This window comes from Watersipora subatra, chromosome 2, assembly GCF_963576615.1.
Source record: "Watersipora subatra chromosome 2, tzWatSuba1.1, whole genome shotgun sequence".
NCBI classification, from domain to species: Eukaryota; Metazoa; Bryozoa; class Gymnolaemata; order Cheilostomatida; family Watersiporidae; genus Watersipora; species Watersipora subatra.
In genome coordinates, this window is record NC_088709.1 from 63,040,156 (window position 1) to 63,102,189 (window position 62,034).

Here is a 62,034-nt window from a genome sequence, read left to right on the forward strand (position 1 = left end):
AAAAAATCTGGTCAAGTCTCTACACCAGAGTTTAATATCAGCTGCTACTTGTACACTCTGTTTCACGGTGCTGAGTGATTATTTGGTCTACGTGATAACTAGTTCCAAAATGTGGCAGGCATTTGTGTAAAGTTGGGTACAATATTTATAGGCTGTTTCTTTAATTTGGTGAGTGTAGTCTTTCCTGTAGGTTGTGCTACAGATTACAATGTTGAACATTAGACTAACTCACCTAATAAGCCAGTGAGAAACAGCTTCTTAAGGCGAGGTCACACGAGCACCGAACCGAACTAAATGAGGCAAAACGACGTCGCTCTCAGCTGTAAAAAGTTTGGCCGAAGACATTTCTAGCCAAAATGAACTATTTCGGTACTGCTCGAAATTTCGTGCCGAACCCTTGCTCTTATTGGCTGGTTAAAATTCTAGAATTCTAGCGAGCACGCGTCACATTTCTCCTTACGTGCGAGTAAAGTTAAAAAAGAAATGGGACGATACTTTTATTTCGTTAAATAAACAACATGAAGCAATTTACGACAAGGTTCACCCGGACTTGTGATTGGGTTGCATAAATGTAAGATGTTGCACTTAAGTTTTGGATAAATGTAAGGGAATGGTTGTGATTTTCTTTTGTGTGGAATATAAGTAATGTGTCATATTCATCCTAATGAAGTATCGTTGACTGATTTATTTATGTAAAACCACAGTACTATAATAAAAACTGATTTTGTTTGTTATGTACTCAGAATAGAAAAACATTCATATGTTAATAAAAAAATATAATTATGTTGATGAGAAGGGTTAGCAAAATCTTTGTATCGAGTGATTAATTTTGAGCAGCTGAACAATCTTCTGATAAATCTGCTGTGTAATTATAATTGTTCCTCAAAGTTTTTTGTTTACAATAGAAATGTTTAACTCAAATACATAAAAACTACTAATGAAACCGTGTCTTGTCTCTATACGTATGGTATCTAAGAAGCGAAGTTACTTTGGTGGCCGTGTGACATGTGCCCCGAACCGAACCAGCCTCCGAACCGAACCGATCCTACGTCGGTTCGGTGCTCGTGTGACCACGCCTTTAGAGTTGTCTTTTTCACTATAACGCTTTTAGGGCACACTAAAACATCCCCATGCAACTAGCAGAGCTCTTTAATCAATAAAAGGCTGCCTGTAATTCATCTCAGTATCAGTAATAGCAGAGATGGAATATAAACAAGCTCTAGTAAAACAAGTGGTTATTCACAATTCAACACAGCTCGCGCAGTCAAGTGTGAAATTTCTTGCAATGACCTTATAATGAAAAGAAGATGTTGAGCCTTGAATATTTCCAAGCGAATCAAATCGCTACAATAATTTGCTAGTCAGCCATAGTGAGATCTAAATACAGCCAAGAGAGGTAAGTGTACGCCAATTTTATTTCAGCTAACTAAAGCAGCTGTTTTTACTAGTCAGCTGGTGAATGTTTACTTACATTTGCATCAAGTTTACAAAGATTAAAAGCTATTAGTGTTTTGTAGGTTTCTCTTAATGCTTGTAAATTCAACACTGAATAAACTTTAGTAATTCAGTGGGTCCTGAATGGCATTTTCAATGAGATATATGTGAACTCAATGTTGAAAGGCTTTCACACAACTTCATAAAAACCTATTTAATTGCGTATTTACCTATGTATTTACCATTTACCATTTACCCATCATCTGTGTGCAACTTTCTTTAACTTGATAATGAGAGTCTCAACTGTCAAAGTTCAGGTTTTAGCTTTTACTTTTACTTTTACAGGTTTTAGCTCAAAGTCCAGTTAGCTTTTACAAAGCTAACTGGTTTTGACCAGTTAGCTTTGTAAAAGCCGTTTAATTGGTCAACTAACTAAAATAAAGCAGCTTCAATGTTTTGCATGCATATTAGATTGATAGGAAATGAAACTATCACAAGCAGTGGTATTTTGATATACATATTAATCTCAAATTTAGTTTGTGTGCTATTAAAATTTAGGAATGAAATATCCGTTTCATGCTAGATTTGATCTCGGAACCTCCCATTGACCAGGCTAATATCTTACCAATTGAGCTACGTGAGATTGATGGATTCATTAGGCAATATGTGTCGCTACATGGTTGGGAATATGCATACCGCTCTGTGTGCGGTACAACGCCATTTTTTGCTTGCTCCTATTAGTAACTTTAGCAGTAGGTTATTGGCTTACTAAAATTAGCCATTGACTATGTGCCAGGCTAATGACAAATGGCAAGCAACTACAGTAATACTTCAACTTACGAGTGCTCCAAAGTACGAGAAACTTGAGATACGAGCCAGCTTTTAAGCAAGTTTTAGCACTAACATACAAGCCATTTTTGAGATACGAGCACATGAGTCAGTTGCCAAGTATGCCGGAGGTGCTTTATGACAACAGCATCAATCTGTATTTTTCAACTGCTCAGGTTATACTTTTGTACAGTGTTTTTGTGCAATTTTCAGTGCAGAATTATGTGAATTAAAAGTACTCTGCGTTGAACAAAAGTTTGCCAGTAAAATGAAAGATAATGCAAAGAAAAAGCGAATGATAACAGTTGATATTAAACGGAAATATATTGAAAATTATGCAAAATGTGTATGCGTGATTGAGCTAGCTCAGCAATATGACAGAAATACATCCACAATTATCAAACCGAAGGATTATATTCAGGGCATTTAGCTCGCAAAAAGACTAACCATAGTTTCTAAACGGCGCAGCAATCTTCACGACCGCCGATGGAGAGACCGCTCAGGCATTGGATAAAAGATAAAAGAATTGACCGGTGACAGCGTAACTGAAACGACGCTATTTGAAAAGGCCGGCGCTGTCTAACAAAACTATAAAAACAGACATTCGGACAAGTTGGCTAGTGGTTGTGCATTAAACCTCTGTGACGACACCTGTGTTCATCCTAATCGCAACATGTTGAAAGAGCGACAAAGGCAAATGTCCTTAGATAGGTTCATCTTAAAACGGCCGGCTAGTCGTGAAAGCGACACAAAGGAAAAATTAGCTAACTAGCGAGAAACTTCAAACTTTGAACGCCGAAGAAATTTGAACTATGTTAAGTTAAAAATGAAAGTTTACTTTTAGATTTGCTTCTAAGTTTGTCTTTGAAAACTTTGATGAAACCCAAATTTATCCAAAGTCAACTGTTGTAATGAAAGATAACTTATATCTCCCCCTCTGGCAAATGCTAGCATTAGCTGTTATTGTATGTATTTAATTTTACATTTTAATTTATCACATTTCCTTACATTATTTTTTATTTGTTTCTTTTTGAAAGTATGTGGTAAGTTAGGACAATAACCAACATGTTCTTTCTGTTACAAAATCTTGTTTTGAGTGTTTGATTTGCATTTTTAGAGTATGGAAACCAATCAATATATATTTAATTGTTCTAAATATAAATAAATTGCACCAACATGCGAGTAAATTGACATACGAGCTCAGTCTCGGAACGCATTAAGCTCGTAAGTCGAAGTATGACTGTACATTACCTGTCACTGTTAAAAGCATGATTTTAATACCCCTGCAACACCGAACATTCCGCAAGTATAACATAAATGCCATAGTAGTTTGCATGCATACATCAGTTTTTAAATGTCCATTTTTTCTAAAATAACTCAAATGTTTTTCAAACTACTAAAATGTAAAAAGTACTTTCAAGTAGAAAGTACCGACAAAAAATGATGTAATTAAGTTTAAGTAAGTTTGTTATTTTTAATTCTTTCTACTAAAGTAAAGCCTTTTGCAAACTTTTAGTGTTTTAAATACATTTGCAGCCAAATATGAAAGGCAACATCACAATCGACTGCTTGAAAGCAGAGAAAGCTCCAACTATTTTGAAATAGTGCTAACAATACTAGGCATGGAAACATATATTGTCAATGTTTAGAATAAGTTTATTTGAATAAACTCTGGTATTTCTTTACAAATCTGAATAAATAGCTGAACTTTAGCCTTTGTTATCGTTGTTTGTTAATGTTTTACAGCTGAAACATAAATTACTATAGCGAACTTTGAGACAGTATATTTTTCATATCAGTTCATTATGACAGCTACAACAGGAGTGACCAACTGTTTAATCACAACATAACAAGTATTATCAGCAGCTGGCAAGCCAACCTAGAAAAGCAAAAAAGCCACATAAACCAGTAAGCTATAATTACATTACATTAGAAATAAGCTATGAAAAGCTTGACAAAAAAGGACAATAATATTTCAACACTCCCACTAGGTTACTGGTTTTGTAATATCAATTAAGTTCTATTAGATTTAGTAATTTTGTGAATCTCTCACGTGGTATCGGTTTAGTTAGGATGTCAGCTACCATACTATTATTAGGGCAAATACTCTAAACTAATCCGCTTGTTTACTACAGCTTCTCTCGTGAAGTGAAATTTGATGTCTATATGTTTTATGCGGACATGTTCATTAGAATTGTGTGCGATTTTTATGGCGGCTTTATTGTCAACCATCATCTTGGTTGGTTTGGCAGACGCTGATAGACCAATGCCGGTGATGAGTTTATTCAGCCACATTGTTTCTTTAGTACCATGGAAGAGTGAAATATATTTAGATTCAGCCGTAGACACTGCTACTACACTTTGCCTTTTGCTTAACCAGCTGATCGGCGCACCAGATAGAAATAATATGTTTCCAGACATAGAGTGTCGATCATCCAGATCTCCTGCTCAGTTAGCATCAGTGTAGCCAAACACTTTGTTATTACTAGATCGGTGATATGTGATTCTGATTTTAAGTGATTCCTTGAGGTAGCGTAATATGTGCTTTGCTGCTGTTAGATGAGCTTCTGTTGGGGCTGCACAGTATTTAGACTCTGCTCCCACTGCATGAGAAATGTCTGGACGAGTTGCTATAGTTAAATATAAGAGACTTCCCAACATAGCTTGGTAGCTCTCCGGTTGCACAGGCTTGCTAACACCATCATCCTTTACGAGCTTAACATTCATATCGGCTGGTGTTGACACCGGCTTTGCATCTTCCATGCCAAATCGTTTTAGAATCTGTAAAATATAGTGATTTTGATTTAAACTAGCTGTTTCTTCCTCTCGTTTAATGTTGATGCCCAAGCAGTAATGCAACTTTCCAAGATCTTTCATTTTGAAACGTGTTGCCAAATTTTGTTTGACCAAGCTCATCTCTTGTTCAGTGTCACTCATGATAATGAGATCATCAACATACACAGCTATAATTGTATTACCACTATCATTATCTTGAACATAAACACAGGAATCTGCGCCAGATCGTCTGAAATTGATTGATTTGAGATATTCGTCCAATACAGTGTTCCAACATCTTGGTGATTGCTTAAGTCTATACAGCGATTTGCGAAGTTTGCATACTAGGCTGGCCTGTTGTGGTTCAATGAATCCTTCAGGTTGAGTCATATAGATATTCGCTTTCAGTACTCCGTTCAAGAATGCAGGGACAACATCTATTTGATGTATACTCGTTTTGCGCTGTAGAGCATATGCCAACAGCGTACGAATAGATGTGAATTTGACGACTGGTGCAAATGTTTCTTCATAATCTATTCCAGCTTTTTGTGCATATTCTTTAGCGACTAAACGCTCCTTAAACCTGTCTACAGTCCCATCAGCAGCGAGTTTGGCTTTAAACACCCATTGAGATCCTATTGGCGTTCTACCTGGAGGTAATGGTACAAGGTCCCATGTATCATTTTCTGTTAGAGATTGGTATTCAGAATTAGCAGCAGACAGTCACTCCTTAGCCTCAGAACTCCCTCTTGCTTGCTCAAATGTTTGTGGTTCAATAATTTGACAAGCTTCATATGCGGTATGAGAACTTTGTGATGTTTGATCTGCATATTCGTCTATGCCGTAACGTTTGTGGGCTCTTCGTACACGATTAGATCGCCTCGGCTCTTCACCGATTTCATGTACAGTGTCCTTTTTAGCTTCTTGGGGTGCAGGCACAACAACGCCTACAGTGGCTACTGGTACATTACTTGATGATATCTTTATCTGACTCCCAAAGTCTGACTCATTAAATACAACATCACGTCTAACGATAACCTTTCTAGTTTGCTCGTTGAACAATTTATAAGCTTTCGATGTGATACTGTATCCAGTAAAGCGTAATTTCTCTGCTTTGATATCTAACTTTTGCCTCTTTTGATTTGGGATATGGGCATAACCTGCGTATCCAAACACTCGTAAATGTCTAGCATCTGGTTTCTGTTCATACCACTTTTTGTAAGGGGTTATGTTGTCATTGTGTGATCTAGTAGGAAAACGATTCCTAACATATACCGCTGTAGCAACTGTTTCAGCCCAGTATTCTTTTGAAAGTTTTCCATGAGGCATCATAGTTTGAGCAGATTCAGCAAGTGTACAATTGAGCCTTTCTGTCACACCATTTTGTTCTAGAGAGTAGGCTGAAGTTACTTCGTGATGAATTCCTAGTGTCTTTAAATAGCTATTGAACTCGTTTGACATATACTCGCCCCCACCATCAGACCTAAGAGTACCTATCTTTTCCCCTGAAAGGTTTCTAACTAGAACTTTAAATTCCTTAAATTTGTCAAGCACTTCAGATTTATAACATAAAAAATACACAGCAGAATATCAAGAAAAATCATCAATGAATCATACAAAATATTTACTGCCACCAATCGATTCAGTTTCAAAAGAGCACACCTCTGAATGAATTAATTCTAATGTACGTTTAGATTTGATACCTCCCACTGAGTGAAATGGTTTTCGCGTTATTTTTCCTTCCACACAGCTCTCACAGAAGGAAATACTGCCACTAGGAATTTTGATCCCCATTAATACATTGCTATAATTTGACTTACTTAGAGTTGTTTCACTTGCATGAGCAAAGCATTTATGCCAAGCGTCGATAGCTGTGGCTGCAATTTCGTCTGTATTTCTGCATACTGGCTCACAATCCAGATAATAAAGTTTATTCCTCATATTACCCGTAGTGCGTTATCTTTTCTGTTCACCCTTTAACCAACATCTACTTTTACCAAACTGGACAATATTTCCTTTTTCGGTGGCTGATCTTACAGAAAACAAGCTATCAGTTAGACTTGGCACATGTAAGAAGTCATAGATAACAGCCGTCCTACAAACTTTGCGCCCTAGGTTGAGCCTTACATTAACGTTACCAACGCCTATGGCATCAACTATGTGTCCATCACCTGGGCTGACTTTCTCCGAGGTATCTAAGGTATGATACTCAGTAAACCACTCATGGTGAGGTGTCATGTGATGAGATGCACACGAGTCTATACTCCATAGTGAATTTTGCGTTGATGTAGAGTTTTCTACAATGAATGCAAAGTCAGTATTACTATTATCTGTTGATACTTGTTTTGCTGTGTGCTGCTGTGATCTCTTTTGATTGTCTGGACAGTAACGGAGAATATGTCCTTGTTTTTGACAGCCAAAACATACCAAAGGCTGTCTTGGTCTGCTGTAATGTTTTGTTTGTGACCAGAGCAGCATCCGGCGGGTGATTTAAGTTGCTTCCGTCACGTTGCCTTTCTATTTGTTTCTGCTCTTCATTTTTCAATGATTGTTCTACAAATTCTAAATTTAAATCATCCCCTCGAGCCTATAGCTGTCAGGAAGGCTGCCTAGCAGTGTGACCAGCTGATCCTCTTCATCAACAGCTGCATTGATTGCTGCTGGTCTATCAGTTAAGTCATTCATATGTTTAAGGTGATGTTCTATAGGTGTACCTTCTTTCATGACACTTTGAAAGTATTGCTTTTTTAAAAACAGTTTGTTCACCAGAGTATTTCATTCAAAATTTGCTTGCAATTTATTCCATGCAGATTTTGCATCTGCAAATTCTGTTATAAGATACAGTACATTGTCACTTACTGCAAGCACTATAGTAGAGAATGCTTTGCTGCAATTCTTCGTGAATGCAGATTTGACATCGACAGCTGCATCATCTGCAGGAGCTTCTTCGGTACCCTCCACAAAACCATACAAGTCTTTGGCTATCAGCAGATGTTTCATTTTGTATTTTTATGTTGAGTAGTTGGTTCGACTAAATTTGTCTATCGACCATTTTTCCTCCGCCATTACGAATGATTACTCCAGAGGTATTATATAGTCTTTGCAACTAAATGATCCAGTTTTCCAACAGAGAGTCAAGCAGTAGTCAATCTGGTAACTGGGTCCATAACCTGTTGTTTGTTTATGTTTTATAGCTGAAACATGAATTACTATAGCGAACGTTGAGACAGTATATTTTTCATATCAGTTCAATATGACAGCTGCAACAGGAGTGACCAACCTTTTAATCACACCATAACAAGTATTATCAACAGCTAGCAAGCCAAGCTAGAAAAGCATAAAAGCCACATACACCAGTAAGCTATAATTACATTACACTAGAAATAAGCTATGAAAAGCTTGACAAAAAGAACAATAATATTTCAACAGTTATTACCAATTAAAAATGCTATAAGAGTAATCGCTACAATTTCTCAATTACTATGTATTTCTATTAACATGTGATACTTGATAGCCAACATGAGTATTTGTCTTGTGACTTGCTGCGGAAAGCCTGTTTGTATTCATATAACTTCCTACTAATTGACCTAGTGACAGTGAGTTTCAAAATACATCATGTCACATATGCATGTAAATAAATGCTAGCAAATTCACAATAGACTAGTTGGTAACAGAATTCTGAGCGCTTTTCTATGTGTGCCCTCATGCTTTTGAATTCCTTTTTATGGCTTCTTTATAGTAGGCATGAGCAATATTTATTATTAGCAGTACGCAGCAAAGAGCAACTAAGGCCTACGTTAAGACAAGCTTGAGGTTATCTTCTGCAAATAACATTTTGTCAAGTTTGATTAACTCTATTTAAGTACTACGGATATTTATAAAGGAAATAGTCACTCAATGATTCTAAAGCTACTATTGCTAGTAAGAAAAACCTTCAGTGTTGGTGATTGTTGATACAAGCCTCACTTGTGTTTTGATCTCAAGGAAACTCACGCTACATTCAGGTAGTCTGATAAAATACATGAACTGTACTGATAAAACTGGACTCAATTTCAGTTTTAATAGAAATAAAGAAAATGCTAAGTGTGACAAATTTCTATCAGTTAGGAAATATTCATTTTATTGAGCTCTTAAAGCTTAGAGTTTATCCTGTTGTATAATTTCAAAGTCTATTTTAGAAACCATGAGTTCACACAAGCTCTTAAAGATAAGAGTTGATTCGTAGGTTCATCTAAAGTTGGCTTCATAAGTCATGAGCTCTATTTGATAAAGTTTTGTAATGGCCGCCAAAATAGAGTGCCTGTTACATATGCTCAACTTTAGAATGATAATGATTTTATTGTCTATGTTCCAACAAACACTGAGCCTAAATTGACAGGTTAGCAATTTATTTGCCATGAGGGAAAAGTGGGCACAAATATTAAAGGTTAACACAGAAGAAAATAAACACTAGTTTGAATAATGAGATCATTAATGATAGTATAATGACCAAACCCATTTTGACGTAAAATATTAATATATATATATATATGTCTATATATGATATATATGTCTATATATGATATATATGTCTATATATGATATGATATATATATATATATATATATACATGTATATATATATATATATATACATGTATATATACAGTCATACTTCGACTTACGAGCTTAATGCGTTCCGAGACTGAGCTCGTATGTTAATTTACTCGCATGTTGGTGCAACTTATATATATATAGAACCGTTAAATATATATTGATTGGTTTCCATACTCTAAAAATGCAAATAAAACACTCAAAACAAGAAATTGTAACAGAAAGAACACGTTGGTTATTGTCCTAATTTACCAAATGCTTTCAAAAAGCAACAATTAGAAATAATGCAAGGAAATTTGATTAATTCAAATGTAAAATTAAATACATACAATTGCAGCTAACGCTAGCATTTGCCAGAGAGGGAGATATAAGTTATCTTTCATTACAACAGTTGACTTTGATAAATTTGGATTTTATCAATGTCTTAAAAGACAAACGTAGAAGCAAACCTAAAAGCAAACTTTTATTTTTAACTTAACGTAAATTAAAATTTCTTCGGCGTTCACAGTTTGAAGTTTCTCGCTGGTTAGCTAATTTTTCCTTTGTTTCGCTTTCATGACTAGCCGGCCGTCTTAAGATAATCCTATCTAAAGACATTTGCCTTTGTCGCCCTTTCAACATGTTGCGATTAGGACGAACGCAGGTGTTGTCACAAAAGGTTAATGCACGACCACCAGCCAACTTGTCCGAATGTCTATTTTTATAGTTTTGCTAGATAGCACCGGCCTTTTCATATAGCATTGTTTCAGTTACGCTGTCACCGGCCAATTGTTTATCCAATGCCTGAGCAGTCTCTCCATCAGCGGTCGTGAAGATTGCTGCGCCGTTTAGAAACTATGGCCAGTCTTTTTGTGAACTAAATGCCTTGAATATAATCCTTCGGTTTGATAATTGTGGATGTATTTCTGTCATATTGCTGAGCTAGCTCAATCACGCATACACATTTTGCATAATTTTCAATATATTTCCGTTTAATATCAACTGTTATCATTCGCTTTTTCTTTGCATTATCTTTCATTTTACTGGCAAACTTTTGGTCAACGCAGAGTACTTTTAATTCACATAATTCTGCACTGAAAATTGCACAAAAAAGACGGTACAAAAGTATAACCTGAGCAGTTGAAAAATACAGATTGATGCTGTTCTCATAAAACACCTCCGGCATACTTGGCAACTGACTCACGTGCTCGTATCTCAAACATGGCTTGTATGTTAGTACTAAAACTTGCTTAAAAGCTGGCTCGTATCTCAAGTTTCTCGTACATTGGAGCAATCGTAAGTTGAAGTATTACTGTATATATATATATACATATATATATATATATATATATACATATATATGTACATGTATATATATGTATATATATGTATATATATATATAAATATATGCACCTGAGACCATCCAACACATCATCAGTGGATGCAAGCAGCTAGCAAGAAACGCATACACTGAGCGGCATAATCATGTCGCAGGTGTTGTGTATAGAAGTCTATGTGACGAGTATGGCCCTAATAAATCACAACACTGGTGGGAAGCTCCTGGTAAGGTCAATGAAAATGACTGCGCTAAGATCTTCTGGGACTTTTACATCCGGACTAGTGGTGGTGGACAAGGATTACAAGAGGACTACTATAATAGATATAGCAGTACCAAATGACTACAATATAGACAGCAAAGAAAAGGTAGAGAAATATCGCCCACTTAGAGAAGAGATTGAAATATGCTGGAATGTAAGAACAACTGTAATCCCAGTAGTCATTGGGGCACTGGGCGCAATAACACCGGCGCATAAAATGTGGCTTGCCCAAATACCAACAACAATCAACTCAGGTGAGTTGCAGAAAAGTGCGCTATTGGGAACAGCTAAGATCTTGAAGCGAGTGCTCAAACTCCCAGGTCTCTGGTAGGAGACCCAATTTAGAGCAGACATTACCACCCATACGGTTTAACCGGGGTGAGGAAACAATTTTATATATATAAAATTTATATTTTTCATATATATATATATATATATATACGTATGTCCAATACGACATTTATGTATATAGATGTTGTGTAAGACCTTTGCTATTTAGCATTCTCAAAGGTTTTATCAACACCACTAAAATAATTTAGAATACTTTACCTTACAAAAAGGGTTGATATAAACAGCTCTTAGATACTTAAGAGATACTTAATAAAATACTTAAGCTGTTTTGGTTCATTGGTTGTTTCATGACAAAATAGCCATTCACTCGTATTGCACCGAATGAAAATAAAGTAGGGCCATATTGAGACATGTATTGATAAGCCACCCAGTTTCATGCATTAAAAAGTCGTTAATATTTAGAGGATGCTGTATCCCAATACAAGATAAGTAAACAAAACAAGATAGTGTACCCATATACAAAATGAGATAACATCAGAATCAGTCACTGACTTAGTCTTAGTGAAGATGACTAATCAAGCTCTTCTTAAATATATTTATTAAATCTCAGTCAGGGTGACCAAAAGTTATTAATGCTGTTTTGTGTATACATGTGGGTAAAAAATTGTTTCCTCACACCTGTTAACACTAATGAGTGGTAATGTTTATTAAAGCTTGGATGTCCTTCTAAAAACCAATACCTCCCTATCGGAGAAACATTTGAAAGGTGCTTGCATATACCAATGATTCTGATTCCGGTAGTCAAGGATTATTTTTGTGAAATAACACCTACAGTTTGTCGTGTTAGATATTTACAAATATATATATATATAGATGCTGTGTAAGACTTTGGCTGCTTATCATTCTCACAGCTTTTTATCAAAAATACTCAAATAAATTAGCATAGACAAAACCATAAACAAAACAACTAAATCCTTATTGTGATAATTTAACTAGCGATTGTTTTGTTTTAAAGAAAATCTATAAACTTGTCAGATATGTGAATGGTGCATGCTAGAAAGCTTCTCATTTATTGCCCAGGCTTCAGTTTTACACTAAATATACAAGATAACCAACAAACTATGAGTCTAGATGACTTTAAAAATAATTGATCTGAACTTTACTTACTAAAAAGCCAACCTGTTTTTTTAATTTTATGCAAGTTGAAGGTAGTTCTGCATCTTTATTAATTTAACTCAAATACCTTTGTTGTCATTACCAAAGCATTTAACTAACAGTAATTTCATCCTATTGAAAGACCTAAATGAAAGTTCAAATTTTATGGTATGCTACTATATTCTCAAAATAGGAAAAAGGATAAAACCAAGAAGTAAATAGAAAAAAGAATTAGACAAAAACACAAGTAAAGCACTGAGTTTAATGCTATTTTACTTTACTAGTGTTACTTCTGGGCCTCTAACAATCACAATGGAGCATCCACCTCAAATGCAGCAGCCACAGCAACCACTACAGCAACCACCACAACAGCCCTTACAGCCACAGTATGCTGCCCAGCCTGGTGTTACAATTGTAACACAGAATCCTCTAGGAGGAGGTTATAAACTGAGACCAACAGCCCTAAAACAGTTGAAGGGGTGAGCAAATTGTTTAGTAGTTTATTTTTATACGAGGTTCTATCCTGGTAGGCAATTAGTGAATGCATCTGATATATGAGATAACCAAAATAAGTTGTTTTTTGAAGTATTTCTCTGTCCATTTTGATAAAATAATATTGTGGTTTAAGAAATCTAAATTTAATAGCAAATGCTATTGAAAAAATAATAAGAAGTAAATAATATGAATTCAACCGCTCATCTATAAAGTATCATATCTGGCTTGACCGAAAAATGGCATCGAAATGCAAACAGTATGATTCACAGCTTCAGTAATTTTCTGTTTGAGCAAAATAAAATAAAAGAGAATGCAGAAAACATTTTGGAGAAACAAGCCAAACGCAAAAAAGTGTAAAGCTTGTAATAAAATGACTACAATTGTTTCAAATAGTTGATAGTTTGCTAGAATTTAAAAATTTAATTTATTGTACACCTGCAAAAATATGCTACAAAATACGCATAATTCAATTCTTATGGATAGCAGATGTTTCTGTTTTGACAATCTAAGAACAAATGGTTCTGTTACAGATTATCAATCACTCAAGTAGTGATGGGAGCACTTTGTATTCTATTTGGAATCATTCTCATACCTGTTGAACTCAGCACAAATAATGGCTGGGTCTCTGTCACTGGTTATGGCATTTGGAGTGGAGTCTACGTGAGTAATTATGAACCATGATGATTTTTACAATATTAATATGTACAAGAGTTTTTGCTCATGACGCTAACCATAAAAAATCCCACAATTATTTTGAATATAAAATGAAAAATCAGTTACTTTGCAAGAGAAAAAAATAAAGACAGAATCGGGATACGCATATATGTAAATATATGTAGACAATGGTAATCTTATTACAGCTTTTGTTAGTAAGCTAGTTAATAGCAGTCAGTAACGGAACATACTTTTAAGTGATTATATTGTTTGCAGAAAACCTAGGTTTGCGGTTTGATGTCACATTAGGCAAGCTTAATCTTTTTAATGAACCAATCTATAAGGCTACAAGTTATTAGTTAATATTAGCATATTATTTACTAGTCTATTAGTCAAAAAATCAAGAAAATTAAAGTCAGACTGAGCAGCAGAAATGAGAACTGATAGCTAATAACATGGGAAGAAACAAGTCAGATAGCCTAATGAGTCACAGAGCCTACTGTGTCACATAATCCACCATATCACATAATCCGCCATATCACGTAGTCTGCCATATCACGTAGTCAACCATATCACGTAGTCTGCCATATCACATAGTCTGCCATATCACGTAGCCTGCCATATCACGTAGTCTGCCATATCACGTAGTCAACCATATCACATAGTCTGCCATATCACATAGTCTATCATATCACATAGTCTACCATATCACGTAGTCAACCATATCACATAGTCTAACATATCACGTAGTCAACCATATCACATAGTCTAATTTATCACATAGTCTACCACATCACATAGTCTACCATATCACATAATCTACGATATCACATAGTCCACCATATTACATAGTCCACCATATTACATAGTCTACCATATTACATAGTCTACCATATCACATATCCACTAGCTGGCCATATTATATAGCCAGCTTTGCCGCAAAAGGTTTAACAAAAATATAGGTGTAACTTTTGTAGCAATATGCACATGTGTTAAACATTGTTTTCTTTTTGAAACGATCTGTACTGACATGTTATGATACACTAGTCTCTTGGTGATGCAATAACTATCAGTTCTGATCTCATTAGTCTAACGCTGTGTTAATTTAAGATTAGCGGTAGTGACAGAATGTGGAAATAGTTCTCAGTAATAGCTTTGTTTTTAAATAAAATCAACTACTTAAAGATATGAAGCCCTGAATATAAACACATTCAAATAAGTGTAGAAATAGGCTAACTTTTAATTATGGTATTTCTTTGTCTAGAACTTTGAAGCGGTAAATTAAAAAGGAACAGTAAGTAACACATTTTCTCATTTTGACTTTATTTTCAGTTTGCTATTGTTGGAGGAAATGGACTCAGTGCTGTCAAGCATAATACTGAAGGTCGGGTAAGTAGTGCGTAGCAATTGTCATGTACAGAGATATGATGTCATATTATAGCAATCAATATATTCAATGAGACTGAGCTAAATGAAACTGTATGATTTTTATAAAATATCAATCAGGTAGTATAGTCAGACTGTGGTAGTTGATGAGATACATTATCTTAATGTGATATCTGACATTTGCTCAACCAAAGCAACATAACAATATTGTATATTAAAATAAAGGAATGTTATGATTTCAGTGCAAACTAAATCAAATTACGTGTTTATCGTGTCAAAATACACTAACACTCTTTTCTCTTTTTCTCCAGTAAGTCAGACAGAAATAGCAGAGAGAAGTTGTCAAGTTAATCTATTTGGTTTAAAATATTTAGTATTTAAAAAGAATTTTATGTGCTGCAATAGTGGCAATTGGACATAGTAATAATATTTTTATTTGCACATATAATTTTGTTCGCTTGTAGATTACTGCCACTTTGGTTCTTAACATCATCAGCTCAGCTCTATTCTTTCTACCACTGATTTCGATGGCTTCCACTGGTGTGGGTCTTAATGCTTCTTCTCGCTGTCGAGGTTACTACTACTACACATCTTGCTCAGTAAGTGTTAATCTTTCAAGTAACAATTAGATGTGTTTCTCACTAGGGATAGAGCTAAAGCTAACCAGTATCAGTAAATACATTACACCAGCAACCAACATAGGTGTTTGTAGAAGCCCTCAGTTTATTAAGCGCTTAACAAACACTTTTATCTATTATTAATAATTAGTCACGCGATAGTTAAAAGCTATACAAGCTCGTATGTGCAATAAAAGCTGAGATAGAAGTATTTTGTAATAGTACTATCCATGATGACCTAACCTGAAGAAATAGACTAGAACAAATTATACCCAATGCAGTAGCTAGATATCTAAGACTACCAAGCGAGGTGGAACAAAGTTGGGATCATCAGTTGTATCAGACTTAAAGTACTTGAGGTTGTCATAGATTACTTATGAGTCATGACTGACTTTATTTTAAATTCTCACACTAACCATAACAATAGTCATTAATATATCAACTGTAGTTTGTATTACTGGTATATTTGTATCTTACAGAGTTTTAAAACCTAAGCATCAAACTTGAAAAGCTGCACGACTTAGATGCGGCAGACATGTTCACTTTACTTTTATAGAATTTCACAGACACTGATAATTTGTATAGAAGGCTTTAAAATTGAAATTCTCAAAATTGTTGCTGTTAAAACACACCCAAAATAAACCATTACTTAACTTGCTTTGCACAGTCGATAAAAACAGTTAATGCTTTTTGAATGAATCATTAAAAAATGGCTAGTTTTTACGCTAATTTGTTAAAATTACATTTGACAATCTCCTTTGAAAAGTAGAACATGCTCAACTTGTTTGCAGGCGACAAACGCTGCTTTGTCCTTGAACATCTTTTTGGTTCTGATCTCTCTTGTGGAATTGGTGATCACGATATGGAGTGCTGTACTCTGCTGTAGAGCTGTCTGTAGTTATTGCCTCCCAACTCGCTCAAACCATCATGTGCAGTATGCTGCCCCTGCTCTCCAAACTCAACAGCAGTATGTCGTTAACCCTGAAACAGTTCTAGCTTATCAAGTCAATATGGGTGGCTACCAAGTCACAACAGCTGGTCAAGTTCCAACAGGTAACTTTTTAAAGTCTAAAACCATTATACTTACGTAGCATTAAGTGTAAGTAGCATGAAATATATATATATATATATATATATGTATATATATACATGTACTTGGGAAAAGCGTAAAATCTGAGCAGAGTGCCTAATAATAAAATCAGAGCAAGTTAATATCAGTAAAACAGACTGTAACTATAGATAAAACGCTTTATTACTCAGTATCATGCTTGGTAAGAGCAATCTTCAGATAAAGTGCTTGTTCTAGTTTTGATTACTTCATAGACAGCTAAAACTCTTAAAATTATTAAAACTTCATAGCTGGATGATTATGGTCGATAAAGGCTTCATAGAAGCATCAGTTTTTAAAATTTGACAGTAAGAATTTGCTAGTGTGCCTACAAGCACTGATAAGTTCATTGTGTTTGTTCAATGAAGTTAGGTGTGTCCTGTAAATGATATAAAAAGTTTTTTTATACACAAGGCAGAGTTTTTAGAGCCATTAATTAGCGAGATGGACTGCTCCAATATTCTCCAGTTGATGGAATAAATTATGCTGAAATCTTTTAATCACCATATGTACTTGCTGAGCTCGATGGCAGTTATTTTGTTTCGCTGTGTGAACGACTCTTGGTGATTGTTATAGCGTGTTTTAAATGCAGTTTCTGTTAGGCTAATGTAGTTTGTTTCACCATCGTGGGACGTGACAGTGGCTTGATCAATTATTGCAGACTGCAAGCATTTTCCCTGTAGCAGGCAGTTAACTTTTATGGGACGGAGTGGCAGGAGTTTGTTTTTGTATCTTTTTTCGGTAGATTCTTTGCCATTCAAGAGTTTTTGGTTGTGTGAGTTGATGTTTTTTACATTCTTCATACAGCTGTAGCTGACTTTTTAAGTGTTTTTGTTGAATATGGTGTGTAGTAGGTAGTTCCCAAGAAATTCTTCTCTGACGATTCTTAGAAATTGTCTGCCGATGTTGGTTGCGACATGCTTGCTGAATGGTGGTTTTACCATGTAGGGTTACGAGCTGGGTTTTTTCTTTTAGTTAAAGGTGCTGTTGTTATAGGTGAGTATTGTGGTTTGTGGTTGTACCCACTACTCTTTAAGGCTGTTTGATAGATTTTGGTCGATAACTTGAATGTATTGCTGTCAGAGGAGATGGTGCAAATTCTGCTGTTTATAGCTGCAGGTAGGTTTTTGATGATGTTTCTAGGATGGTTGGATTTTGAGCTCACATAAATGGGCAAGTTATTTGGCTTTTTGAAGGGCTTATAATTGCTATTGTTTAATTTCAGGGTAATGTTGAGATAGTTCACTGACTTTCTATTTGGATCAATTGTGATCCGCAATATATATATATATATATATATATATATATATATGTATTACATATATATATATACATATATATATATATATTTATATATATATATGTATGTATTACATATATGTATATATATATATAAATATACAAATTGTTTCCTCACCCCGGATACCCCGTATGGGTGGTAGTTTCTGCTCTAACTTGGGTCTCGTAGCAGAGACCCGAGTTAGAGCAGAAATATATATACATGTATATACATCATGCTAGAGACAGTACTGTTTTGGCTATTGAAACCTCATCAGTGCAGCTCAGCTCAGAACCAGCAAAGGTGACAAATCCCATTGCCAATGAGAGTTGACTTCCTCCTATGGAACAACTACGTTGCCTCACAGACTTTAAAAAAGTCACTATGCTCCAAACCAACCAAAGTGCTCAAACCACAAATGTGACGAGCTTTGCGCTAAGGCTAATAGTTTCGTACCTTTCACAAAGTGCTCAAACGAACTGAAGTAAGGGAGCAAATACTACTGTTACAGACAGTACTGTTCCAGCTATTGAAGCATCATCAGTGCAGGTCTGAGCCGGCAAGAGAGACAAATCCTATTGCCAGTGAGGGTTGACTTCCAGCCATGAAGCAACTAAATTGCCTCAAGACTTTAAGAAAGTCAATGTGCTTACATATATGTATACTAGATGAATGCCCAGCGTTGCATAGGTAATAAAAAAAGTCTTTGCAAAAATAATTTATTTTATTTAACATATAACAACAGTTACAATTATAAATATCAAACTTTATATCATGGGAAAAGTGTTTTGTTAAAACGAATTCAAAGAAAAAATAAAACTATTTTAAAAATGTACAAATTTAAATGGGAAATAATTAGCAAGTAATGGTTAAGCAAGTTAATTAGCAAGTTTGTTTTGCTGTGATTACAATTAAAAATTATTTTGTATACAATTATATGATTTTAATTCACTTCAGTGTTGGCCTTGTAAAGCAAAATATTTTATAGAAGGGTATAGAAACCCATAGTAAGTATCCAATGCAAACACCCTCTAATAAAAATCATTAAAATTTTATATTGGCACTGTACATATTAAAAATTAGTTACAAAGCATTATGTTAACCATAGTAACTATAGGTACCTACAGCAACTTTAATGTATTTAGTGGTTATGATCTGCGAGAAAATTTAACATTACAAATTTACAATGTACTAAGTGCAATACGTACCATGAGGAGTTCTTTCTTTTGAGACAGATGTATAACATAAATGTTGAATTTAATTTGAATGAATTTAACCTGCTAAACACATACTTGAAGCTAAGTTTTAGTATGTATTTTACTAAACTTCAACTTATAAGCCAAAATTTTATCACCTATCAGTTTTCAAATTCATTTTTACTACAATTTAAAATGAATAACACTGAACTAAGATTGAGATCAAGCAAGCATCGTATCTCTTCCAAGAGTTATTGGAGGAGTTCAATAAATAGCATATCGGCATTTTCATTAGTTCGTCATAATCAGTACACTGGCTGCCAAATTTTAAATTCGAGAGAAATTTTTGTTGATATCCTACGGTGGAAAAAAGTCATCTTGTGCCCTCGGGCCCACTGTAATTAATAATATGGTGCGCGCAATTGCAAAAAGGATACACAGTATACGGTAAGAGTGATGGGTGTGATAAGAATGGCTTAGCATTATAGTTACGCACACTTATAAGTAGACTTGTGATTTAAATAACGCAAGTTGAACTCCAGGACCAAGGTGATTTTTTATTGTCAATACATATTTTATTGCTATAACTATAGACAGAAGAATGACAGACGACAGACACATTTTGAGATATATTTATAATATATATATACAGTATATTATATACATTATTTATATTATATATGTTATATATAGTATTATATAAGTTTGTATATAAAGAACTATATATATTCTATAGATATTATTATATAGGATTATATATGAAGAATTGTACATACACATGTATATATAATTCTTTTCTTTGAAATGGCTAAGCAGATGATTCCTGATTTATGATGATACAAAAATTTTTTTAATGTACATTGGTCTGGTTTGCAGATAAGCATTTAATTTGTGAAAAGGGACATTTTTATAAGAGTGATAGTATTAGTAACTTTATTATTGTTTTGTTTTCAATATGATAAACTATTTTTATTGTTTTAGCTCCAGCCGTGGTACATAAACAACCACCGAGCGGCTAAAGTGCCTGACCTCAGCAACCTCCCGCATTCTATGGCCATGGACAGACATTGCCTTGCCAAGTTTTCCAATCTGCCATCTACTCCAGCAAACCTAAATAGTTGGTCTAGCAAGATATAGCTGTTTTTTAAAGACTATCATAAATCTTACATATCCAAATAACATCACTAACATTAGTAAATGTTCAGAAATACATGACATGTTATCCTGATATCAATGTTCATTAAAGTTTCATGAACAGACAACTTCCTAATTTTTTCCTTAAACGAAAAACGTTGAAAATGGCATAGGAGTTGTTTGCTCAATTAACATGATCAGGTGGCTTCCGACTAAAACGTGATGCATTCATTCAAGAAAGCACTTTTTAAACAATCCAAACATTTTCCATTTAGTGCGATCAATGTACTGTAAATGAATATGTATGCCTACAATTTATCAAGAAGACCTGCAGGTGGTTGAGCAAGTACTAACATTTTTGCTTACACCCTCAATATCGGTCTTGGTTTGGTGTTAGCTTATGCATATATGTTATTCTGCATGTCTAACAAGACAAGAGCTCCACACTATAGTCATTATCAATAAAGGACTAACTTTGTCTACTACCAGCTTCAAAATTGACTTTAAAGTACTGATTTGACTAAATTACTGAGCTTATTGTTGTCAGTACCTCTGATATATTTACCCTAGTAAATATGTGGGAGCTATTGATAAAATGATATAGCACCAGATAAACATGAATTTACTTTATTCTATGTTAGTCTTTAGCAGATAATGAATTAAACAGATCAGAATAATCGTAAAAGTTGATACTATTTTGTCAGAACTAACAGCCTTACAGTTCAACAATAAATAATTATGAGAGAAATAATAAGCAATGTTATTACTTTTGGTTAGTTATTTCCTCTTGTAATGACTGGTTACATAACTCCAGTTACTTCACTTTACTCAATGTTGCTTTGTTTTTAACATTGACCTCCATGTAGTCTTGAAACTTGTAAATGTAGATTGCTGTTATATTATAGAGAAGCAGGAATTTGGGTACTGGATTACAATGCAATCTGTAGGGTGCAACATACACATGCTGTTTGGTTTCAAAGCATTTTGTTAAAAATGCCCCAAATATTTTTAATAAAAATGATCAATATGGTGTAGGCAAATACATATCCAGTACAATCTAGAAAAGGACCTGTAGACAGTTGAGCAAGTACAAAAATTAGGCTTACACTTTCAATATTTGTATTGTATTTGATGTTACTCTATGCGTATAGGATGCTATGTACATATATTAAAGTAAGAGCACTACAACTAAAGTTAGTATAAAATTCCAACATTAAAATTTAAAAATCAATGTATTTGAAGCCTCCTCTAGGCACCAGAAAAGTTGATTTCAAAATAGACAATTAAGTAGGCTACTGATTTGCTTGAGCTACCTAATAGCCTGGTAAGTATATCTAAGCTGCTGGTGAAATTTCATGGTAAAAAAATTGATACAAATTTATTATATTTTATTTTGTCTTCAGCGGATAATTGATTAAAAATATCATAATGATAGTAAAAGATGATATAATTTTGTCCAAAATTTACTGCCTTACTGCTAAGCAGCAAATATTCTAGAGAGAAAGAATAAGCGATGTTATATCTTATGGTTAGTTATTTCCCCTTTTTAATGACTGGTAACATAACTTTAGTCTGCACTTTGCTAACTGCTACTTTGTTGCCTAAAATTGACCTTCATTTAGTTTTACCACTGGCAAATGTAGATTGCTGCCATATTATGGAGGGGTAGGAAGTTTAGTACTGGATTCTAATGCAATCTGTAGGATGAAGCATTTACATGCAAGGAGCAAAGCTGTCACCATGTTTTACTAGGGGAGTTGTATCTCCACACATAAACCACTGTATGTAACCTAATTGCTAACTTTCCCACAATAATAATAAACAAATGGAGAACCATCTAACATCAAAAGCACTTCAAATTGGATGCTTCAACATTGTCATGAATGTTGACAATGATTATTTTTCATAATACTAATGAGTGCCTGGCTTTGCTCAGGTAGTAAAAAGTCTTTGCAAAAAAAAAATTATTTTTATTTAGCATATACAACATTTACCAGTATAACTTTTAAACTTTGTATCATGAGAAAATTGTTTTTTTGCTGTTCAAATAAAAGAAAACTAAAATAACTATAAAGGTGGTTAAAGAATAAAAAAAGCATAATATTATTATGTTTTATTAGTTATCTTGAGGTGTTGAATGATGTTCTAAAAAAAGAATCAAGGAGATTGACCCACTAAAAGCTGAGATATAGCCAGCTAAACACAGGTCTGCCTAACAAAGAATCAGAGGAAAACCCTTCGAAATTCCCGAAAACTGTGACGTATGAAATTGACTTATTGTTCATGTGCCGGAGTTGCGCACCCTTACCGCCGTTACGTATAATGATTGTTTTGGCTACGAGATGTGAAACGCTTCTTGCGATAATAAATAATTTACAGACTAGCTCTGGTTTCTCAGAAAAATCAAGCAAACATTGTGTGGTAAAGGCAATTGCCCACAACCCCTCGCCGTGATTTTCAAAAACAGAAGAGCAGATTTTGACTATTGTGCTTCAAATTTTAACTCGATCTCCACGGATATGCTTCAAAGATCCTCTGCTCAACGAACAGCGCGTGTATAGTCTTTATGCGACATCCGCGATTGCAGTTCGTTTAGAATAAGAATGTGAATTTTTGTTCAATCATCATTTTTCTACTGTGTATCTACTGCAGCATTCAGTTGATTTTCATGATTATCGTCACTATTAACAGACTGTAAGCTCACTACAGCCATAATCTTAAAAAGAATAACTTGACTGTGCTGCTCTTGCTGTAAGAAAAGAAAACGATAACTTTTGATTTGATTCTTCTATCGATCTATTATCTTATATATGATTATTTTTTATGATTATTATAATAATCATAATGCATATTATACAAAATAATAATATAACTGCATATAGAATAAATGATGTAACTAATATAATTTGTAGAAAGGGATAGCAGAATGTTGCGAAATAATAGATGCGTGTAACTATTTCATTCTAAAATTAATCTGCCTGTCAGAGGGACTGGTTCGAAATTCAGAGCAATGATTGTTAGGCCCAATTTTATTGTTCTATACTTCCAGGGATTAAACCAATTAAAACGCCGTGATTGTTATAGGAGAGCGCATTAGTTGGCTTAATTGACCAATGGCACACAAGTCGATTTCATACGTCATATATTGATGATTACCAAAACACTTATTTTTTTTGGTAGACCTGTGTTTGGCTGGCTATATCTCAGCTTCTGGTTGGTCAATCTCCTTGATTCTTCTTTTAAACCATCAGTCAACACTTCAAGATAAGTAATAAATCATAATAATATTATGCTTTTTCTATTCTTTAAATGTGAAAGAATTTGCAAGTAATGGTTAGATAAAGTATGATTATAGGTACAATTGTTACACTGGATACTGATACAACTAAAATGAATTGACAAAACAAAATAAAAATCACGGATGTATTAAATTAATAATAACAAAGAGTAGATAGAAGTGTGTCTATAGAAAATATTACTGCTGGTGCAGAAGCTATCTACTAAAATTTTGAGTAAGACAATTATACTTGTACCTCTCGATAGTCGATACTGGCACAAACGTAAAAATGGTATACCAATATTAAATACAGCAGTGAAGCGTACAATGGTACTTTGTCTGACCAAACCGAAAAAGAATGTAGAGACAGTTCCTACTCAAAAATGTCTATGTGAGTATTTTTCAGTTTTAAAATTTTCAGCGATTGTCCTCTGCAATAACCGGGAATTGAAGATTGAAATTGTGTCGTTACAGTCGTACTGTAACGGCACATTCAAAGTTGAAATGGCACAATTAAAAATTACAAACAAAGAAAAATGACTATAGATTTTGAAATGGTTTTTAAAAACATTTAAAAAGAAGAACAAATTCAAAAGGTAATATTAATTAATAATAAAACATACACATTTAGCTATATTCGTGATAAGGATACCGTAGATGAGCTAAACAGATAAGAGTGGCTTTGCCTTGTGGTCAGGTGCTTGTGTATGCATATTTGCAGTTACGATCATAGCGAGTTCAATTTCAATATATTGTGGATTTTTTATTGCAAGATTTCAATTGCTATATCTGGACACATGGACAACAGAAAACAAAAGACCAACAAAAGACAAACTCTGTAGTACTGTAGTGTCTTATCTTGACATACTGGAGTATCAACTCCTGGGTTACTTTTAACATATTCATTTAGCTCTTAATAATCTATTATTGGCATACATTTCATAGTCTTTGGGTTGTTTCCCAGTCACACTAGGAATAATTCCCATTACGGTTTGAGGAGTTTATAACATACCAATAATCCATCGGTTGAGTTCATTTTCAAAGTCTGCTTGGCAATCTGCAGGTTCAAAATATCCTGCACACCTGTTAATTAATTCTGGCTCACCATTCCTATTTCAAAATCCATTTTTACTCTCAAAATTAGCTTTAAAATCCTTCTCTACTACTTACATTGTTTTTTCATTATTGAAAACCCATGTCACACATAATCTTTTGGTTGCCATTACCAACAAATTGTTGATTCACTAAGAATTTCTGTACAAGGTTTTTTCAATAATATCAATACTTGCAAAAAAGTTTCATATCAGCTTGTACATTTTCCATTCAGCAACTCAACGACCTTTTTTGTATTTACTACTTACTTTATTCTACTCCCGTAGAAGGGAAGTCATTTTTACATACATCACCGTAACATTTTCCGCTTGCATCCGTCAGCTGCAAAAGTTTTAAAACTACTACTACCTATCTTTACTGTTATGACTAGAAGCACCAAAGTTATTGCTGTTCAGAGGTGACACTCAGAGCTGATGATCTCCTCTGCTCATTTTCCTGCTTGTTCTGATGCTGTCGAGCTAGATGGCTTGCATTGCCACAGTGATAACACCTCCAGTATGTGGTTTTTCTTGATAACCAACATATTTATGCTTCTGAATTTAACAGTATTTTGTGTAATACTAATGCTAACTGCAAGAATACCAGATCCTATAATTTTGCCAGCCTGATGTACACTCAGACCGTCCTTGATGAGAAAGCATACTATAACAGCTCTGATATTAATTTTTTTCATATCAAGCCCTTTTGCTGAGACTATATGTTTAAATTGCACTGGGATATGTGACCATAACTCAGGAATGAAAGCATGCTTGCTAATTGGCTCGTATGATTCTTGACCCATCAATGTCACTAGTTTCTATATGATGGACAATTAAGACATTTTCTTTTTAGTAACACTCTCTGTAGAAGCTGATTGTATGATGAATAACTGTCAGTAGTAAAAATCTCCTGCTCATCTTCAGCCTCCTTCTAAGAATTGTTTGTATATTGCAAAGGTTAGCATGCTAAAGAAGATTGGTAAAACGGTTTAAAATTTATTATTATTTACAATCTGGCAGCCAATTTAAATTTGGCAATTTATTCTGCTATATATTTAGATGTAGGAACAATGTTAGGGTGCTCTGAAGCATTCTCATGCAACTAACAGGGTAAACTAGTCAATAAAGGTTTGCCTGTTATTCATATCAGCATCTATAGAGACGTTCCAACAAAAGAGGACGTTTTTTTATTGCTTTACAACTTGTGCAGTAAAGCAAAGCCCAGAATGCAATGAACTCATAATTAGATCACATGTTGAATACGCATCATTTCACAGCTAGTAGTTACATTCATTTGTTACTCCTTTGGAGCAGGATACACGCAAAAAGAAGAGAGGTGAGGAAGCTGTCATTTTGGTATCAGCCAAATAATAAGATACATTTACTAACTATTTGTAGATTTATGTATATAAAGATTAGGTAGATGAAAAGCCAGAGGTTGTAGAGCTTTTTTGCCATTCTGTAAAATATGTAAGTGTTTTTTAAATAGTGCTTTTAAACAGTGAATTAAAAAAGAAGCGTGTGAAGATAGTGAAATGTTTCTTACTACAAGTTTACTTTTTAATAGTCTAAAATATAAACTGACTAAGGCTAGCCTATTTGGCTGACTTTCTGTCCTAATGTCAAGTTTCTTTAATCACAAACAACTCTCACTAGTTTGAGTTAGTTCTTATTATAAGTTATCAGTGCAGCTGTTTAGTGTATTAAAATACAACATATAGTTGGAATGTTCTTCAATTCTTTAGACTGGGCTCTATTCAAATGCCATCACCTGCATATAATTTTTCTTAACTTGATAGCATGAGTTTTAACTGTCTAAGCTAAGGTCACTTCTAATTTTAATCTGCGCTAATAATAACCTTTTCAGAGCACTAATGTAAGCATAGCTCTAATAAACCAAGTTATTTTTCATGCTTTACAGTTTGGGCAGCAGAGCACAAAAACACAGTCCACTAAATGCGTATTGTTTAGATTAGGTGTTGAATATTGATTATTTTGTACCCAGTATTACTGTTGTACGCTACTGAGTCATAGAGAAATACAAGTAGAACCAAGGAAGGTGAGTGATTTACCAATCTGTTTCAGTCGACAAGTGTCACTGTATATACCAACTGGTTAGTTATACCTCTACCTACATTCGCATCAAGTTCATGTAAACTAAAGTCAGTTTGGGTGTGGTAATGTAGATTGTTTTCAGTAGTGTAAAACTAAGCACTAAATTGATATTGGCAAGTCCGTGCTTTCTACAGTTTAGTTCTAATGAGATATAAGCAGACACAGAAATTTTTACACACAATACAATGAAAGACCTGTTTGAATGGTAAAAGCCAAAGTGATAGTACAATTGTAAGGTTTTGGGTATTTTATATAATAGATTTAATGAATTATAGTTTAAATAATATAAACCTCAACTACATATGGCGAGTTCTCATACTGAAAAATATTTTTGCAGGCAGAACACAATTTGGAGCATTGCAGTAGGTTGCTGCACAAAATAGCAGACTATATATATTGTTTGGATTTGTTGCTCTTTTCACACAAAAATCTTTAGGGTGACAGCAACTTTGCAAAGTCTTATCTGCCATACATGCACATAAATCTAAGACATGCGCAACAGAAAAATTAATGAAATATGTTACGGCAATTTTTATTTGTGGTCTCCAGGCATTTGAGATCTCTCTATGTTTTTGTTGTAGTAGGCACAAGCAGTATCTAACATTATTAGTAGGCGCAGCAACTAAAGGGCTATAAAAATCCATAATTTTTGGAACTATCTTTGGTTGGGTTACATTTACTCTTATGTGATCTGCTCAAGCACAGAAACAACATGTGCTAGACCAAAGACTAGTAAGTTTAAGATTGCTTTGAATTAGTCAGTCTTACTAGAGATTACTGTCATGCTTTTCTATATAATAAAAAGCAATTGTTAATAGTAAGGAAACTGCATGAAAATGATATCATCGCCTACAGTTCTTAGTAGCCCAAAGGACTTTATGCTAATTTGTCTAGATGTTTTTGTAAAGCCCATTTAGATGTTTTTGTAAAGCCGAATAACCTGGGTGTGAAGTTTATAAATTGTCGTAAAACCTGTCAGTAAATGATGAAGTTAAAAATCAATTGAGGGAAACCAGATGTTAAAATAGTATGTGTATTTATTATAGAAGCAGTTGATCAGTGACACTAACATTTGTGTAACTACTAACAGTTTATATAACTTTATAAAATACATGAACTGTGCTGATAAAACTGGTCTCAATATGACAGCTGTAATCAATATCAAGCAGAGGCTGAGTGTGACTTACTTTTATGTCACTTTGTCAGAAAACATTCATTTTTACTTGAGCTTTCAGAGATGTAATCTAATTTCTTTCTTTCTTTTTAAGTAAGAAATCAAAAGCATGAATTCTCTCTGCTAAAGTTTTGTGTCACAGCAGCCAAAGTATTTGTTGCATCTGCTTAAATCCTTTATGATTTTGGTTGTCTCTGGTCATATAACCACTGAACCCACATTGAGAACCTAGTGTTTGCTGTAATGTGGTTCTGATAAGTTATAAACAGACACAATCATTGGTGACTTATATCAAAATTAATGAAACCTTTAACTAACCTACAAAATCTATTGTGATAATAATACACTGTGGTTCTTGTAGTGTAATGAACATAAAATGGTGACAGTTTACAAGTTTTGAAACAAAAATTACACATACGACCACATAGCTTTAAATAAGTGGGACTAAAATATAGTTCTTCTAAGCTAACCATAGCAGTAGTTGTACGTAGCAGTAGATGTACATGGCAGTAAATGTACACATCAGTAGATGTACATAGCAATAGTTGTACATAGTAGTAGTTGTACATAACAGCTGTAGATGTACATAGCAGTAGTTGTACATAGCAGTAGTTGTACATAGTAGTAGTTGTACATAGCTGTAGTTGTACATAGCAGTAGATGCATATAGCAGTAGTTGTACATAGCAGTAGATGTACATAGCAGTAGATGTACATGGTAGTAGGTGTACACAGCAGTAGATGTACATAGCAATAGTTGTACATAGTAGTAGTTGTACATAACAGCTGTAGATGTACATAGTAGTAGATGTACTTAGCAGTAGTTGTGCATAGTAGTGGTTGTACATAGTAGTAGTTGTACATAGTAGTAGTTGTATATAGTAGTAGTTGTACATAGCAGTAGATATACATAGCAATAGATGTACATAGCAATAGATGTACATAGCAGTAGTTGTACACAGCAGTAGTTGTACATAGTAGTAGTTGTACATAACAGCTGTAGATGTACATAGTAGTAGATGTACTTAGCAGTAGTTGTGCATAGTAGTGGTTGTGCATAGCAGTAGATGTACTTAACAGTAGTTGTACATAGTAGTAGTTGTACATAATAGTAGTTGTACATAGCTGTAGTTGTATATAGCAGTTGATGCATATAGCAGTAGTTTTACATAGCAGTAGATGTACATAGCAGTAGATGTACATGGTAGTAGATGTACACAGCAGTAGTTGTACATAGCAGTAGTTGTACATAGTAGTAGTTGTACATAGCTGTAGTTGTATATAGCAGTTGATGCATATAGCAGTAGTTGTACATAGCAGTAGATGTACATAGCAGTAGATGTACATGGTAGTAGATGTACACAGCAGTAAATGTACATAGCAGTGGTTGTACATAGCAGTATATGTACATAGCAGTAAATGTTCACAGCAGTAGATGTACATAGCAATAGTTGTACATAGTAGTAGTTGTACATAACAGCTGTAGATGTACATAGTAGTAGATGTACTTGGCAGTAGTTGTGCATAGTAGTGGTTGTACATAGTAGTAGTACATAGCAGTAGCTGTACATAGTAGTAGTTGTACATAGTGGTAGTTGTGGATAGCAATAGATGTACTTAACAGTAGTTGTACATAGTAGTAGTTGTACATAGTAGTAGTTGTACATAGCAGTAGATGTACATAGCAATAGATGTACATAGCAATAGATGTACATAACAGTAGTTGTATATAGCAGTAGTTGTACATAGTAGTAGTTGTACATAGCTGTAGTTGTACATAGCAGTAGATACATATTGCAGTAGTTGTACATAGCAGTAGATGTACATTGCAGTAGATGTACATGGTAGTAGATGTACACAGCAGTAGATGTACATAGCAGTGGTTGTACATAGCAGTAGATGTAATACCCGCGTTGATTTGATAATCAGAGACCATCGCGGAGAAATCTACGTTCTGCTGTTGAGTTAGGAGGGCAGGATAAGCATCTTGCACATGATGGTTTGGGTGGAATGGAAGATGGAAAGCAGGCATATATATATTTATATATATATATATATATATACAGAAGCTTCCCTGTTTACGAACATTCGAGTTACAAACAACGGTACATGTGAACATGTCTGCGGATATGTCTGCCGCTAATACCAAAGCTATTAGCGATGGTATTACCGACGTATTAGCAGCGGAAAGAGGCACTTCCATTCAGTTTTTTATTAGCGAAGGAAATTTCACTAGCCGAGGAGTGTACGGCTATCTGCTCTGCTCAACAAAGTGAGCGCGCTCCTATATATAAAATAATATCAACCGTTCCTGCTATCTGCAAGAACACCGGCTAACAAGGTGAATAAATAGGATTGCTAGTGCGTTGGTATGACATCAATATAAGTGACGATAAGTGATAGCATAACGAGAGAAACAACGATATAATAAAAGAACAACACATACAATAAAATAAAACAACAACGATAAGTGGTAGCATAATGAGTAAAACAACGATATAATAAAAGGACAACAAATACAATAAATAAAAAATCCAGTGTCATGGCCCTGTGTCCACCACAGTATTCTCTCCATTTTATTAAATTTTTTTTTCAGTACAAACCAATACAGGTTCCTTATACAAGCCTTAAACATACTTATATAAACTTTCAATCTACTTATATACATGCCTTAAACATAAAATACAATACAAAGTACAGCACTGAACCAACTTCCGAATGAATTGACCTTATGAACGATCGTTCGGAGTGTAACTCATTCGTAAGTTGGAGAGCGTCTGTATATATATACATACATGTATATATATATATATATATATTTTTGGTTTGGTTTGATTTTTATTGCGTAATAATAACATGACAATATGAGTAAAAAAATACACAGAGTAGCAATAGGACATGCCAGATAGCCAGAGGCTAGAGTCAAGGCAGCCCCAGCAAGCAGTAGGAAAAGAAACAGAATCAGCGATAAGCGCACACTCCGGAGCACCAGAGTCAGGAAGGACAGTCCCAGGACGCCCACAGGCGCTCCACCAACTTCGCCTTCAGCTGACCCGGAGCAGAGCCCGCACAATCACTCAAAAATTTATTATATAATTTCATTGCACTAAAAAATATCGATCTCTGTCCCTTAGAAGACAAACACTTTTTCAACTTTAATTGATTTTTACTTTTTAAACGGGTATCTTGACAATGATCTATCATAAAATCTTGCAACTCTTCCATGGGGAAAGAATTTGTTAAAAACATTAGCAGGCGATACTGGAATAAAATTTCAATTGGCATTATTTTTAAAATTTTAAAATTTTTGGAAACTGTTTGATTTGGTTTAAAATTGAGTATTATTCTGATTGCCTTTTTTTGCATGATTAAAAGTTTGTTTAAATCAGTTTTGTTGCCGTGGCCCCAAAACTCGATTCCATAAATTAAAAGAGAATAGAAAAAACTGTAGTACAATTTGATCATGGTTGATTTGTCTAGGTAGGGGCGAATGAAACGTAATATTAGTAATATGTAATTAAGTTTTTTGATGAGACTTTGGATGTGTTTTTTAAAAGTCAAGTTGTTGTCTAACGTGATACCTAAAAATTGAGTCGAATCTTTGATTTGTAGTTGAGAATTGTTTAAAGAAAGGCTTAGATTATAATTTTGAGTGTTTTTAGACGGATTTTTGAAAACTACTTGAAATGTTTTACTGTTGTTTAAAATGAGTCTGTTTGATAGGCACCATTCATTAATAATATTTAATTCCTCTTGGAGTTTAGAATTATCTGTTGAAAATATATTGGTGTCATCTGCGAATAAAATACAATCCAAAGCAGGTGCAGCATTTACTAAGTCATTTATAAAAATTAAAAATAAGAGGGGTCCATGTATATATATATATACACATGTATATGTGTATATATATATATATCTTTATATATATACATTGTATATATATATATATATATCTATACATAAACTATAAATTCCTAAGAATTATGGGCTAGTATTACTAAAATTAGAGTGCTCAACAAATATATTGGAGCAGCTATATACTAATAAATTATTTGAAAGCAATACTTATCTTTTTTTTCCCAGCTACTGTCAGTTTCATGATATTCTCATTCGTCAGGCTGTGTTGGAATAAACAAGATGGTGACTAATCTCTTCTTGGCTATTTTTCCCTCCCTTTTGCTCTTATTGTTTAATTTCTTCTTCTTCTGATTGGCTGTTGGTTAGTAGCTACAAAATGAGAGAGAAGATAATTTCTGGAATGACGACAGGTTGAGACTAATTCAGATTTTTTATTAAGTGTTGCTAAGTCAGGTCTATTAATGATGTAGTATTTTTCTGTCAAACATAGGTTGCATCTTTTGCTGGAGTTGTTGTAGGATTTTGTCTGTTTTAACAGACAAAATCCTACAACAACTCCAGCAAAAGATGCAACCTATGTTTGACAGAAAAATACTACATCATTAATAGATCTGACTTAGCAACACTTAATAAAAAATCTGAATTAGTCTCAACCTGTCGTCATTCCAGAAATTATCTTCTCTCTCATTTTGTAGCTACTAACCAACAGCCAATCAGAAGAAGAAGAAATTAAACAATAAGAGCAAAAGGGAGGGAAAAATAGCCAAGAAGAGATTAGTCACCATCTTGTTTATTCCAACACAGCCTGACGAATGAGAATATCATGAAACTGGCAGTAGCTGGGAAAAAAAAGATAAGTATTGCTTTCAAATAATTTATTAGTATATATCTATACATATATATATATATACATATATGTATATATCTATATATATATATATATATATATGTCTATATATATATATACATATATATATATATATATATATATATGTATATGTATATATCTATATATATACATGTATATATAAATATATCTATATATATTTACAATGTATATATATATATATCTATACATACATATATATTTATATATATATATATATTATATAGTATAGAGTAGTATAGAGTATATATATACTCTCATTGGTAATGGGATTTGTATCCCTTGCCTAAGCTCTGAGCTGCACTGATGAGGCTTCAATTGCCGAAACAGTACTGTCTGTAGCATGAGTATATGCTCCCTCACTTCGGTTTGGTTGAGCACTCTGTGAGAGGTGCGGCACTATTAGCCTTTGTGCAAAGCTCATCACTTTTGTGATTTGAGCACACTGGTGCCAGCACATTGTCTTTCTTAAAGTCTGTGAGACAACCTAGTTGTTTTATGGCAGGAAGTCAACACTCATTGGTAGTGGGATTTGTGTCTTAGTAAGACTGCACTCACAAAATTAGGGAGACAACCTAAAATATGGTACCCTACTTTACACAAATGTCTGTCACATTCTAGAACTATTTATTATGAAAATAAAAATAACCACTCAACAGCATGAAGTGTAGCAAACTTGTAGCAGCTTATATTAAACTCCGATAGTTTAGAAATTTGGTTGGAATTTTTTGAATAAAATGTATTACGTTTGATCTTTGCCAAAGGCGAGTGTCTCAAAGCTTTTCATGAGCTGAATTAGCTTGTACTGTGAGTATAACAATGAGTTACAACATGACCAACCCCTCACACTAACTCATTAACGGCTTGGACAAATGACAATTACTAAAGGCTGGTTGGCACTAAATTGCCATATTAAGGTGTTGATGTCTCCGCGATTGTTTGTCGACCAGGTGCATCATAAACTGATGGCATCATCAGTTGAGGCAAAGATTACAGCTGCCAAGTTTTCCCAATAGTTTTCTGAGCAACCATGACAGCCTACGCAATGTGCACCACTTTGGCGATGGTGGTCGATCGTCACGGATTGCTCGATCTATATATTTTTTATGACAATTACTGCAGTGCTAGTATATCACGGTTTCTGTGACTACACTGTGGAATATATATATATATATATATATATATATATATATATATATATATATATATATATATATATATATATATATAGTATATTTATATATATATATATATTCCGCACCTCGGAATATATATATATATATATATATATAATATATATGTAATATATATATAGATGTTGTGTAAGATGTTGTGTAAGACTTTTGTTACTTAGCATTCTCAAAGTTTTATCAACAATACTGAGATGAGTTAGTATATTTTACGTTGAATTAAAAGGTTTAACCTGAACTTTACTTACCAAATAGCCAACCTGTTTTTTCTGAACTTCAATACAAATTGAAGGCAGTCATACCTTTTTACTAATTTGACTCAAATACCTCTGTGGTCTTTAACAAAGCACGCAACCATCTGAAGTTTCATCCCAATGCAATATTTAATGAAAATTCAAATATCATGATCTGCTATTATATGATCAAAATTGAAAATATGGTAAAAACAACAAATAAACAGAAAAGAGAGAAATAGACCAAAAAAAAATAAAGCACTGAGTCTACTGGGGTTTTACTTTACCAGCGTTACTTCTGAGCCTCTAATAATCACAATGGAGCATCCACCTCAAATGCAGCAGCCACAACAACCACTACAGCAACCACCACAACAGCCCCTACAGCCACAGTATGCTGCACAGCCTGGTGTTACAATTGTAATGCAGAATTCTCCAGGAGAAAGGAATGAACTGAAGGCATCCGCCCTAAAACAATTAAAGGGGTAAGCAAACTGTTTAGTTTTCTAACTTAATACAAGTTTATGTCTTGGCAGATCATTAGTAAATGCATCAGATATAAGATACAACAAAAATGAGTTTGTTTTTGAAGTAGCTATTATTGCGTTTTGATAAAACAATTTTGTGGTTTAAGAAAATCAATGTTAGTATTTAAAACTATCCAAAAAATATTTAAAGGTAAATAATATGAGTTCAACCAAACATTTGTAAAGTGTCATATCTGGCTTTACAGAAGAAAAGCATCAAAAGGCGACAGTATGATTCACAGCTTTTCTCATTATTTGGCTGAACAAAATACAATGAAAAAGAATAAAGAAAATACTTTGGAAAAATATGCCAAATGCAAAGGAGTAATAAGCTTGTAATAAAATAACTGCAATTGTCTCAAATGATTGATAGTTTGCAACAGTTGTAAAAAGTTGATTCATTGTTCAACCGCAAGAAATTTTTTTACATATCAGACATATTTTAACACTCATGAATGGCAGATGTTTCTATTTTGACAATGTAAGGGCATGCGATTCTGTTACAGGCTGTCAATCTTTCAAGTAGTAATGGGAGCACTATGTATTCTAATTGGAATCATTATCATACCTGTTGAGCTTAGCACCTATGATGGCTGGATCTCTGTCACTGGTTATGGAATTTGGAGTGGAGTCTACGTGAGTAATTATGAAACATGAAAACTTTTACAATCTTTTCATGTACAAGACTTGTTTGCTCATGACACTAACAATAAAAGTGACCCAATTATGTCAGGTATGTAAAGGGAAAATAAATTACTTTGCAAAAATAAAAAAACCACAAATAAAAATGGGATGCATATAAATTTAAACAATGGCAATTTTATTATAACTTTAGTTAGTAAGTTAGTTAGTAGCAGTCAGCAATGCAACATACTTTTAAGTGTTTTTATTGTTACCAGAAAACCTAAGTTTGCTATTTGATATTACATTAGGCAATCTTAATCTTTTCAATAAACAAATCTATGAGTCTACCATTCTATTAGTTAATATTGGCATACTATTTATAAATCTATTAGTAAAAGAAAGTCAGAAAAAAACTGAGTCAGCCTGAGCAATGCAAATAAAGATTGATAGTTTATAACATAAAAGAGAACATGTCACTTAGTCTACTATGTCACATAGTCTCCCATATTACATATTCTACCATATCACATAGTCTACTGTGTAACATAGTCTACCAAATAACATAGTCTACCATATCACATAGTCTACCATATCGCAAAGGATACTGCATCACATAGACTACCAAGACATAGTTTGGTTTTTAACGACAGGTTTAACAAAAATATATCTGTAACTGTTGTAGGTATATGAATTTGAATGTGTTAAACATTTTTTTCTTTTTAAACAATCTACTGACACAGTATGACGCATTTGTCTGTTGATGATGCAAGAAATATCCGTTCTGATCTCATTATTCCACTCATATCAATCCTACCAGCATCGTACTTATGAACCGTGAACAGCTTGTTACAGGTGCCGATCTGTCTAACGTAAGTGTAGGTACCATATGTGACCCTTGTGTGAAAGGTAAAATGGCTCGAAAACCGTTTATAGCTAAAGATGGTATTAAATCTACTAGAGTGCTAGAACTAGCTCATAGCGATGTATGTGGTCCAATGCAGAATAAATCAATTGGTGGCAGTAGATATTTTGTGAGTTTTATTGATGATTTTAGTAGATTTTCGCATGTGTATTTTATCAATGAGAAATCGGATGTATTTTCTGTATTTAAAGATTTTGAAGCCTTAGTGACCAACCAAACCGGCCAGCCAATCGGAACCCTTCGAACTGACGGTGGAGGGGAATACGTATCAAGCGAATTTGAAGAATACCTGCGCTCTCAAGGTATTCAGCATCAACTAGCCGTTAGATATTCACAACAGCAAAACAGTGTAGCAGAACGGTATAATCGCACTGTATGTGAATTAGCCCGCGCGTTAGTAATCGACGCCGCATTACCGAAACATTTCTGGGCTGAGGCCATTTCAACAGCTGTTTATGTTAGGAATCGTGCCCCCACTACTGCTCACCATGAGCCCACAACTCCATACCAGCAATGGTACAACTGTAAACCAGATATTAGTAATCTAAGGGTGTTTGGTTCTTTAGCCCATGCTCATGTACCAAGTGAGCTCCGTCAGAAACTGGATAATAAAGCAGAGACAATGATGTTTGTTGGCTATAGCCTTAGATCGAAAGGCTATCGTTTATATAATCCTTCTACTAAGAAAGTCGTCGTGCGCCGAGATGTCGTGATAGATGAAAATAGGTTAGGGTTACCAGAGTCCGAGACTAACCAATGTGAGGATGAGGACAACTCCGAAAAGCTGACAGTTGAATTACCAGAACCTGAAAATCACTCAGCAGTTACACGAAAATCACAGCGAAACTCCAATCCAATTGTAAGATTCGGGTTGATGAGTATGTCAATCATGTGGCTTGTCTCACCAGCAATATAACCGAACCGCTAACAATGTCAGAGGCTATGTCTAATCCCCAATCGAAGCAATGGATGAACGCTGCCTCCGAAGAATACACCGCATTAATCGATAATCAAACCTGGACATTAGTGAAACTACCAACTGGTCATAAAGCCATTGGTAGTAAGTGGGTGTTCAAAACCAAGTGCAAACCCGATGGAAGCGTGGACAGATTCAAAGCTAGATTAGTAACCAAAGGGTATAGTCAAAAACAAGGAATAAATTACGATGAAACGTTTGCACCAGTAGTGCATCGGTCATCACTTTGAGCGCTTCTATCATATGGCACGGATAGAGGCATGTTGATACATCAAATGGACGTAGTAACAGCTTTTCTCAATGGTAAAGTTTCTGAGGAATTATTTATGACACAACCTGATGGATTTGTATCGCCTGGAAATGAAGAGTTGGTATGCAAATTGAATCGCTCTCTGTATGGCCTAAAGCAATCATCACGATGTTGGAATCTAGTCCTCGATGAGTATCTGCGGCAGCTTGGCTTCTCTCCTTCGAGCGTTGAGCAATGTGTCTATGTACATAACGACCATGGTGATCAAACGATATTAGCGGTTTATGTAGATGATATCGTAATCCTAAGTGACACTGATCAATCGATGAAAATAATCAAAGAATCGTTAAGTTCAAAGTTTCAGATGAAAGACCTAGGGCAACTGCAATTTTGTCTAGGTATAAACGCGGAATTCACAGACACCTCAGTGAAGCTGCACCAGAAACATTATATTCAGCAGATTCTTGAGAAGTATGATATGTCTGACTGCAAAAGTGTAGCAACCCCGTTCGCTACAGATATAACTCGAGTGAAGGATGACGGCAGTAAATCTGTGGATCACACTCTATATCAATCGATCGTAGGCAGCCTTCTCTACGCATCTACAGCTACACGACCAGACATCGCACATTCTGTGGGAGTGTTGTCGAAATTCAATTCCATGCCGACTCAAACGCACCTCACTGCCGCAAAGCGCGTTCTCAGATACTTAAAAGGCATCATGGACTATGGGATTACATTCAACAAAACTGACACACAACCCGTTGGTTATTCAGATGCTAACTGGGCTGAGAACGATGAATCTAGACACTCAATATCCGGAAATGTTTTTATGTGTAGCAGTGGGCCAATCAGCTGGTTCAGTAAACGCCAATCGACAATCGCTCTGTCTTCAACAGAAGCCGAGTATATCGCAGCTTTCGAAGCTGCAAAAGAGGCAGCCTGGCTACGCAATTATTCGTTGACATTATTCGAGAGACATTACCACCAATAGTACTCCGCATAGACAACCAATCGGCCATCAGCATAGCAAACAACACTAACGTTAGTAAGCGCAGCAAACATATGGATATAAAATATCATTATATTCGACAAGAAGTCCAAAACCACAATATAGTCACAGAATATTGTCCAACTGATGATATGATAGCCGATATCTTCACCAAACACCTCCCTAAAATTCGTTTTGAAAAACTTTGTGTTATGTTAAATGTGGGATAGACGCCTGGCTGGCCGATAACTAGGAACATTATTATTACAGGGTGTACGCTTCGTATTTGCATACATTATTTTGTTGTGAAATTATCAAAACTATGAGGGAGTGTTCAAATATTATTATATCATAGTAGTTTAGATAATGTTGGATTATGTTTTAGAGTTGTCTGCTCGTCTTTATTATTATTCAACTTATATTTTACCCACAATTCTTTTTCTTCTTCCCCTTGCTTGATTGTATCCTGACAATGGTGGCTGTATAATAAAAGGACTCAACTATAAATCCCTTATAATCGCGTATAAAACAATATGTAGGCCTACATGACTATTGCTACACACCACTTACCCAACCACCAGTATTATACTTGACAGAACCGAGTCCAATTCCTTCAACAATAACAAACTGTAAATAAAGTCAAAATTTAAGATAAGTGTTTCTTGTTGTTTCTTTTTTAATTTACAGCTTCAAAGTTCTGCTAGAGCGAATACCATAGTCAAATGTAGGCCTATTTTAAAGCTTATTTGAGATTATTTATATTCAGGGCCTCAGATTTGGCTTACAAAATTACTCCATGTGTAGCCAAAGGTACACACACTAGTTCACTGTCCTTAATAATGAAACCTATAGTAATTGAAGCTTATAAGGAATTTTTCCTTAAGTAATTGAATTAATTTAAAAACAAAGCAATTACTTACAACTATTTCTGCCATATGCCTCTTAGTGTCTCTTATGCCATATATCGTTACACGACGACGCTAGATTAGCTTTATGATCAGACGACTCCAGATCTAAATAATAAAGTTTCCCAACGAGAGTTTCCATAGCATGTATTTGGTGGAGTTTGTTCTTAAGCCAACATCTACTGTGGCCAAATTGTACTATCATGCCCTTACTAGCGGCCGACTGTACAGAGAATAGATTCTGTTTCGAATCTGGTACATGAAGTACATCGTGGAGAGTGGCTTTTCTTTTCACTTTCCGGCTAACGGACACTGATATCATAATGTTACCTGAGCCTATGGCATCCAATACTCTGCCGTCCGCTATAGCAACTTTCTCAGGCTGGTCAAACTTTGTGTATGTACTGAAACCACCGTTTTCAGGAGTCATGTGACGAGTTGCCCCGCTGTCAATGAGCCATTCTTTCGCTGCTGCTATATTTTCTCCTACTAGAAAAGCACTCTCCTCACTTTGAATTTCAGTTACTTGGAATTCAGCCACAAATTTAGCTCCATGCTGATTTGTCTGACTACGGCCCTGACCACGACCACGGCCCTGACACGACTGTAGTTTCCGCGACTATAGTTTCCACGATTGTAGTTAGCACGATTGTAGTTACCTCGACTATTCTGTTGCACTGTGCAATCTCTGACCACGTGAAATAGTGAATTGCAGTTAGAGCATCTTCTCTCATACGTGTTATCTCCGACGGTATATAAGGCAGTGTCAGAATTTGAAGTCGTTTTTCCATACTTGCCGCTTTCACCAGAATCCATTTCGGCAGCTTTTACGCCATGTTTCTGCTCTTCATTGAGTAACGCGTCTTGAACAAATTCTAATGTTAGGGTTTCAGGCTTTTGTGCTTCTAAGGCTGTCACGACAGTTGCATAGCTACTCGGCATACTGCCCAACAGTGTTACTACCTGATCTTCCTCGCTCACCGGGGCTTTGATAGCCGTGAGCTTGTTTACAATATCCTTCATATATTTTAGATGATTTTCTATAGATGTACCATCACGCATGATAGCTCTGAAATATTGTTTCTTTAGATATATCCGATTTGCTAGTGTGTCTCTTTCGAAGTGAGACTGTAGCTTCTCCCACGCTGCTTTCGGTGTCTCACACTCAGTGATCAAATATATGAATTCATCACTAATCGCCAATACAATATGACTAAGAGCTCTCTGTGATTGTTTTATATAAGCTTTCTTAGCATCTGCACCTTCCGTTGGCTCTGCAATACTACCATCACAATGTTCATAAAGTTCCTTTGCAATGAGCAAATGTTTCAGTTTAAATCTCCATGTAGAATAGTTGGACGTAGTAAGTTTATCCACAGACAGTTTATCATCCATGGCGCTTGCTTGATATTAGAGTCTTCCTGGGCCCATAACCTATTGTTATATACGCGATTATAAGGGATTTATAGCTGAGTCCTTTTATTATACAGCCACCATTGTCAGGATACAATCAAGCAAGGGGAAGAAGAAAAAGAATTGTGGGTAAAATATAAGTTGAATAATAATAAAGACGAGCAGACAACTCTAAAACATAATCCAACATTATCTAAACTACTATGATATAATAATATTTGAACACTACATAGATATGATTCTATATTATAACTACCATTACATTCAATAGAACTGAGCTAAATAAACCTCTATAATTTTCATCAAATATCAGTCAGGTAGTAAAATCAGACTGTGGTAGTTGATACAAATACATTATCCTAATATAAAATCAAACATTTGTTTAACCAAAGAAGCATAACAATATCGTACATTAAAGTGAAGGTGTGTTATGATTTCAGTGCAAACTAAATCAAACTACATGAGGTTTATTGCATCAAAATATACTAGCTCCCTCTTTATTTCTCCAGTAGGTCAGACAGCAACAGCAGATATAAGTTGTCAAGTTAGCCTATTTGGTTCAAAATATTTACTATTTTAGACATGTTTTATGTGCTGCAATAGTAGTAATTGGACAGAGTAATAACATTTTATTTGCACATATAACTTTGTTCTATTGTAGATCACTTCCACTATGATTCTTAATATCATCAGCTCAGCTTTATCTTTCTAATGCCGATTTCGATGGCTTTCGCTGGTGTGGGTCTTAGTGCTTCTTTTCGTTGTGGAGGTTACTACTACCACCGTTCTTGCTCAGTAAGTGTAGATGTTGCAAGTAATAATTAGATGTGTTTCTCGCTAGTGATAGAGCTAAGGCTAACCAGTATTAGTTATTTTTATACACCAGGAACCAACATTGTTAGGTGTCTGTAGAAGTATTTAGTTTATTAACCCTTCCACTGCTAACCATGTACAAATTCAGGTATCTGTCTAGGGCCAGCCATTTTACCAAAAATTGCTAATATTGTTTCATGATATGTAAGCAGTATTTTTAACTTCAATCTCTATCTAGAACATTTTTGTTACATACTTTATTTTGCCAACATTTTAACCAACATTGCTATGCAAAAATTCAATGGATCTATACTTTGTGCGATGCTAAAGCTATGTGAAGCTACGATCAATGCGAAACTAAAACGATCCTCTACAATGTTCCTTACTCTTGCAAAACTATTACTTTCACCACAATCAGAGACAGTTCTGCTGCTTTAATTATCTGTATAATCACAAAAATCAGAATCTGAATTGGCTATAATGTCATCAACATAACTAATTACCTGTTTTCTGACTCGCGTGTAGTAATTGTTGAACTCACACAAAAAATGTTCGTTGTTAGATTAAAAATTCTCAAACAACGGTTTAAAATTGCTTCGTTATTTTAAACTAAATTTTAAGACAAATCTTTGAACAACACTGTCATTTTTATAAAAGTATTAAAGACCATGGGTTATGTTGTCAACGAATAATAAAATTAGGTAACTACGCAAATTCTTGAAAAATCACAATAATGCGTCTATGGCAGTGGTCCCTAAAAACACATAAATGCGTTTATGGCAGCAGAAGGGTTAAGTAATCAATGAACACTTATTATCTAATTGTTTATTTAAAACTAATTAAGTGAAAGATAAAAGCTATATATATATATAAACTCTTCTGTGCAATGAAAACCGGGATAGAAATATTTTATGATGGCACTATCACTGATGAACTCGCCTGGAGAGTAAGACTGGAAGTTTTTGAACAAATTATGCCTAATGCAGTAGCCACAAATATATGACTATTAAGCAAGGAGGAACAAAGTTGCGATCATCAATTGTTTCAGACATAAAATATTTGAGGTGGCCATAGACTGCTTAGGACTGATCCAATTTTTATATTCTTCACAGTAACCATGACAACAGTCATAAATATATCAACTGTGGTGTGTGTTACTGGTACATTCCGTCACTTACAGAGTTTTACAACTAAACCATAAAATTTGAAAAGCTGCACAGAATAGCTGAAGCTAGCATGTTTACTTTAATTTTTTTAATTTAACAGGCACCAATAATTTGTATAGAAGGCTTAAAAGCAAAGTTTTCCAAATTGTTGCTGTTAAAACACTTCTAAAATAAACTGTGACTAATTTTGCTTTCACAGTTAATAAGAACAGTTTATGGTCTTTGAACAGATTATTAAAAGTCGGCTGGCTTTTAAACTAAGTTGGTAAAAATCTATTTAACAATCCCTTTGAAAAGTAGAACACCCTCAACTTTTTTGCAGGCAACAAACGCTGCTTTAGCCTTGAACATCTTTTTGGTTCTGATTTCTCTTGCGGAATTGGTGATTACGATATGGAGTGCTGTACTCTGCTGTGGAGCTGTGTGTAGTTGCTGCCTCCCAACTCGCTCAAACCATCATGCGCAGTACACTGCCCCTGCTCTCCAAACTCAACAACAGTATGTGGTTTACCCTAGAACAGTTCCAGCTTATCAAGTCAACATGGGTGGCTACCAAGTCACAACAGCTGGTCAAGTTCCAACAGGTACGTTCCAACAGCATGAAATGTGAGTAGCATGGAGTATAAGGTGTAATTAGAATGAAATATACATATGTTTCAAACCAGTATATGTATACTGATATGTATACTGATATATAATATTCCTATATATACATAGTATAAATAAATAGTGTATACACATATATAGATATATAGGATATATGTAGTATATATACAACTCTCATTATTAGTATATATAGGATATAAATCAATATATTTAAAGGTTTTTTCTAAGTTGGTCTGTCCAGCTATAGTTAATTGAAGAGTTAAGGAATGAAGAATTTGTGAATCAGGAGATTTGAACCTACTGATCTTGAACCTTCCCATTTGCCAGTCCGGCGCCTTACTAACTAAGCCACAGAGGTGATTCGATTAGGGAGGCGATATATTTTGGTATATAAAAGCAAATTGGCTATCATTTTTGGTCATGAACTAAAGTCATGGCATAGCTCAGTAAAAACCGCAGCTATTATTAGTAAGCTTACTCAAATATTCCATTAGCATTGTGCCAGGCTAATAGCGAGTGGCAAGCAACTCTCATTACTTCTCATTGTTTACAAGCTAACTTTTAATGCCCGAGCAACACCGGATAGCACAACTAGTATGTATATATTCAAGCTACTTGCAGTGCTGTTTTGGCTAGTTAACCCTCATCAACATGGCTCAGATCTTGGAAGGGAGCTCAAAAAGTGAATTACCATTGCCAATGAGAGTTGACTTTTTGCCATGACACAATTGTGTGGTCTCAAAGACTATAAAAGGTCAATGCATGATACGAAAGTGCTCAAATCACAAAAAGAACGAGTTTGCTATGAAATGAGTTATATCTATATGTTATGCACATTATTCAAGAGAAGATAATCGCATTCAAAAATTGCAGTTTTTTTTAGATAGATGATTACTAAACATAAAAAGTGAGGGGTAGATTTTGACACTACTTTTATTTTGTTCGAGAATTAACATAACTAATTCAAACATAAATATCTACAATAAATACAAGTACAATAAATCGTTTAAAATGTTTTAACGATTTTCGTGTAGCTGTTTTATAAACATTGACACATCATGAAACTCATCTTTGATAAGGAAAGACAACTACTAATTTCATCATTGGCTTGACAGTATAATAGACCATTATTCTGTTTTAGCTCCAACACTGGTACATCAGCAGCCACCGGTTAGTTATTGTGCCCAGCCACAGCAGCCTGCTGCATACTATGATCTTGAACAGACAACTCCTCACCAGAATTTCCAACCTACCAACTACTCCAACAACCCTTAATAATTGGTTTAATAAGATATAGCTATTTTAAAGGCTATCAGAAATGTTATATTCATATATTAGCAACAGTTGGAAACATCGTCACTATATATTAACCAGTGTGTACATCAATGTGTCTGCTGGTGAGAAATTCATATTTTTATACATATCATTCAACTTCGCCTTATTTCACTGTTTTTTGCTAAACGTACTGTGTTTTTTTCTCTTCACTAACAATGGGGAAACAATCACAAATATATGACATGTTACCTTGATACGTTTGTTACGGTTGTATGAGCAGATAACTTCTTACTGTTTTACTAACACAATAAGTTTAAAAAAGGTACGGGAGTTGTTTGTGCACTCCACAAGATCAGGCAACTTCAAACCAATACATGATTCATTTGTCCAAAAGATTTATTTGCTCCGTTTCGTTTTGAAGCAATTTGGTCTGAATGTTCCAAATATTTTCAATTCAGAATAATTAATGAGCTGTAGACCAACATATATACAAGAAAACTTAGAAAGTAGATGATTCTCGCACTAGAGCTGCAGCCTTTCACCCAAACACAAACATTCTTGTTTAAATGCTTGTTGTCATTTGCCCTGTAATCAATGTTAACTCATGTTCATATAATACTCTTTAAAGATGTGGTTGCGTCAAATTTGAGTTGATCTTAACAGAAAACTTTTTTTTCTCTATCAGTTGATATGTTGTTTGTTGTGTTAAGCAATCTCATTGCCAAGATATTTGAAGATTAAAATCGAAAAAATCTGATCGGGGAGAAAAGCTCAGGCCAAAAAAACATGCCCAGACTTGCCCAAAATGATGTCATGCGTGATATATCTGTCAATATGTCTTGTATTCACATCGGCTATTTGCGATAAAAGTCTAGTCTTACGCGGCTCTATTGGCATATATTTTATTTTGTATTTGCTCATGTTGGCTAGAATAAAATTTTAAATCCAGCTACAGATACATTATTATAAATGTTTCAGAAGCCTCACATAACGAAAATTGAAAATTTGTCTTACTCACTTTCTCCAATTGCTGTGTAAACATTTGAGTACCGACTACCAATTTTATCGGTCTACGGTAATTCTGTCAAGCAAACTATTTAGCATAAGGTCTTTGTATTGGCACATTTCCATTGCTACCCACACTAACGATATACAGCCTCCCAAAAGCCCCGCCCACATTATGTCCATCACCTATCTTAGGGGTGGGGCTGTATGACATCGCCTACACCAAAAACTAGTTTCTTACTACCGTAAGTGAAATAAGCAAGCTGGGTCTTTGAAAAGAATAAACATAGGGATAGAGTTTTAAGGATGAGAAATCTGCTGCAAACTGGATTTGAACTCACATTCTCCAGTTCTACTGACATCCATATACCGTATCCAATTCACTACAATATTCTGCAAATCATGTTTTGCATTATCTTCAACAATATTATTTTATCATATAATTTTTACAAGCAAAAAAATTTCATCTTGGCATAAAGCTTTTATTAAAAATATTCATCAAGTCGTGGCCACTCACGTAGTTTTAGCTGATACAAAAAGACAAATTCATCTACGGGAGCAAACTCAAACAAAACATCATGGTTTATGCAGCACACATTCAAGTCTCTCTTTCCCATTTATGGCAGTTTCCACACTGACAAAGCTGCTTCGGCTGGTGGAACCACATAAACATCCTGTAATCAGTAAAACAAATGCAATAAATATATGTCATTCATAGATATGTCATTCTAACGCGTATCTACTGAAAGCTTTCAAGTTGGGAGTTACATGTAGATAGATTGCGAGTGTATATTTGAAAACGAATAACTGTTTAACAAAGGCATAAGTACACCAAGCCGACGATTTGAAGCTTTGGTTCTTGAAGCTAAAGATTTGCATTGATCGATTTTCTTCCCTTTTTACAAGTGAGAAGTGAATATCTAACGTCAAATCATACATCTAATTCACTAGATAAAACTCCCACAGAAAATTTGAAGCAAATGTAGCTAGGTGAACCGATAAAAAAAATATAAAACGATGATTAGTGATAGCAAAAAGTTATAATTTTATTAATTAGTACTTGTATTAATGAGTACTAAAAGTATTACCTTTTGTATATTCATCAATCTAAGTCATTGTATTGCTAGATGCTATGGATTAAAAAGAAGCCGTCAAGAACTCACTGTACATATGTATCTCGCACGCGCAGGAAATTACATTTTAGCCTCAAACAGGGAAATATAATCTGAATGTAAACTCAACAGTATATCTATAGGAGACTCAAAGTAAAATATAAATTTCTAACCAGAAATTCTAACCTTTCAAATACCCAAACAATCCTAAATAATTGGTCTGGCAACATACAACTACATGTATATTTAAGGCTATCAGAAATATTATATTCAATTATTAGCAACAGTAAAAAACATCGTTACCAAATCTTAACCAATGTGTACATCAATGTGTCTGCTGGTGAGAATTTCATATTTTTATACATATTTTTTACCCTCGCCTTATTTCACTGTTTTTTGCTAAGTGCAATGTGTTTTTATCATCTCTTCACTAACAATGGGAAGCAATCAATAATATATGAGAGGTTACCTTGATACTTTTGTCAAGTTTCTATGAGCAGATAAATTCTTACTGTAATTATACTAACTCAAGAAGTTTAAAAAAAATATGGGAGTTGCTGGTTCACTCCACATGATTAGGCAGCTTCCAACCAATACATTATTCATTTTTCCAAAATATTTTTTGCTCTGTTTGGTATTGAAGCAAAGTGGTCTGAATGTTCTCAATATTTTCTATTCAGAACAAATAATGAGCTGCAGACCAATATATATATACAATAAAACCGAGAAAGTAGATGACTCTCGCACTAGACCTGCAGCCGTTCATGCAAACACAAACATTCCTGTTTACATCCTTGTTTTCATTTGATCCATAATCAGCGTTAGCTCAGGCTTATATGATATTCAGTAAATCTAATAAAGTAACAGTTCTACAAGATCCAATCGATATTACTAAAATACTCACAGGGCCTGATCCTAGCTACAACTCAATCTATTCTTGACATCAAAAAAGACATCATTTCCCCGTTTCTCACGACATCGTTTTTAAACAGACTTTGAAGTACTTGAATTATTAGGTTACATAGTAAAATTTTGAAACAATGTAGAGGATGCTATCTAAACTTAACTTGGCTAAAGCCTTAGCCAACCAGCCAGCTACAGCACCTTTAGGCCATCAAGAAAACTGGTCAACAAGCTAGGTCGAGAAAGGAGACGACAGTATCCTACAATGCTGAAAGATTGACCAGTCCGGCCATGTGCATGGCTGGCTTGCAACTGGCCAGCACTAACAGGATCAGCCATAATGACACAATTGTTCTAAGATGCCTACATCACTCTGGTGGACCACCTTTCCCAATTAAATTTGTCAAGAAAATAGGTTGCAGCACTGTGAACAACCCCGGTCTGTAATGGTACCAACTGACTGCATCCACTTCTACGTTGACTGACACAATGCGAGCTATCAAAGTTTTTTAGCATTAAATATGAAAACTGGCAAAAAATACCCATCAGGTTCCTGGAAGAAACGTTGGACAGATGTTGACAATTTACAGCTGATCCACAAGCCATCTTGCACTTTTTGTGCAGTTACTAACAAAGTAGGTCCTACAACTGCAGAACAAACGACACAGCGCAAAGGGGCAATTTCGATTAAACTCTTTTGGTGCTGAAACTGTGGGGGACAGAGATAAGTCTGACTTGACTGCCTCATCAAGAAATGTCTGAATGAAAGAAACAATGAGTGGCTGCAACATTAGTACTGATAACTGGTTGCACAAAGACCCTAATTACTCGTAGCAGGTGTACAGGCCAACCAGACAAATTCGCTGAGCAAGGATGGGCGTCAAGAAAAGTTTCCAAAGTCCAACGAGATCGAATTGAAAAAAGCAATAGCTGCCGCCTGCTGTCAGATGAGACTTGCTTACCATTTTACAAGATAATCCAGCACAGCTCAGAAATTTGAAAATATAAATATGTCTTTGTGAAGAGCCACATGAGTATAATGCCATTTTGATTGAAGATGTCCTTTTGTTTTAACACTTTGTTGAAGTGTTAAAAAAAAGGACTTTTATTTTCATGAAAAACAAAAGTAGTTCAGAAGTATCTCTTAAACAGTGAGGTAAAAGTGGCATTTTGAGGCTGTTCTAAATTAAGTTACCAAGGTAACACTTTAGTTCATTGAATACAGAAAAGAAGCTTAGCCAAAAAAATACAGCTGAAAAATGGAAAATTAAATTAGAAAAGGTTTAGCGGAGCGTAAGATTAAAATTTTTTTCAAGTATGTTTATAGTATGCCAAATTATTTTACTTTAAAATTTGAAGTCACGTATTGTCACAAAAGTGTAGTGTACTAAACGCGCTGTCAAGACTCACTTACAACACCGTTAGCCATTACCAATTGTCTCGAAGGCAAGGTCTTCATCAGTATTTTACATAATAATTTACATACATATATATTGCATGTATAACAATATTTTATTTCAGATTTTATCACTATGAAATTATAAGCAAAGTTGCTGAATTATAACAATTGAAATCAAATTTTTCCATTTTAATATTTTGTTGTTGAGTGTATTTTTTCCAGAGAATGGAAAAATACCGCTTATTTTTTGTTTATTTGAAATAAAATAACTTCCTTCGAGATACATGTGAATTGACATACGTGCTTACTTCAAGGTTACATTAAGCCGTATCTAAAACTAATACTTTATTGCGCTATTAAGTAAGTACTTATACAACATTGATATAATATAAAAATAGATTTTAAAAGGGTTTGTGAAGGGCAAAAGAAAGCAGCTCAAACAAAATCAAGGCATGAAGAGTTCCATGATTTTTGCTACATACAGATGAAGATATGATGGTATGATATGTAGATGAATCATAGGAGAGAAAAACAGTGCTGGTAACTACAACGCAAAAAAGCAGTGGTCAACCGTTGGCCATAATGTACTTTTAGTGCAACCATGGTTAAAGGAAAGCTATCAAAAATTTATGATATAATAATGACAACAAAAATAATGGGAAAGAAATATTTATTTCTACTAAACTGTTTACTGCACACTCGTACACACTTAATGAGAATTTGAGGCAGCAGCCAATCTAATTTAAGGTCTAGATTTTTGGAGAATTCCGCCTATAGCTAAACAAAGTAGATGATAGTAGAATAAAATCAGCTTTGAGCTTTTCACCTTGTGTTGCAAAGGTTGGGAAAATATGTATACTTCTTTTTATGCAAAACATGATTAGCACTACTCTTGCGTATCCTCGGTTAGCAATTTAACTGTAAAGAGGTCAAAGTTCATGCATGACATGATAAAACTTCATATACCAATTTTTATTTCACCACTGTCAAAGACCGTTCACAAGCCTAAGGTACTGCAGGTGACTCCCTTCTAAATTGATTTTTTTGATAGAAATAATGGCATGTTACTGAACACTAGAACGATAGAAATAAGGAACTTAAGCATGAATTTTAAAAAATAACTAACTAAAATAATATGGTAGTTGAACATGTCCAAAATATTTTATAATTATGTTTATTAAAATATTTATTACTAAGCATTGTAACGTTAGAAATAATGAAAATAAGTCTGAGTAACACCAAGAACTATTTAAAATCATGAGGTAGTTGAAGATGAACTTATAACTACCATTAATAACAGTGAATTTCTCAATGATTTTGTAGACAACACGCTACCTTTAAGAGGAATATCAACTTGATAATGCCTTTTTTTAATCAAACTTCAGTCGAGTCTCTGAGTCACAAGAAATTTAATCTCAACTGTCACATGTTCTCTCTAATTCATGCAGCCAAAGGTTGACTTGCAACAAAATTCAAATTGCAGTTTTTTGGTATGAAAGGTTCACCATGTTTTACTCTGCTGTGCTGTAGGTTCAAAATATGTAGAAATGTGATTACAAGCTCTTTAAAAGCTCAAAAGCAAACAGTTTGAATAAACAGTCTTAGGTTGGAATCCCTTATTTTGATGCCGTAATCACCTTGACGTGGTTATTGTTTTGACACGGGATGTTACCATATAAACAAAAGGCCAATAAAAAGCTCAATATAAGACATTTTGTGGCACTAGCTTATGACAAACACCAAGGGTTCTTTCGGAAAACTCCAATCAAATATAGATGCTCGCTAATTTACAGTTTCGTTTCAGCTTGGTCTAATCATCTTGTCATAATTTCATCATGTGACCCATATTACCCGCGAAATGGCGCAAACAATTTCTTCAGCAGGTTTTGAATATCGCAGTGACCAACAAGCTTCTCATTGTTTATCAAAGGATGATATGCACCCCTCGAGCTAAGGTTAAAAAATTAAACTAATTTTAGGCTAGGTTTTGAGATATTAGTGCTCATAGGGATGGCATTACAATGATAATCAAATAGGCGCCTAAGGACAATAGACATGGTTGCATTGAATACGTGAAGTAAATTTGTGAGAATATTTCGACAAATAAGGTTGGTTGAAACTGCAAACAAAAGCACATCATGTTCAATTACATCCTAATTGCGCCTTTTTGATAGGTATTCCAACCTACAGCCGTTTTGGTGATGGCTGCGATTACCTGTTCATTTTGCGCTTTTAGGCGCTTGTAATCACATTTCCACATATTTCAAACCTACACCACAGCAGAGTAAAACATGGTAAACCTTTTGATGCCCAATAACCATCATGTAAATTTGGTTGCAAGTCAATACTTATCAAAGGTTTTGCTCTTATGAAAGTTTATTCATAAATATAACAGGCATTTATATAAAGCATGATAGAATATGAATCGGTTGTTTCTGTTGTATAAATGAATATATGAATAAATGAATCACATGAACTCATGCAAAAAAAGAGAAGGAAATTTATCGTTTTTTCCACTTCCTTATATACTCCAATACTGCCTCATACTACCTAGTCTACCTGCTTTATTTACTAGTTTTATCTAGATTTATTCAGCTTTATTCACTCACCGTAATTGTCAAGACTAAATGTACTGCTATGAGTTTAGACGCCAATATAGCCTGAGCCTAACATATTCTATAATACAACATCCTTTTATTTCTTTTTTTGTTGGGCCAAACCATAACTACCAACAAGGAGACGTAGTAACTCACCTTACTTACTGTATGTTGCTCGTTACCCGACTCCGATAGGGTAGTCTCCATAGGCTATGCCTCGTGTTTGTCTGACTCTGTGCAAATGTCAAAACACACTCCTCATTACTGCTAGTTTCATTATCAGTGTGTACTAGTGTTGGGCTGGTATCTAATTTAGTGCCGGATCGGATATCCTTGCACATTTTTATCGGTTTTCCCGGTATCGGTATCCTCGGTATTTACCATCTTCGGTATCCTTTGCCAACTAAGAAAGTTCGGTATTATTATTCGGTATGTGGTTATCAGTTTGTCTTTAAATGGTTTAAAGTTCATGGTTTAAACTTTAATCATAACTGTCTTGAAGAACTTTAATCGTTGTGCAAAAATATAGCCTGTGCAAAAAACATTCTTTAGTCAGCAGTAGTTACGGCAAAGAGACTCCTTGTTTTAGAAAGCCAAGAAAGATGGAAATATAATTTTCATGATAGATGTTTTTATTGTTTATTTTATTAAAAAATATAGTTATTGATACAAAAGCTATGTATAAGAAAGAACAGATAGATAATGGCAAGGGGCTCTCTTTGTTAAATATACTAAAACAGGTTACAGAAATCTAACTATCACACATTGTAATCATGTAATGTAATCACATAGTTATACGCAGTCCAATTAGAGTCCAGTCCCGTTAGAGTCTTTATACATTCTCCCATCTGTGGAGAACTCTCAAACCTTTGAGGCTGGTGGCATTATTAATGCAACGTAATATAATAATAGATACAGTAAGCATGGAACTTTTCGTTGAATTTGTTCGCCAATGCGTACTGAGATTAGCATGTTCGTCACGAAGCGTTTTAAAATTCTCTCCGGATATCCATATAACAATTTACCGGTAGGCTTTTACGGATAAATACCAATCATATAAACCGGTCGCGGATACCTAGCTGTCACCAAAAATGATTGGTTTCCCCGGATACCAAGAATCCCTCGGTATCGGTAAGAGCGGATTACCCAATACCGGCCCAACACTAGTGTGTACTCGCTTTTCTATCACCCTGACCTCCCTAACTACCAATACCTCTACCACGGCCACTTTCACTAGCAAAACTACTTCCACCAACCCCGACTACCCTGGAAACTTTTGGTTGAGTCAGTAATGCCTCTTCAACCTAATCTGTTTTTTCCTTCTTTATCTTGCTCTCCCCAATAAGAGGCAGCCTCAACAGGCATTTTGTAGGAGGTCTCTACCTGGGCTGTAACTGGCCGCAAAAGGGATGACACCACAGAGCTGGGAGTTGACATGGGCTCGGACATATTCAACTCGGCCTGACCCTCCGCCAGTGCAGGTCTGCTACCAGCAATCCTCTGAATCTCGGCTAACTTACGCACAGCTACCTCAAATTATTTGACACTCTAACTTCATGACTGCTGCCTCACCTTTTTCTCTTAGACTAGCAATTTTGTACTTTGCCATCCTCTGTACTTCTATTTCCTCCCTCTGATTATCTGCAATGTTTCTCTTATTCCATTGCTGGACACCTCAGAATAAAGAGCAAACCTTCTCCATTATACATGTAGATACTGGTTCAACTACTTTCTTAGCACCAACACTTACCTTAGTGTGCCTGTGTTCCTTATTATGTCCCATAGACACTTTCCCCTCTGTGGTGCCTTGGGCTGTTCCTCTTTAAATGAATAAACTTACATGAACTGAGGCAAAATAGGAGAAAAAGCAAATCCGGTTTTTTTGCATCTCCTTATATACTCCCAATACTGCCTTATACTACCTAATCTACTAGCTTTGTCTATTAGCTTTATTCAGCTTTATTCAGCTTTATTCAGCTTTATTCAGCTTTATTCAGCTTTATTTAGCTTTATTCACTCACCGTAATTGTCAAGACCACCCTCACTGCTTCGAGCTCAGACGCCAATATAGCCTGAGCCTAACAGATCTCATAATACAACAGTTTCTTTTAATTTTGTAAGTTTGTGAAACCTGACATTAAGCTCAGCAAATATTTACACTTGCTAAATTATTTTATCCTTCAATCACTGTATAATTATTATATATTATCATAAAATACTATCCTTCTGTATGTATACTGATAATCTTTTTGATTAAGAAACAAATGCTTTGAGCTATATTTACTTTTGCAACAAAATGTCATGACAACAGATAAAAACTTTATTTTTGATGTAATTATAAATAAATTATAGCTTAATCAATGTAAATTTGACTAAAACTTCAGTTTAATAACTGAGAAATCATTCACGTAATGTTCAAGGTTGTCATCTTACAGATGACAGTGTTGAGCATTATGTGTATGATTATATGTGCAGTGATGACATCTGACAGTGTTGACACTGTCATTGCTCAACATTGTCATCTTACAGATGACAATGTTGAGCATTGCAGTAAATTCCTGTGATAAGTAGCTAAAGAACTTGGTATGTTTATTTGATTTGTCGATGTTTTTACTAAAACATTTTTGGGTTATCTAAAACGTTGTCACACAAGTAATAGAGGTCTCTATTTTACAATGGTCGCCACTAATGTGTATCAGCACAAGTAATAACGCTTGTCAAAGCATCAAACTGAACCTAGAACCAGTTAAAACGAGTGTTTTTATAACGCTTCAAAGCTTGCAAGTAGAGCACTAAGTACACAGTAAAATGAATGCATGCTGTTCATATCCAGTGTTGATTATTGATTATTTTATATTTGATTAATAATGCTGTTTCTACTCAGTTATAGTGGGAAACAGAAAAAGCCAAGAGAGGTGAGAGATCGGCCAATCTGCTTTGAATCAACTAATAGAACTGTAGCCTATATACTAGTTAGTTTGCTATAAATCTACTGATATCTAAATTTTAGATAAATAGAAAACTGGAGAGGGTGTGGGAGGTCTCTTACAAATTTTTCAAATTGAGAACTGCTTTAAACATAGCTTTTAGGCAGTTGAAAGTAGCTTAGGAAAATAGTGGTGTGCTTTTTACTAGAGGTTTCCTTTTTCTAAATCTAAATTGTAAACTGATCTAGCTACTGCATCAGTCACAAAGACTGACTTTCTGTCTTTATGTAAAGTTTTTCTAGTCAGTCTTCTTACAGTTAACCATGACTAGTTTGAGCTATTTCTAATATTAAGTTATCAGTGCAGCTGCTTGGTCTATTAAAATAAAACCCCTGATTTAAAAAAGTTCCATACTTTAGATTGGGCTCTATTCAGGTGCCATCACCTGCATAAAACTTTCCTCATCATTATAACTGAGTCTACACTCAGGCTAAACCATGTAGCATTCAAAAAGCCTCCTAATCGGTCAAATAGCTCAGAGGCGTTAGCTCAAATGTCTTGTGTGATTGATAAAATTGAGCCGAAATAAACCTACCACATGTAGCTTATTACATTAGATAAAGGCGTTAACGGTTTACACATGAATAATAGATGGTATTTGAATATTATTTATAAGATAGCTTGAACCAATTTCAACCAGCAAAAGGTTTTGAGATTTTCCCTTGGAACAGATATTTACACATGAATAGTAGCTGGTATCTGTACATTTTTTATAGTATAGCAAAAAGATTCTTTACCTAACTAAAAAATTTAAAAATGTACCTTTGAGAAGATACTAATGCATATAAGTAATTATTTTGAAAATATCTTTGCCAGCTGTGTTAACAACTTTCTATCTAACAATCATTCTTTTAATATAAAAAGCATTTTAAACACTATTTGTCAAACTACTTATTCGATTTTAGTGGACAACTGTTGCCCTTTTTTGCTTTAGTGTTGTTGCATGCCATAATTTGAAAACAACGTGTCTATTTAAAATGAAGTTACAACCAATAAAGTAATAGATAGATATATAAGTGGCATAATCTAGTTTAAACAAAATTGTGATGTAATTTTTTTGATAACCCTGGGCATGATGCACACTTATAGATTTTTAAGAAATTTTATTGGGAGTTCTAAATAGCAATGTCACATAAAACTTTGGTATTACAACGTAGTACTAAATGCGTAATTTGCGTATATGTATTTGTACTACCAATTTACGTAAATGCGTAAATTGGTAGTACAAATGCGGTAATACAACATACAATATTAACGTTATCAGGCATGACAAGCAATACTTACAAAGCTTAGAGTAAGTTTATTTGCATAACACCGGCATAGCTTGTCTTTGGTAGCTCTCTAAAGACCTAATTAAATAGCCACACTTTAGTCTATTTTATTACAGAGTGAAAGCTGATTGAAAGTAAACACTACAAACTCAGATTAAATATGTATTTCTATTGGCATGCGATATTTAATAGCCAACATGAGTGTCTGTTTTGTGACTCACTGCATAAGGTTGTTTGAATTTATGTAATTTATCGCTGACCAACCTATTGTCAACAACTTTGAAAAGGTTTATTATGCTGTACACACAAGTAACGCTGCACATTCGCAATAGACAAGTCGATAAAATAGTTTTTTGAGCGGTTTCTCATGTGAGCACACAGGCCTTTGACTTCCTTCCGTCTTTTTATAGTAGGCTTGAGCAATATTTATCAGAAGGATTGAGCACACAATGAGCAATTAAGGCCTATAAGAATCCATAAACATAGAGTTATTTTCTGCTGGTAACCTCTACTCATACATGATTAACTCTATTGCTGGAACACCATGTGCTGAAAAAACACTGTCAGCTTTAAGATTGGGCCACATTTATCAATAGAAAACACTATCATGCTTTTCTGTTTACTAAAAATCTGTTATTAATAACAAGGAAAGGGCATGAAAATGATACCTTTTTTTAGTTTTTAGTAGCCCAAAAGAGTTACTGGTAACTCATTTAGATTTAGTTATGTAGCTCTATGACCTAGATTTAAGGTCAAAAAGTGTTGTAAAATATTCTAGCACTACGGGTATTTTTAAAAGAAGTATTCCATCAACGATGCTTAAGCTATCATAAATTGTTGTACAATTTTTAGCGAGTAACAGCGATTGAATTGTGTAACAAGTGGCAGCAAGTGGCAGCAATTGAAAGCCTATTGATGGAAACTAAAACTTGAAATACTACGCAAGTTTTCAAAGTAGATAATCAATGATGCTCAAGCTATCTTAACTACATGTACATGTATGCCCAGTAATTTTAAGTGCTGGTTATTTTGGTTACCAGGTTCACTTGGATCCTGCTCTCAAGGAAACTTGCACTATGTATAGGCAGTTTGATGAAATACCTGAACTGTACTGGTAAAACTTGACTCAATCTGGATTTAAAAGGCTGTGAGTTGCCTTTGTTAATGTTTTGTTATAGCATCCAAAGTATAGTCTTTAGTGCATCTGTTCAACTTCTACATGATTTCGGTTGTCCATGGCTATATGAACACTAAGTCAACATTGGCAACTTAGTATATCTTTATTAACAATGTTTTTTGACACAAGCTCATCAAAGTTGATAAGTTGACACAACCATTAATAATGTATGCAGCAGGTGTTTGCATTTTATTATTAAATCAATAGATCAGTAAATAACTTTTTTAAGCTATACCTTTAGCGTCATAATTTAGCTAGCAATTACTGCATTTAAAGAAAATCTGTAAATTTGTCTGACATACAAACGACTTTTGCAGGAAAGTTTCTCATTTATCACCTATGTTTTGGTACCACACTAAATCTAAAAGATAGTCAAAAAGTCATAATATATTTAGGCAAGGTAAAAAATTCCTAATTATTTAAGTTTGTTTCATGCTTACTAGCTTGCCGATGTTTAAATGGCCCAAATTATAGAGCTGAGAACAGCAGGTTTAAATATTTAAGCTGCTTTGATTGGTTAATTGAAAAGGCATAGCCATTTCTTTGCACAAAAGGAAAAAACAGTGCCATCTTGAGCACATCAAGTTACATACACATCAAGTTAGGTTGTAAATGGTTTGAGTTTCTTAATACAAGACAAAAGAGCAAGAAAAGAGAATTTATTCAAATTCAAGACGCGGTAACAAGACAAGGTAGTGTTTTACATGGCAAAAAAATGCGGCAATACAAGATAGTGTATAAAATTACAAGTTAAAGTAATATAATAAGATAGTGTATCCAAATACAAAACACAGAAACAGACAAGATAGTGTATTTAAATACAAGATAAGGTAAAAAATTAAGACAGTGTATTCTAATATTAGACAAGTAAACAGAATAACATAGCGTTTTGCACCACAAATAAATGTAACAAGACAAGATAGTGCATCCAAATACAAAAGGAGATAAAAACTCAGACAGGGTATATAAGTACAAAATGAGCTAAAATCAGAATCAGTTACTTACACTGATTAAACTGAGTGTTGGTGAAGATGACTAATTAAGCTCTTGCTACTAAATATAATTGCTATGTCTCAGTCAGGGTGACCAAAATTTGTTATTTATTTCCTAGTATATACAATGGATAAAAAAGCTGTTTATTTCCTTTTTTAAGCCAAGTAAGTGGTACTGTCTATTCAATCTGAAGTCTTCGCTCCGAAACCAATATCTCTCAATTCTAGAAACATTTGAAAAAGGCTGGCATATTACAACAATTTTGGTAGTCATCAGAGCATTTGGCGCAATAACACCTACACATCAGATGTGGATTGCCTAAATACACACTGAAGCAAACATAATTGAGTTGTGAGAAAGCACACCATTGGAAACCACTACTATCATAAGGAGAGTACTCAAGCTTCTATGTTTCAAATAGGAGACTCGAGGTTCAGTAGACGTGGCCATCCATTTTATAATGTGTATTTATATATTTGTGTAATAAAAATTTAGCTATTTGGCATTCACAAAAAATCACATCAAAAACTCAATCAAAAACATGGAAATAAATAGTTGTTCTACTAAAATTTTATCAATGGTTTGATCAGAACTTTAACTACCAAATGACTAGCCAGTTTTTCTGAACCTCATATAGGATTTCTTCTTATCTGAAAATTTAATTCAAATACATTTATTCTTTTTAGCATAGCATTCAACTGACTAGCAATTCATCCTACTGCAACACTAAAATAAAAATTCAAATTTTATGGCATACTGTTACAGTATTGAAATTGAAAGAATGATATTTGGAAGAAAAACACAATACAGTGTTAAGTTCATTGGTTTTATGGATCTAGCTTCACTTCTGAGTCTGTGACAACCACAATGGAACAGCAACTACAAATGCAGCTGTCACAGCAACCACTACAGCACCACTACAACAACTACCACAGCAACTTCCACAGCAATTACCTCTACAGCTAGCACCATAACCCTACAGCAATGACCACAACAACTGATACAGCAACCACTACAGCAACGAATACAGCAACCACCGCATCAATCAATACAACAACCACCACAACAGTTACCACAACAACCACTACAACAACCACAACAGTAACAGTATACTGTACAGCCTGGTGTTACAATTGTCACGCTGAGTCATCCAAACAAAGCTCATAGGCTGAAGGCAAAAGCTCTGACCTAGATCAAGAAGTGGTAAACTTGTTAGGTTACCTAATTTATTACGAAGTTATAACTTGGCAGATGATCAGTAAAAGGTTTAAATATAACATCATTATAACAAAAATTATTTGTTCTTTAAAAGTAGCTATTGGGCCAATTTTCATAAAATAATTTCACTCATCAAATATAAATAATTTGGCTTTATTTGTTAATTTATTTTTTTCAGTTTTAGAAATTGAAAGCTTTTAACTTAAGCTACCAAATCAATAAATTAGAGGTAAATAATATAAGCTCAACAGAACATTCACAAAGTATTGCATTTAGTTTTACATAAGAAGGGGATAAAATTACAGACACTATAAATTAAAGCTTTAACCATGCTATGCTTCAACAGTTAAATAAAAGAGTGCACACAAAATAACTTGAAAAAATATGTGAGATATGTAAAGAGGCGAGCATGAAACAAAGACATCTCACACTTTAACAAACTTCATACATGAAAGTCAATTATGTAATAATTAGAATCAAAAAGTGTCTATCGAACTTTTATTTCAATAATAAGTAGTTTGGTATCATATAATTTTATATTTACAACATTTTGTAATTCTTAGCAAACTTTCAATAGCTTAAAACAGTCATTTTACTGTTTACTCATAAAAAATTATACATGATAAACATTTTCAAATGCTCATGAATCACAGGTGTTTACATTTTCATAATGTATAGAGAGTTCGTTCTGTCACAGGTTGTCAATCACTCAACTAGTGATGGGAGGACTTTGTATTATGTTTGGCATCATTTTCATGGTTGTAGAATGAAGTGTAGGTTCTTCTTGCATTGTCTCATCTTCTGGCTATGGTATCTGGTGTTGGACCTACGTGAGTCATTATGAACAATTATAATATTTAGTCTTACTCTGCTCTAGAGTTGTCTGCTCACGACCCTAACAAAAATATGTCCAGTACATACGTGTGAATGGAAAGTGAGTTGAAGCTGGTCATAATTAGTATACATGACCTTTCTTTTGAAACACTACAGACTGACATGATACATGTATGACACACTAGCCCGTTGATGATGTAATAAGTATGTGAGCTGGTTTCATTAGTCTACTGCTGTGTTAATTTCTGAGCAGCGGAAGAAGAGGAAAGTGGTCTTAGTAATGGCTTTGTTTTTTTCAAAAACAGAACAAACAGCCAAAAGAAAATTCTATAGAAGTTTTAAAAATGTTTCAACACTAAAAACTCTGAACATCTGCATGTCATTTTAGGCATGCATGGGGTTAGTTTGAGCTTACGACTTGAGTCTTGGAACATAAACTACCTCAAATAAATTTTAAAATAAGCTAACATTTAGTTTTGGTATTCCTCCTTGCAGAGCTGTGAAACTGTAAGTTGTAAAGGAACAGTATCACATTTTCTAATTTTGACTATATTTACAGTTTGTTCTTGCTGGAGGAATTGGACTTGGTGCTGTCAAGTATAATATTGGTAGTTGGGTAAGTGGTGTCTAGCAATAGTCATACATAGATATGATGTCATATTATAACAATCATTATATTCAATAAAACTGAGCTAAATGAACCTATATGTTTTTATCCGATGTCATTCAGATAGAAAATTCAGACTGATAATTGACACAAATACACTGTTTTACGTGTAGTATTAAATCTGACAGTCGTTAAACTGAAGTAACATACAAATATCATATATTACACTGAAGGCATGCTTTCATTTCAGTAAAAGCTAAATTGAACTACATATACAAGGTTTATCAAGTTCAAATACTGCTGTGGATGTAAGCTTTCTCTATTCACTTGCAAGTGGGTTATGCATACAGGTTGTCTTATGCTGAATGAGTAATACATACATGTACATGTAGCTCTTTTGCACAACTGTAATTGTTGGAAGCAAGGTGACTGGCGAATAAGTATGACTCTTTATTACTCAAGCTCTATAAGCATGAAAAGACAGAACAGTTAAATACAAGTCAATGCAATTAAACGTGATGCTGAAATTAGTACAAAAATAATAAATACTCAAACAGTTACACTTGTAAATGCATTAATGTCAAAGATATAAACATATATAAATATATATATATATATATATATAAATATATATATATAAATATATATATATATATATGCATGAAACTGCATAGAGACAAAGTAATCTTACTACGCTGTTCTTTACGGTAATATCAAATGTAAGTCTTTCCCTTGTTGTTTTTTGCTTTTGTAGTTTGCAGTTCTTTATTCTGTGCTCTTTTTTGATAAACACTTTTATGAAAAAACACAGTACTAATTCACTTGAAAAGACAATAATAATTATTTATTAAATATCATTTAAAGTTTTATGCCATGATTTTTGGTAACACACAAGATATTTAGCATACGGCCCATTCCAATACCATCACTTTACCTGATAATCCAAAGTTATTAATTGTTTATTACCATGCACTCTAATGCAAACATTAATAATAAATAAAGTAGGCCTAAGTAATATTTTACTTTCAAAGAGTTGATTGCACAACTCCAAACCTGCTTAATAAAATATGTTTGTAGTCCCGAACCAGCCCTAAGGCTGGTTTAAGACTTTATAACTG

At 34.4% G+C, this 62,034-nt stretch overlaps 1 protein-coding gene and 1 long non-coding RNA gene across 2 annotated transcripts; both read left to right on the plus strand.

Annotated features, from left to right (window-relative positions):
* Positions 1 to 1,367: 1,367 nt before the first annotated feature.
* LOC137388435 (membrane-spanning 4-domains subfamily A member 12-like) lies at positions 1,368 to 43,361 on the plus strand. Its single transcript, XM_068074921.1, has 7 exons — positions 1,368 to 1,396; positions 12,938 to 13,132; positions 13,679 to 13,808; positions 15,135 to 15,191; positions 15,653 to 15,787; positions 43,255 to 43,290; positions 43,332 to 43,361. Exons 2-7 carry the CDS (start codon positions 12,966 to 12,968, stop codon positions 43,359 to 43,361), a joined length of 555 nt encoding a protein of 184 aa, XP_067931022.1. The 5' UTR covers positions 1,368 to 1,396; positions 12,938 to 12,965.
* Positions 43,362 to 43,377: 16 nt separating this feature from the next.
* LOC137388742 (uncharacterized) lies at positions 43,378 to 45,067 on the plus strand. The gene is made up of 2 exons (XR_010978013.1): positions 43,378 to 43,516; positions 44,680 to 45,067. It is a non-coding gene; the product is annotated as an uncharacterized lncRNA (long non-coding RNA).
* The last annotated feature ends 16,967 nt before the right edge of the window (positions 45,068 to 62,034 follow it).

What these genes read in the sequence shown, in the direction of transcription:
- LOC137388435 (XM_068074921.1), top strand. Translation starts at nt 12,966, where the DNA reads ATGGAGCATCCACCTCAAATGCAGCAGCCACAGCAACCACTACAGCAA. An exon ending in GCATTTGGAGTGGAGTCTAC is followed by an intron (nt 13,809 to 15,134) that starts GTGAGTAATTAT and finishes CTTTATTTTCAG; the next exon opens with TTTGCTATTGTTGGAGGAAA. An exon ending in TAGCCTTGAACATCTTTTTG is followed by an intron (nt 43,291 to 43,331) that starts GTTCTGATTTCT and finishes TACGATATGGAG; the next exon opens with TGCTGTACTCTGCTGTGGAG.